This window comes from Hypanus sabinus, unplaced genomic scaffold (assembly GCF_030144855.1).
Source record: "Hypanus sabinus isolate sHypSab1 unplaced genomic scaffold, sHypSab1.hap1 scaffold_539, whole genome shotgun sequence".
Classification (NCBI taxonomy): Eukaryota; Metazoa; Chordata; class Chondrichthyes; order Myliobatiformes; family Dasyatidae; genus Hypanus; species Hypanus sabinus.
In genome coordinates this window covers 23,158-95,246 of record NW_026781400.1, presented here as the reverse complement: position 1 = coordinate 95,246, position 72,089 = coordinate 23,158, and positions in this window count along the sequence as shown.

The window sequence follows — 72,089 nt, the reverse complement described above, 5'->3', positions numbered from 1 at the left end:
CCCCGGGAGTGCTTGATGGGTCCGTGCAGAGGAAAAATCACTCTGTGTCTGACCCCGGGAGTGTTTGATGGGACCGTGTTGAGGAATAATCACTCTGTGTCTGACCCCGGGAGTGTTTGATGGGACAGTGTAGAGGAATAATCACTCTGTGTCTGACCCCGGGAGTGTGTGATGGGACGGCGTGGAGGCACATTCACTCTGTGTCTGACCCCGGGAGTGTTTGATTTGACCGTGTAGAGGAAAAAAATCACTCTGTGCCTGACCCCGGGAGTGTTTGATGGGACCATGTAGAGGAATAATCACTCTGTGTCTGACCCCGGGAGTGTGTGATGGGACGGCGTGGAGGGAGATTCACTCTGTGTCTGACCCCTGGATTGTTTGATGGTACCGTGCAGAGGAATAATCACTCTGTCTCTGACCACGGGAGTGTGTGCTGGGACGGTGTGGAGGGAGATTCAGTCTGTGTCTGACCCCGGGAGAGTTTCATGGGACCGTGTAGAGGAATAATCACTCTGTTTCTGACCCCGGGAGAGTGTGATGGGACCGTGTAGAGGAATAATCACTCTGTGTCTGACCCCGGGAGTGTTTGATGGGACCGTGTTGAGGAATAATCACTCTGTGTCTGACCCCGGGAGTGTGTGATGGGACGGCGTGGAGGGAGATTTACTCTGTGTCTGAACCCGGGAGTGTTTGATGGGACCGTGTAGAGGAAAAATCACTCTGTGCCTGACCCCGGGAGTGTTAGATGGGACCGTGTAGAGGAATAATCACTCTGTGTCTGACCCCGGGAGTGTGTGATGGGACGGCGTGGAGGGAGATTCACTCTGTGTCTGAACCCGGGAGTGTTTGATGGGACCGCGCAGAGGAATAATCACTCTGTCTCTGACCACGGGAGTGTGTGATGGGACGGTGTGGAGGGAGATTCAGTCTGAGTCTGACCCCGGGAGTGTTTCATGGGACCGTGTAGAGAAATAATCACTCTGTTTCTGACCCCGGGAGAGTGTGATGGGACCGTGTTGAGGAATAATCACTCTGTGTCTGACCCCGGGAGTGTTTGATGGGACCGTGGAGAGGAATATCATACTGTGTCTGACCACGGGAGTGTGTGATGGGACGCTGTGTAGGGAGATTCACTCTTTGTCTGACCCCGGGATTGTTTGATGGGACCGTGTAGAGGAATAATCACTCTGTGTCTGACCACGGGATTGTGTGATGGGACGGTGTGGATATAAATTCACTCTGTGTCTGACCCCGGAAGAGATTGATGTGACCGTGTAGAGGAATAATGACTCTGTGTCTGACCCCGGGAGTGTGTGATGGGACCGTGTAGGAAAATAATCTCTCTGTGTCTGACCCCGGAAGAGTTTGATGTGACCGTGTAGAGGAATAATGACTCTGTGTCTGACCCCTGGAGTGTTTGATGAGACCGTGGAGAGGAATAATCATACTGTGTCTGACCACTGGAGTGTGTGATGGGACGGTGTGGAGGGAAATTCACTCTGTGTCTGACCCCGAGAGATTATGATGGGACGGTGTGGATATAAATTCACTCTGTGTCTGACCCCGGGAATGTTTGAAGGGACCGTGTAGAGGAATAATCACTCTGAGTCTGATACCGGGAGTTTGTGATGGGACGGTGTGGATTGAGTCTCACTCTGTTTCTGACCACGGGAGTGTTTGATGGGACCGTGCAAAGGAAAAATCACTCTGTGTCTGACCCCGGGAGTGTTTGATGGGACCGTGCAGAGGAAAAATCACTCTGTGTCTGACCCCGGGAGTGTTTGATGGGACAGTGTAGAGGAATAATCATACTGTGTCTGATACCGGGAGTTTGTGATGGGACGGTGTGGATTGAGACTCACTCTGTGTCTGACCCCGGGAGTGTTTGATGGGACCGTGCCAAGGAAAAATCACTCTGTGTCTGACCCCGGGAGTGTTTGATGGGACCGTGCAGAGGAAAAATCACTCTGTGTCTGACCCCGGGAGTGTTTGATGGGACAGTGTAGAGGAATAATCACTCTGTGTCTGACCCCTGGAATGTGTGATGGGACGGCGTGGAGGCACATTCACTCTGTGTCTGACCCCGGGAGTGTTTGATGGGACCTTGTAGAGGAATAATCACTCTGTGTCTGACCCCGGGAGTGTGTGATGGGACGGCGTGGAGGGAGATTCACTCTGTGTCTGACCCCGGGATTGTTTGATGGGACCGTGCAGAGGAATAATCACTCTGTCTCTGACCACGGGAGTGTGTGATGGGACGGTGTGGAGGGAGATTCAGTCTGTGTATGACCCCGGGAGTGTTTGATGGGACCGTGGAGAGGAATAATCATACTGTGTCTGACCACGGGAGTGTGTGATGGGACGGTGTGTAGGGAGATTCACTCTTTGTCTGACCCCGGGAGTGTTTGATGGGACCGTGTAGAGGAATAATCACTCTGTGTCTGACCACGGGAGTGTGTGATGGGACGGTGTGGAGATAAACTCACTCTGTGTCTGACCCCGGGAGCGTTAGTTGGGACCGTGTTGAGGAATAATCTCTCTGTGTCTGACCCCGGGAGTGTTTGATGAGACCGTGGAGAGGAATAATCATACTGTGTCTGATCACTGGAGTCTGTGACGGGACCGTGTGGAGTGAGATTCACTCTGTGTCTGACCCCGAGAGATTATGATGGGACGGTGTGGATATAAATTCACTCTGCGTCTGACCCCGGGAGTGTTTGATGGGAGGGTATAGAGGAATAATCACTCTGAGTCTGATACCGGGAGTTTGTGATGGGACGGAGTGGATTGAGACTCACTCTGTGTCTGACCCCGGGAGTGTTTGATGGGACCGTGCAGAGGAAAAATCACTCTGTGTCTGACCCCGGGAGTGTTTGATGGGACCGTGTAGAGGAATAATCAGACTGTGTCTGACCCCGGGAGTGTGTGATGGGACGGCGTGGAGGGAGATTCACTCTGTGTCTGAACCCGGGAGTGTTTGATGGGACCGTGCAGAGGAATAATCACTCAGTCTCTGACCACTGGAGTGTGTGATGGGACGGTGTGTAGGGAGATTCAGTCTGTGTCTGACCCCGGGAGTGTTTGATGGGACCGTGGAGAGGAATAATCATGCTGTGTCTGACCACGGGAGTGTGTGATGGGACGGTGTGTAGGGAGATTCACTCTTTGTCTGACCCCGGGATTGTTTGATGGGACCGTGTAGAGGAATAATCACTCTGTGTCTGACCACGGGATCGTGTGATGGGACGGTGTGGATATAAATTCACTCTGTGTCTGACCCCGGAAGAGTTTGATGTGACCGTGTAGAGGAATAATGACTCTGTGTCTGACCTCGGGAGTGTGTGATGGGACCGTGTAGAGGAATAATCTCTCTGTGTCTGACCCCGGAAGAGTTTGATGGGACCGTGTAGAGGAATAATCACTCTGTGTCTGACCCCGAGAGATTATGATGGGACGGTGTGGATATAAATTCACTCTGTGTCTGACCCCGGGAGTGTTAGTTGGGACCGTGTAGACGAATAATCACTCTGTGTCTGACCCCGGGAGTGTTTGATGAGACCGTGGAGAGGAATAATCATACTGTGTCTGACCACTGGAGTGTGTCATGGGACGTTGTGGAGGGAGATTCACTCTGTGTCTGACCCCGAGAGATTATGATGGGACGGTGCGGATATAAATTCACTCTGTGTCTGACCACGGGAGTGTGTGATGGGACGGTGTGGAGGGAGATTCAGTCTGTGTCTGACCCCGGGAGAGTTTCATGGGACCGTGTAGAGGAATAATCCCTCTGTTTCTGACCCCGGGAGAGTGTGATGGGACCGTGTTGAGGAAAAATCACTCTGTGTCTGACCCCGGGAGTGTTTGATGGGACCGTGTAGAGGAATAATCTCTCTGTGTCTGACACCGGGAGTGTGTGACGGGACGGCGTGGAGGGATATTCACTCTGTGTCTGACCCCGGGAGTGTTTGATGGGACCGTGTAGAGGAATAATCACTCTGTGTCTGACCCCGGGAGTGTGTGATGGGACGGCGTGGAGGGAGATTCACTTTGTGTCTGACCCCGGGAGTGTTTGATGAGACCGTGGAAAGGAGTAATCATACTGTGTCTGACCACTGGAGTCTGTGATGGGACCGCGTGGAGTGAGATTCACTCTGTGTCTGACCCCGAGAGATTATGATGGGACGGTGTGGATATAAATTCACTCTGCGTCTGACCCCGGGAGTGTTTGATGGGACCGTGTAGAGGAATAATCACTCTGAGTCTGATACCGGGAGTTTGTGATGGGACGGTGTGGATTGAGACTCACTCTGTGTCTGACCCCGGGAGTGCTTGATGGGACCGTGCAGAGGAAAAATCACTCTGTGTCTGACCCCGGGAGTGTTTGTTGGGACCGTGTAGAGGAATAATCAGACTGTGTCTGACCCCGGGAGTGTGTGATGGGACGGCGTGGAGGGAGATTGACTCTGTGTCTGAACCCGGGAGTGTTTGATGGGACCGTGCAGAGGAATAATCACTCAGTCTCTGACCACTGGAGTGTGTGATGGGACGGTGTGTAGGGAGATTCAGTCTGTGTCTGACCCCGGGAGTGTTTGATGGGACCGTGTAGAGGAATAATGACTCTGTGTCTGACCCCTGGAGTGTTTGATGAGACCGTGGAGAGGAATAATCATACTGTGTCTGACCACTGGAGTGTGTGATGGGACGGTGTGGAGGGAAATTCACTCTGTGTCTGACCCCGAGAGATTATGATGGGACGGTGTGGATATAAATTCACTCTGTGTCTGACCCCGGGAATGTTTGAAGGGACCGTGTAGAGGAATAATCACTCTGAGTCTGATACCGGGAGTTTGTGATGGGACGGTGTGGATTGAGTCTCACTCTGTTTCTGACCACGGGAGTGTTTGATGGGACCGTGCAAAGGAAAAATCACTCTGTGTCTGACCCCGGGAGTGTTTGATGGGACCGTGCAGAGGAAAAATCACTCTGTGTCTGACCCCGGGAGTGTTTGATGGGACAGTGTAGAGGAATAATCATACTGTGTCTGATACCGGGAGTTTGTGATGGGACGGTGTGGATTGAGACTCACTCTGTGTCTGACCCCGGGAGTGTTTGATGGGACCGTGCCAAGGAAAAATCACTCTGTGTCTGACCCCGGGAGTGTTTGATGGGACCGTGCAGAGGAAAAATCACTCTGTGTCTGACCCCGGGAGTGTTTGATGGGACAGTGTAGAGGAATAATCACTCTGTGTCTGACCCCTGGAATGTGTGATGGGACGGCGTGGAGGCACATTCACTCTGTGTCTGACCCCGGGAGTGTTTGATGGGACCTTGTAGAGGAATAATCACTCTGTGTCTGACCCCGGGAGTGTGTGATGGGACGGCGTGGAGGGAGATTCACTCTGTGTCTGACCCCGGGATTGTTTGATGGGACCGTGCAGAGGAATAATCACTCTGTCTCTGACCACGGGAGTGTGTGATGGGACGGTGTGGAGGGAGATTCAGTCTGTGTATGACCCCGGGAGTGTTTGATGGGACCGTGGAGAGGAATAATCATACTGTGTCTGACCACGGGAGTGTGTGATGGGACGGTGTGTAGGGAGATTCACTCTTTGTCTGACCCCGGGAGTGTTTGATGGGACCGTGTAGAGGAATAATCACTCTGTGTCTGACCACGGGAGTGTGTGATGGGACGGTGTGGAGATAAACTCACTCTGTGTCTGACCCCGGGAGCGTTAGTTGGGACCGTGTTGAGGAATAATCTCTCTGTGTCTGACCCCGGGAGTGTTTGATGAGACCGTGGAGAGGAATAATCATACTGTGTCTGATCACTGGAGTCTGTGACGGGACCGTGTGGAGTGAGATTCACTCTGTGTCTGACCCCGAGAGATTATGATGGGACGGTGTGGATATAAATTCACTCTGCGTCTGACCCCGGGAGTGTTTGATGGGAGGGTATAGAGGAATAATCACTCTGAGTCTGATACCGGGAGTTTGTGATGGGACGGAGTGGATTGAGACTCACTCTGTGTCTGACCCCGGGAGTGTTTGATGGGACCGTGCAGAGGAAAAATCACTCTGTGTCTGACCCCGGGAGTGTTTGATGGGACCGTGTAGAGGAATAATCAGACTGTGTCTGACCCCGGGAGTGTGTGATGGGACGGCGTGGAGGGAGATTCACTCTGTGTCTGAACCCGGGAGTGTTTGATGGGACCGTGCAGAGGAATAATCACTCAGTCTCTGACCACTGGAGTGTGTGATGGGACGGTGTGTAGGGAGATTCAGTCTGTGTCTGACCCCGGGAGTGTTTGATGGGACCGTGGAGAGGAATAATCATGCTGTGTCTGACCACGGGAGTGTGTGATGGGACGGTGTGTAGGGAGATTCACTCTTTGTCTGACCCCGGGATTGTTTGATGGGACCGTGTAGAGGAATAATCACTCTGTGTCTGACCACGGGATCGTGTGATGGGACGGTGTGGATATAAATTCACTCTGTGTCTGACCCCGGAAGAGTTTGATGTGACCGTGTAGAGGAATAATGACTCTGTGTCTGACCTCGGGAGTGTGTGATGGGACCGTGTAGAGGAATAATCTCTCTGTGTCTGACCCCGGAAGAGTTTGATGTGACCGTGTAGAGGAATAATGACTCTGTGTCTGACCCCGGGAGCGTTAGTTGGGACCGTGTAGAGGAATAATCACTCTGTGTCTGACCCCTGGAGTGTTTGATGAGACCATGGAGAGGAATAATCATACTGTGTCTGACCACTGGAGTGTGTGATGGGACGGTGTGGAGGGAGATTCACACTGTGTCTGACCCCGAGAGATTATGATGGGACGGTGTGGATATAAATTCACTCTGTGTCTGACCCCGGGAGTGTTAGTTGGGACCGTGTAGACGAATAATCACTCTGTGTCTGACCCCGGGAGTGTTTGATGAGACCGTGGAGAGGAATAATCATACTGTGTCTGACCACTGGAGTGTGTCATGGGACGTTGTGGAGGGAGATTCACTCTGTGTCTGACCCCGAGAGATTATGATGGGACGGTGCGGATATAAATTCACTCTGTGTCTGACCACGGGAGTGTGTGATGGGACGGTGTGGAGGGAGATTCAGTCTGTGTCTGACCCCGGGAGAGTTTCATGGGACCGTGTAGAGGAATAATCACTCTGTTTCTGACCCCGGGAGAGTGTGATGGGACCGTGTTGAGGAAAAATCACTCTGTGTCTGACCCCGGGAGTGTTTGATGGGACCGTGTAGAGGAATAATCTCTCTGTGTCTGACACCGGGAGTGTGTGACGGGACGGCGTGGAGGGATATTCACTCTGTGTCTGACCCCGGGAGAGTTTGATGGGACCGTGTAGAGGAATAATCACTCTGTGTCTGACCCCGGGAGTGTGTGATGGGACGGCGTGGAGGGAGATTCACTTTGTGTCTGACCCAGGGAGTGTTTGATGAGACCGTGGAGAGGAATAATCATACTGTGTCTGACCACTGGAGTCTGTGATGGGACCGCGTGGAGTGAGATTCACTCTGTGTCTGACCCCGAGAGATTATGATGGGACGGTGTGGATATAAATTCACTCTGCGTCTGACCCCGGGAGTGTTTGATGGGACCGTGTAGAGGAATAATCACTCTGAGTCTGATACCGGGAGTTTGTGATGGGACGGTGTGGATTGAGACTCACTCTGTGTCTGACCCCGGGAGTGCTTGATGGGACCGTGCAGAGGAAAAATCACTCTGTGTCTGACCCCGGGAGTGTTTGTTGGGACCGTGTAGAGGAATAATCAGACTGTGTCTGACCCCGGGAGTGTGTGATGGGACGGCGTGGAGGGAGATTGACTCTGTGTCTGAACCCGGGAGTGTTTGATGGGACCGTGCAGAGGAATAATCACTCAGTCTCTGACCACTGGAGTGTGTGATGGGACGGTGTGTAGGGAGATTCAGTCTGTGTCTGACCCCGGGAGTGTTTGATGGGACCGTGGAGAGGAATAATCATGCTGTGTCTGACCACGGGAGTGTGTGATGGGACGGTGTGTAGGGAGATTCACTCTTTGTCTGACCCCGGGATTGTTTGATGGGACCGTGTAGAGGAATAATCACTCTGTGTCTGACCACGGGATCGTGTGATGGGACGGTGTGGATATAAATTCACTCTGTGTCTGACCCCGGAAGAGTTTGATGTGACCGTGTAGAGGAATAATGACTCTGTGTCTGACCTCGGGAGTGTGTGATGGGACCGTGTAGAGGAATAATCTCTCCGTGTCTGACCCCGGAAGAGTTTGATGTGACCGAGTAGAGGAATAATGACTCTGTGTCTGACCCCGGGAGCGTTAGTTGGGACCGTGTAGAGGAATAATCACTCTGTGTCTGACCCCTGGAGTGTTTGATGAGACCATGGAGAGGAATAATCATACTGTGTCTGACCACTGGAGTGTGTGATGGGACGGTGTGGAGGGAGATTCACACTGTGTCTGACCCCGAGAGATTATGATGGGACGGTGTGGATATAAATTCACTCTGTGTCTGACCCCGGGAGTGTTAGTTGGGACCGTGTAGACGAATAATCACTCTGAGTCTGACCCCGGGAGTGTTTGATGAGACCGTGGAGAGGAATAATCATACTGTGTCTGACCACTGGAGTGTGTCATGGGACGTTGTGGAGGGAGATTCACTCTGTGTCTGACCCCGAGAAATTATGATGGGACGGTGCGGATATAAATTCACTCTGTGTCTGACCCCGGGAGTGTTTGAAGGGACCGTGTAGAGGAATAATCACTCTGAGTCTGATACCGGGAGTTTGTGATGGGACGGTGTGGATTGAGACTCACTCTGTGTCTGACCCCGGGAGTGTTTGATGGGTCCGTGCAGAGGAAAAATCACTCTGTGTCTGACCCCGGGAGTGTTTGATGGGACCGTGTTGAGGAATAATCACTCTGTGTCTGACCCCGGGAGTGTTTGATGGGACAGTGTAGAGGAATAATCACTCTGTGTCTGACCCCGAGAGATTATGATGGGACGGTGTGGATATAAATTCACTCTGCGTCTGACCCCGGGAGTGTTTGATGGGAGGGTATAGCGGAATAATCACTCTGAGTCTGATACCGGGAGTTTGTGATGGGACGGTGTGGATTGAGACTCACTCTGTGTCTGACCCCGGGAGTGTTTGATGGGACCGTGCGGAGGAAAAATCACTCTGTGTCTGACCCCGGAAGAGTTTGATGTGACCGTGTAGAGGAATAATGACTCTGTGTCTGACCTCGGGAGTGTGTGATGGGACCGTGTAGAGGAATAATCTCTCTGTGTCTGACCCCGGAAGAGTTTGATGTGACCGAGTAGAGGAATAATGACTCTGTGTCTGACCCCGGGAGCGTTAGTTGGGACCGTGTAGAGGAATAATCACTCTGTGTCTGACCCCTGGAGTGTTTGATGAGACCATGGAGAGGAATAATCATACTGTGTCTGACCACTGGAGTGTGTGATGGGACGGTGTGGAGGGAGATTCACACTGTGTCTGACCCCGAGAGATTATGATGGGACGGTGTGGATATAAATTCACTCTGTGTCTGACCCCGGGAGTGTTAGTTGGGACCGTGTAGACGAATAATCACTCTGTGTCTGACCCCGGGAGTGTTTGATGAGACCGTGGAGAGTAATAATCATACTGTGTCTGACCACTGGAGTGTGTCATGGGACGTTGTGGAGGGAGATTCACTCTGTGTCTGACCCCGAGAGATTATGATGGGACGGTGCGGATATAAATTCACTATGTGTCTGACCACGGGAGTGTGTGATGGGACGGTGTGGAGGGAGATTCAGTCTGTGTCTGACCCCGGGAGAGTTTCATGGGACCGTGTAGAGGAATAATCACTCTGTTTCTGACCCCGGGAGAGTGTGAAGGGACCGTGTTGAGGAAAAATCACTCTGTGTCTGACCCCGGGAGTGTTTGATGGGACCGTGTAGAGGAATAATCTCTCTGTGTCTGACACCGGGAGTGTGTGACGGGACGGCGTGGAGGGATATTCACTCTGTGTCTGACCCCGGGAGTGTTTGATGGGACTGTGTAGAGGAATAATCACTCTGTGTCTGACCCCGGGAGTGTGTGATGGGACGGCGTGGAGGGAGATTCACTTTGTGTCTGACCCCGGGAGTGTTTGATGAGACCGTGGAGAGGAATAATCATACTGTGTCTGACCACTGGAGTCTGTGATGGGACCGTGTGGAGTGAGATTCACTCTGTGTCTGACCCCGAGAGATTATGATGGGACGGTGTGGATTGAGACTCACTCTGTGTCTGACCCCGGGAGTGTTTGATGGGACCGTGCAGAGGAAAAATCACTCTGTGTCTGACCCCGGGAGTGTTTGATGGGACCGTGTAGAGGAATAATCAGACTGTGTCTGACCCCGGGAGTGTGTTATGGGACGGCGTGGAGGGAGATTCACTCTGTGTCTGAACCCGGGAGTGTTTGATGGGACCGTGCAGAGGAATAATCACTCAGTCTCTGACCACTGGAGTGTGTGATGGGACGGTGTGTAGGGAGATTCAGTCTGTGTCTGACCCCGGGAGTGTTTGATGGGACCGTGGAGAGGAATAATCATGCTGTGTCTGACCACGGGAGTGTGTGATGGGACGGTGTGTAGGGAGATTCACTCTTTGTCTGAACCCGGGATTGTTTGATGGGACCGTGTAGAGGAATAATCACTCTGTGTCTGACCACGGGATCGTGTGATGGGACGGTGTGGATATAAATTCACTCTGTGTCTGACCCCGGAAGAGTTTGATGTGACCGTGTAGAGGAATAATGACTCTGTGTCTGACCTCGGGAGTGTGTGATGGGACCGTGTAGAGGAATAATCTCTCTGTGTCTGACCCCGGAAGAGTTTGATGTGACCGAGTAGAGGAATAATGACTCTGTGTCTGACCCCGGGAGCGTTAGTTGGGACCGTGTAGAGGAATAATCACTCTGTGTCTGACCCCTGGAGTGTTTGATGAGACCATGGAGAGGAATAATCATACTGTGTCTGACCACTGGAGTGTGTGATGGGACGGTGTGGAGGGAGATTCACACTGTGTCTGACCCCGAGAGATTATGATGGGACGGTGTGGATATAAATTCACTCTGTGTCTGACCCCGGGAGTGTTAGTTGGGACCGTGTAGACGAATAATCACTCTGTGTCTGACCCCGGGAGTGTTTGATGAGACCGTGGAGAGGAATAATCATACTGTGTCTGACCACTGGAGTGTGTCATGGGACGTTGTGGAGGGAGATTCACTCTGTGTCTGACCCCGAGAGATTATGATGGGACGGTGCGGATATAAATTCACTCTGTGTCTGACCACGGGAGTGTGTGATGGGACGGTGTGGAGGGAGATTCAGTCTGTGTCTGACCCCGGGAGAGTTTCATGGGACCGTGTAGAGGAATAATCACTCTGTTTCTGACCCCGGGAGAGTGTGATGGGACCGTGTTGAGGAAAAATCACTCTGTGTCTGACCCCGGGAGTGTTTGATGGGACCGTGTAGAGGAATAATCTCTCTGTGTCTGACACCGGGAGTGTGTGACGGGACGGCGTGGAGGGATATTCACTCTGTGTCTGACCCCGGGAGTGTTTGATGGGACCGTGTAGAGGAATAATCACTCTGTGTCTGACCCCGGGAGTGTGTGATGGGACGGCGTGGAGGGAGATTCACTTTGTGTCTGACCCCGGGAGTGTTTGATGAGACCGTGGAGAGGAATAATCATACTGTGTCTGACCACTGGAGTCTGTGATGGGACCGCGTGGAGTGAGATTCACTCTGTGTCTGACCCCGAGAGATTATGATGGGACGGTGTGGATATAAATTCACTCTGCGTCTGACCCCGGGAGTGCTTGATGGGACCGTGCAGAGGAAAAATCACTCTGTGTCTGACCCCGGGAGTGTTTGTTGGGACCGTGTAGAGGAATAATCAGACTGTGTCTGACCCCGGGAGTGTGTGATGGGACGGCGTGGAGGGAGATTGACTCTGTGTCTGAACCCGGGAGTGTTTGATGGGACCGTGCAGAGGAATAATCACTCAGTCTCTGACCAATGGAGTGTGTGATGGGACGGTGTGTAGGGAGATTCAGTCTGTGTCTGACCCCGGGAGTGTTTGATGGGACCGTGGAGAGGAATAATCATGCTGTGTCTGACCACGGGAGTGTGTGATGGGACGGTGTGTAGGGAGATTCACTCTTTGTCTGACCCCGGGATTGTTTGATGGGACCGTGTAGAGGAATAATCACTCTGTGTCTGACCACGGGATCGTGTGATGGGACGGTGTGGATATAAATTCACTCTGTGTCTGACCCCGGAAGAGTTTGATGTGACCGTGTAGAGGAATAATGACTCTGTGTCTGACCTCGGGAGTGTGTGATGGGACCGTGTAGAGGAATAATCTCTCTGTGTCTGACCCCGGAAGAGTTTGATGTGACCGAGTAGAGGAATAATGACTCTGTGTCTGACCCCGGGAGCGTTAGTTGGGACCGTGTAGAGGAATAATCACTCTGTGTCTGACCCCTGGAGTGTTTGATGAGACCATGGAGAGGAATAATCATACTGTGTCTGACCACTGGAGTGTGTGATGGGACGGTGTGGAGGGAGATTCACACTGTGTCTGACCCCGAGAGATTATGATGGGACGGTGTGGATATAAATTCACTCTGTGTCTGACCCCGGGAGTGTTAGTTGGGACCGTGTAGACGAATAATCACTCTGAGTCTGACCCCGGGAGTGTTTGATGAGACCGTGGAGAGGAATAATCATACTGTGTCTGACCACTGGAGTGTGTCATGGGACGTTGTGGAGGGAGATTCACTCGGTGTCTGACCCCGAGAAATTATGATGGGACGGTGCGGATATAAATTCACTCTGTGTCTGACCCCGGGAGTGTTTGAAGGGACCGTGTAGAGGAATAATCACTCTGAGTCTGATACCGGGAGTTTGTGATGGGACGGTGTGGATTGAGACTCACTCTGTGTCTGACCCCGGGAGTGTTTGATGGGTCCGTGCAGAGGAAAAATCACTCTGTGTCTGACCCCGGGAGTGTTTGATGGGACCGTGTTGAGGAATAATCACTCTGTGTCTGACCCCGGGAGTGTTTGATGGGACAGTGTAGAGGAATAATCACTCTGTGTCTGACCCCGAGAGATTATGATGGGACGGTGTGGATATAAATTCACTCTGCGTCTGACCCCGGGAGTGTTTGATGGGAGGGTATAGAGGAATAATCACTCTGAGTCTGATACCGGGAGTTTGTGATGGGACGGTGTGGATTGAGACTCACTCTGTGTCTGACCCCGGGAGTGTTTGATGGGACCGTGCAGAGGAAAAATCACTCTGTGTCTGACCCCGGAAGAGTTTGATGTGACCGTGTAGAGGAATAATGACTCTGTGTCTGACCTCGGGAGTGTGTGATGGGACCGTGTAGAGGAATAATCTCTCTGTGTCTGACCCCGGAAGAGTTTGATGTGACCGAGTAGAGGAATAATGACTCTGTGTCTGACCCCGGGAGCGTTAGTTGGGACCGTGTAGAGGAATAATCACTCTGTGTCTGACCCCTGGAGTGTTTGATGAGACCATGGAGAGGAATAATCATACTGGGTCTGACCACTGGAGTGTGTGATGGGACGGTGTGGAGGGAGATTCACACTGCGTCTGACCCCGAGAGATTATGATGGGACGGTGTGGATATAAATTCACTCTGTGTCTGACCCCGGGAGTGTTAGTTGGGACCGTGTAGACGAATAATCACTCTGTGTCTGACCCCGGGAGTGTTTGATGAGACCGTGGAGAGGAATAATCATACTGTGTCTGACCACTGGAGTGTGTCATGGGACGTTGTGGAGGGAGATTCACTCTGTGTCTGACCCCGAGAGATTATGATGGGACGGTGCGGATATAAATTCACTCTGTGTCTGACCACGGGAGTGTGTGATGGGACGGTGTGGAGGGAGATTCAGTCTGTGTCTGACCCCGGGAGAGTTTCATGGGACCGTGTAGAGGAATAATCACTCTGTTTCTGACCCCGGGAGAGTGTGAAGGGACCGTGTTGAGGAAAAATCACTCTGTGTCTGACCCCGGGAGTGTTTGATGGGACCGTGTAGAGGAATAATCTCTCTGTGTCTGACACCGGGAGTGTGTGACGGGACGGCGTGGAGGTATATTCACTCTGTGTCTGACCCCGGGAGTGTTTGATGGGACCGTGTAGAGGAATAATCACTCTGTGTCTGACCCCGGGAGTGTGTGATGGGACGGCGTGGAGGGAGATTCACTTTGTGTCTGACCCCGGGAGTGTTTGATGAGACCGTGGAGAGGAATAATCATACTGTGTCTGACCACTGGAGTCTGTGATGGGACCGTGTGGAGTGAGATTCACTCTGTGTCTGACCCCGAGAGATTATGATGGGACGGTGTGGATATAAATTCACTCTGCGTCTGACCCCGGGAGTGTTTGATGGGACCGTGTAGAGGAATAATCACTCTGAGTCTGATACCGGGAGTTTGTGATGGGACGGTGTGGATTGAGACTCACTCTGTGTCTGACCCCGGGAGTGTTTGATGGGACCGTGCAGAGGAAAAATCACTCTGTGTCTGACCCCGGGAGTGTTTGTTGGGACCGTGTAGTGGAATAATCAGACTGTGTCTGACCCCGGGAGTGTGTGATGGGACGGCGTGGAGGGAGATTGACACTGTGTCTGAACCCGGGAGTGTTTGATGGGACCGTGCAGAGGAATAATCACTCTGTTTCTGACCCCGGGAGAGTGTGATGGGACCGTGTTGAGGAAAAATCACTCTGTGTCTGACCCCGGGAGTGTTTGATGGGACCGTGTAGAGGAATAATCTCTCTGTGTCTGACCCCGGGAGTGTGTGACGGGACGGCGTGGAGGGATATTCACTCTGTGTCTGAACCCGGGAGTGTTTGATGGGACCGTGTAGAGGAAAAATCACTCTATGCCTGACCCCGGGAGTGTTTGATGGGACCGTGTAGAGGAATAATCACTCTGTGTCTGACCCCGGGAGTGTGTGATGGGACGGCGTGGAGGGAGATTCACTTTGTGTCTGAACCCGGGAGTGTTTGATGGGACCGTGCAGAGTTATAATCACTCTGTCTCTGACCACGGGAGTGTGTGATGGGACGGTGTGTAGGGAGATTCAGTCTGTGTCTGACCCCGGGAGTGTTTGATGGGACCGTGGAGAGGAATATCATACTGTGTCTGACCACGGGAGTGTGTGATGGGACGCTGTGTAGGGAGATTCACTCTTTGTCTGACCCCGGGATTGTTTGATGGGACCGTGCAGAGGAATAATCACTCTGTGTCTGACCACGGGATTGTGTGATGGGACGGTGTGGATATAAATTCACTCTGTGTCTGACCCCGGAAGAGATTGATGTGACCGTGTAGAGGAATAATGACTCTGTGTCTGACCCCGGGAGTGTGTGATGGGACCGTGTAGAAAAATAATCTCTCTGTGTCTGACCTCGGAATAGTTTGATGTGACCGTGTAGAGGAATAATGACTCTGTGTCTGACCCCTGGAGTGTTTGATGAGACCGTGGAGAGGAATAATCATACTGTGTCTGACCACTGGAGTGTGTGATGGGACGGTGTGGAGGGAAATTCACTCTGTGTCTGACCCCGAGAGATTATGATGGGACGGTGTGGATATAAATTCACTCTGTGTCTGACCCCGGGAGTGTTAGTTGGGACCGTGTAGAGGAATAATCACTCTGTGTCTGACCCCGGGAGTGTTTGATGAGACCGTGGAGAGGAATAATCATACTGTGTCTGACCCCGGGAGTGTTTGATGGGACAGTGTAGAGGAATAATCATACTGTGCCTGATACCGGGAGTTTGTGATGGGACGGTGTGGATTGAGACTCACTCTGTGTCTGACCCCGGGAGTGTTTGATGGGACCGTGCAAAGGAAAAATCACTCTGTGTCTGACCCCGGGAGTGTTTGATGGGACCGTGCAGAGGAAAAATCACTCTGTGTCTGACCCCGGGAGTGTTTGATGGGACAGTGTAGAGGAATAATCACTCTGTGTCTGACCCCTGGAATGTGTGATGGGACGGCGTGGAGGCACATTCACTCTGTGTCTGACCCCGGGAGTGTTTGATTGGACCGTGTAGAGGAAAAATCACTCTGTGCCTGACCCCGGAAGAGTTTGATGTGACCGTGTAGAGGAATAATGACTCTGTGTCTGACCTCGGGAGTGTGTGATGGGACCGTGTAGAGGAATAATCTCTCTGTGTCTGACCCCGGAAGAGTTTGATGTGACCGAGTAGAGGAATAATGACTCTGTGTCTGACCCCGGGAGCGTTAGTTGGGACCGTGTAGAGGAATAATCACTCTGTGTCTGACCCCTGGAGTGTTTGATGAGACCATGGAGAGGAATAATCATACTGTGTCTGAACACTGGAGTGTGTGATGGGACGGTGTGGAGGGAGATTCACACTGTGTCTGACCCCGAGAGATTATGATGGGACGGTGTGGATATAAATTCACTCTGTGTCTGACCCCGGGAGTGTTAGTTGGGACCGTGTAGACGAATAATCACTCTGTGTCTGACCCCGGGAGTGTTTGATGAGACCGTGGAGAGGAATAATCATACTGTGTCTGACCACTGGAGTGTGTCATGGGACGTTGTGGAGGGAGATTCACTCTGTGTCTGACCCCGAGAGATTATGATGGGACGGTGCGGATATAAATTCACTCTGTGTCTGACCACGGGAGTGTGTGATGGGACGGTGTGGAGGGAGATTCAGTCTGTGTCTGACCCCGGGAGAGTTTCATGGGACCGTGTAGAGGAATAATCACTCTGTTTCTGACCCCGGGAGAGTGTGAAGGGACCGTGTTGAGGAAAAATCACTCTGTGTCTGACCCCGGGAGTGTTTGATGGGACCGTGTAGAGGAATAATCTCTCTGTGTCTGACACCGGGAGTGTGTGACGGGACGGCGTGGAGGGATATTCACTCTGTGTCTGACCCCGGGAGTGTTTGATGGGACCGTGTAGAGGAATAATCACTCTGTGTCTGACCCCGGGAGTGTGTGATGGGACGGCGTGGAGGGAGATTCACTTTGTGTCTGACCCCGGGAGTGTTTGATGAGACCGTGGAGAGGAATAATCATACTGTGTCTGACCACTGGAGTCTGTGATGGGACCGTGTGGAGTGAGATTCACTCTGTGTCTGACCCCGAGAGATTATGATGGGACGGTGTGGATATAAATTCACTCTGCGTCTGACCCCGGGAGTGTTTGATGGGACCGTGTAGAGGAATAATCACTCTGAGTCTGATACCGGGAGTTTGTGATGGGACGGTGTGGATTGAGACTCACTCTGTGTCTGACCCCGGGAGTGTTTGATGGGACCGTGCAGAGGAAAAATCACTCTGTGTCTGACCCCGGGAGTGTTTGTTGGGACCGTGTAGAGGAATAATCAGACTGTGTCTGACCCCGGGAGTGTGTGATGGGACGGCGTGGAGGGAGATTGACTCTGTGTCTGAACCCGGGAGTGTTTGATGGGACCGTGCAGAGGAATAATCACTCTGTTTCTGACCCCGGGAGAGTGTGATGGGACCGTGTTGAGGAAAAATCACTCTGTGTCTGACCCCGGGAGTGTTTGATGGGACCGTGTAGAGGAATAATCTCTTTGTGTCTGACCCCGGGAGTGTGTGACGGGACGGCGTGGAGGGATATTCACTCTGTGTCTGAACCCGGGAGTGTTTGATGGGACCGTGTAGAGGAAAAATCACTCTATGCCTGACCCCGGGAGTGTTTGATGGGACCGTGTAGAGGAATAATCACTCTGTGTCTGACCCCGGGAGTGTGTGATGGGACGGCGTGGAGGGAGATTCACTTTGTGTCTGACCCCGGGAGTGTTTGATGGGACCGTGGAGAGGAATATCATACTGTGTCTGACCACGGGAGTGTGTGATGGGACGCTGTGTAGGGAGATTCACTCTTTGTCTGACCCCGGGATTGTTTGATGGGACCGTGCAGAGGAATAATCACTCTGTGTCTGACCACGGGATTGTGTGTTGGGACGGTGTGGATATAAATTCACTCTGTGTCTGACCCCGGAAGAGATTGATGTGACCGTGTAGAGGAATAATGACTCTGTGTCTGACCCCGGGAGTGTGTGATGGGACCGTGTAGAAAAATAATCTCTCTGTGTCTGACCCCGGGAGTGTTTGATGGGACCGTGCAGAGGAATAATCACTCTGTCTCTGACCACGGGAGTGTGTGATGGGACGGTGTGGAGGGAGATTCAGTCTGTGTATGACCCCGGGAGTGTTTGATGGGACCGAGGAGAGGAATAATCATACTGTGTCTGACCACGGGAGTGTGTGATGGGACGGTGTGTAGGGAGATTCACTCTTTGTCTGACCCCGGGAGTGTTTGATGGGACCGTGTAGAGGAATAATCACTCTGTGTCTGACCACGGGAGTGTGTGATGGGACGGTGTGGATATAAACTCACTCTGTGTCTGTCCCCGGGAGCGTTAGTTGGGACCGTGTTGAGGAATAATCTCTCTGTGTCTGACCCCGGGAGTGTTTGATGAGACCGTGGAGAGGAATAATCATACTGTGTCTGACCACTGGAGTGTGTCATGGGACGTTGTGGAGGGAGATTCACTCTGAGTCTGATACCGGGAGTTTGTGATGGGACGGTGTGGATTGAGACTCACTCTGTGTCTGACCCCGGGAGTGTTTGATGGGACCGTGCAAAGGAAAAATCACTCTGTGTCTGACCACGGGAGTGTTTGATGGGACCGTGCAGAGGAAAAATCACTCTGTGTCTGACCCCGGGAGTGTTTGATGGGACAGTGTAGAGGAATAATCATACTGTGCCTGATACCGGGAGTTTGTGATGGGACGGTGTGGATTGAGACTCACTCTGTGTCTGACCCCGGGAGTGTTTGATGGGACCGTGCAAAGGAAAAATCACTCTGTGTCTGACCCCGGGAGTGTTTGATGGGACCGTGCAGAGGAAAAATCACTCTGTGTCTGACCCCGGGAGTGTTTGATGGGACAGTGTAGAGGAATAATCACTCTGTGTCTGACCCCTGGAATGTGTGATGGGACGGCGTGGAGGCACATTCACTCTGTGTCTGACCCCGGGAGTGTTTGATTGGACCGTGTAGAGGAAAAATCACTCTGTGCCTGACCCCGGGAGTGTTTGATGGGACCTTGTAGAGGAATAATCACTCTGTGTCTGACCCCGGGAGTGTGTGATGGGACGGCGTGGAGGGAGATTCACTCTGTGTCTGACCCCGGGAGTGTTTGATGGGACCGTGCAGAGGAATAATCACTCTGTCTCTGACCACGGGAGTGTGTGATGGGACTGTGTGGAGGGAGATTCAGTCTGTGTATGACCCCGGGAGTGTTTGATGGGACCGTGGAGAGGAATAATCATACTGTGTCTGACCACGGGAGTGTGTGATGGGACGGTGTGTAGGGAGATTCACTCTTTGTCTGACCCCGGGAGTGTTTGATGGGACCGTGTAGAGGAATAATCACTCTGTGTCTGACCACGGGAGTGTGTGATGGGACGGTGTGGATATAAACTCACTCTGTGTCTGTCCCCGGGAGCGTTAGTTGGGACCGTGTTGAGGAATAATCTCTCTGTGTCTGACCCCGGGAGTGTTTGATGAGACCGTGGAGAGGAATAATCATACTGTGTCTGACCACTGGAGTCTGTGATGGGACCGTGTGGAGTGAGATTCACTCTGTGTCTGACCCCGAGAGATTATGATGGGACGGTGTGGATATAAATTCACTCTGTGTCTGACCCCGGGAGTGTTTGATGGGACCGTGTAGAGGAATAATCACTCTGAGTCTGATACCGGGAGTTTGTGATGGGACGGTGTGGATTGAGACTCACTCTGTGTCTGACCCCGGGAGTGTTTGATGGGACCGTGCAGAGGAAAAATCACTCTGTGTCTGACCCCGGGAGTGTTTGATGGGACCGTGCAGAGGAATAATCACTCTGTCTCTGACCACGGGAGTGTGTGATGGGACGGTGTGTAGGGAGATTCAGTCTGTGTCTGACCCCGGGAGTGTTTGATGGGACCGTGGAGAGGAATATCATACTGTGTCTGACCACGGGAGTGTGTGATGGGACGGTGTGTAGGGAGATTCACTCTTTGTCTGACCCCGGGATTGTTTGATGGGACCGTGTAGAGGAATAATGACTCTGTGTCTGACCCCGGGAGTGTGTGATGGGACCGTGTAGAAGAATAATCTCTCTGTGTCTGACCCCGGAAGAGTTTGATGTGACCGTGGAGAGGAATAATCATACTGTGTCTGACCACTGGAGTGTGTGATGGGACGGTGTGGAGGGAGATTCACTCTGTGTCTGACCCCGAGAGATTATGATGGGACGGTGTGGATATAAATTCACTCTGTGTCTGACCACGGGAATGTTAGTTCGGACCGTGTAGAGGAATAATCACTCTGTGTCTGACCCCAGGAGTGTTTGATGAGACCGTGGAGAGGAATAATCATACTGTGTCTGACCACTGGTTTGTGTGATGGGACGTTGTGGAGGGAGATTCACTCTGTGTCTGACCCCGAGAGATTATGATGGGACGGTGCTGATATAAATTCACTCTGTGTCTGACCCCGGGAGTGTTTGAAGGGACCGTGTAGAGGAATAATCAGTCTGAGTCTGATACCGGGAGTTTGTGATGGGACGGTGTGGATTGAGACTCACTCTGTGTCTGACCCCGGGAGTGTTTGATGGGACCGTGCAAAGGAAAAATCACTCTGTGTCTGACCCCGGGAGTGTTTGATGGGACCGTGTTGAGGAATAATCACTCTGTGTCAGACCCCGGGAGTGTTTGATGGGACAGTGTAGAGGAATAATCACTCTGTGTCTGACCCCGGGAATGTGTGATGGGACGGCGTGGAGGCACATTCACTCTGTGTCTGACCCCGGGAGTGTTTGATTATACCGTGTAGAGGAAAAATCACTCTGTGCCTGACCCCGGGAGTGTTTGATGGGACCCTGTAGAGGAATAATCACTCTGTGTCTGACCCCGGGAGTGTGTGATGGGACGGCGTGGAGGGAGATTCACTCTGTGTCTGACCCCGGGAGTGTTTGATGGGACCGTGCAGAGGAATAATCACTCTGTCTCTGACCACGGGAGTGTGTGATGGGACGGTGTGGAGGGAGATTCAGTCTGTGTCTGACCCCGGGAGAGTTTCATGGGACCGTGTAGAGGAATAATCACTCTGTTTCTGACCCCGGGAGAGTGTGATGGGACCGTGTTGAGGAATAATCACTCTGTGTCTGACCCCGGGAGAGTTTGATGGGACCGTGTTGAGGAATAATCACTCTGTGTCTGACCCCGGGAGTGTGTGATGGGACGGCGTGGAGGGAGATTCACTCTGTGTCTGAACCCGGGAGTGTTTGATGGGACCGTGTAGAGGAAAAATCACTCTGTGCCTGACCCCGGGAGTGTTAGATGGGACCGTGTAGAGGAATAATCACTCTGTGTCTGACCCCGGGAGTGTGTGATGGGACGGCGTGGAGGGAGATTCACTCTGTGTCTGAACCCGGGAGTGTTTGATGGGACCGCGCAGAGGAATAATCACTCTGTCTCTGACCACGGGAGTGTGTGATGGGACGGTGTGGAGGGAGATTCAGTCTGTGTCTGACCCCGGGAGTGTTTCATGGGACCGTGTAGAGGAATAATCACTCTGTTTCTGACCCCGGGAGAGTGTGATGGGACCGTGTTGAGGAAAAATCACTCTGTGTCTGACCCCGGGAGTGTTTGATGGGACCGTGTAGAGGAATAATCTCTCTGTGTCTGACCCCGGGAGTGTGTGACGGGACGGCGTGGAGGGATATTCACTCTGTGTCTGAACCCGGGAGTGTTTGATGGGACCGTGTAGAGGTAAAATCACTCTGTGCCTGACCCCGGGAGTGTTTGATGGGACCGTGTAGAGGAATAATCACTCTGTGTCTGACCCCGGGAGTGTGTGATGGGACGGCGTGGAGGGAGATTCACTTTGTGTCTGAACCCGGGAGTGTTTGATGGGACCGTGCAGAGTTATAATCACTCTGTCTCTGACCACGGGAGTGTGTGATGGGACGGTGTGTAGGGAGATTCAGTCTGTGTCTGACCCCGGGAGTGTTTGATGGGACCGTGGAGAGGAATATCATACTGTGTCTGACCACGGGAGTGTGTGATGGGACGCTGTGTAGGGAGATTCACTCTTTGTCTGACCCCGGGATTGTTTGATGGGACCTTGTAGAGGAATTATCACTCTGTGTCTGACCACGGGATTGTGTGATGGGTCGGTGTGGATATAAATTCACTCTGTGTCTGACCCCGGAAGAGATTGATGTGACCGTGTAGAGGAATAATGACTCTGTGTCTGACCCCGGGAGTGTGTGATGGGACCGTGTAGAAAAATAATCTCTCTGTGTCTGACCCCGGAATAGTTTGATGTGACCGTGTAGAGGAATAATGACTCTGTGTCTGACCCCTGGAGTGTTTGATGAGACCGTGGAGAGGAATAATCATACTGTATCTGACCACTGGAGTGTGTGATGGGACGGTGTGGAGGGAAATTCACTCTGTGTCTGACCCCGAGAGATTATGATGGGACGGTGTGGATATAAATTCACTCTGTGTCTGACCCCGGGAGTGTTAGTTGGGACCGTGTAGAGGAATAATCACTCAGTGTCTGACCCTGGGAGTGTTTGATGAGACCGTGGAGAGGAATAATCATACTGTGTCTGACCACTGGAGTGTGTCATGGGACGTTGTGGAGGGAGATTCACTCTGTGTCTGACCCCGAGAGATTATGATGGGACGGTGCGGATATAAATTCACTCTGTGTCTGACCCCGGGAGTGTTTGAAGGGACAGTGTAGAGGAATAATCACTCTGAGTCTGATACCGGGAGTTTGTGATGGGACGGTGTGGATTGAGACTCACTCTGTGTCTGACCCCGGGAGTGTTTGATGGAACCGTGCAAAGGAAAAATCACTCTGTGTCTGACCACGGGAGTGTTTGATGGGACCGTGCAGAGGAAAAATCACTCTGTGTCTGACCCCGGGAGTGTTTGATGGGACAGTGTAGAGGAATAATCATACTGTGCCTGATACCGGGAGTTTGTGATGGGACGGTGTGGATTGAGACTCACTCTGTGTCTGACCCCGGGAGTGTTTGATGGGACCGTGCAAAGGAAAAATCACTCTGTGTCTGACCCCGGGAGTGTTTGATGGGACCGTGCAGAGGAAAAATCACTCTGTGTCTGACCCCGGGAGTGTTTGATGGGACAGTGTAGATAAATAATCACTCTGTGTCTGACCCCTGGAATGTGTGATGGGACGGCGTGGAGGCACATTCACTCTTGTCTGACCCCGGGAGTGTTTGATTGGACCGTGTAGAGGAAAAATCACTCTGTGCCTGACCCCGGGAGTGTTTGATGGGACCTTGTAGAGGAATAATCACTCTGTGTCTGACCCCGGGAGTGTGTGATGGGACGGCGTGGAGGGAGATTCACTCTGTGACTGACCCCGGGAGTGTTTGATGGGACCGTGCAGAGGAATAATCACTCTGTCTCTGACCACGGGAGTGTGTGATGGGACGGTGTGAAGGGAGATTCAGTCTGTGTATGACCCGGGGAGTGTTTGATGGGACCGTGGAGAGGAATAATCATATTGTGTCTGACCACGGGAGTGTGTGATGGGACGGTGTGTAGGGAGATTCACTCTTTGTCTGACCCCGGGAGTGTTTGATGGGACCGTGTAGAGGAATAATCACTCTGTGTCTGACCACGGGAGTGTGTGATGGGACGGTGTGGACATAAACTCACTCTGTGTCTGTCACCGGGAGCGTTAGTTGGGACCGTGTTGAGGAATAATCTATCTGTGTCTGACCCCGGGAGTGTTTGATGAGACCGTGGAGAGGAATAATCATACTGTGTCTGACCACTGGAGTCTGTGATGGGACCGTGTGGAGTGAGATTCACTCTGTGTCTGACCCCGAGAGATTATGATGGGTCGGTGTGGATATAAATTCACTCTGTGTCTGACCCCGGGAGTGTTTGATGGGACCGTGTAGAGGAATAATCACTCTGAGTCTGATACCGGGAGTTTGTGATGGGACGGTGTGGATTGAGACTCACTCTGTGTCTGACCCCGGGAGTGTTTGATGGGACGGTGCAGAGGAAAAATCACTCTGTGTCTGACCCCGGGAGTGTTTGATGGGACCGTGCAGAGGAATAATCACTCTGTCTCTGACCACGGGAGTTTGTGATGGGACGGTGTGTAGGGAGATTCAGTCTGTGTCTGACCCCGGGAGTGTTTGATGGGACCGTGGAGAGGAATATCATACTGTGTCTGACCACGGGAGTGTGTGATGGGACGGTGTGTTGGGAGATTCACTCTTTGTCTGACCCCGGGATTGTTTGATGGGACCGTGTAGAGGAATAATCACTCTGTGTCTGACCACGGGATTGTGTGATGGGACGGTGTGGTTATAAATTCACTCTGTGTCTGACCCCGGAAGAGTTTGATGAGACCGTGGAGAGGAATAATCATACTGTGTCTGACCACTGGAGTCTGTGATGGGACCGTGTGGAGTGAGATTCACTCTGTGTCTGACCCCGAGAGATTATGATGGGACGGTGCGGATATAAATTCACTCTGTGTCTGACCCCGGGAGTGTTTGAAGGGACCGTGTAGAGGAATAATCAGTCTGAGTCTGATACCGGGAGTTTGTGATGGGACGGTGTGGATTGAGACTCTCTCTGTGTCTGACCCCGGGAGTGTTTGTTGGGACCGTGCAAAGGAAAAATCACTCTGTGTCTGACCCCGGGAGTGTTTGATGGGACCGTGCAAAGGAAAAATCACTCTGTGTCTGACCACGGGAGTGTTTGATGGGACCGTGCAGAGGAAAAATCACTCTGTGTCTGACCACGGGAGTGTTTGATGGGACAGTGTAGAGGAATAATCATACTGTGCCTGATACCGGGAGTTTGTGATGGGACGGTGTGGATTGAGACTCACTCTGTGTCTGACCCCGGGAGTGTTTGATGGGACCGTGTAGATAAATAATCACTCTGTGTCTGACCCCTGGAATGTGTGATGGGACGGCGTGGAGGCACATTCACTCTTGTCTGACCCCGGGAGTGTTTGATTGGACCGTGTAGAGGAAAAATCACTCTGTGCCTGACCCCGGGAGTGTTTGATGGGACCTTGTAGAGGAATAATCACTCTGTGTCTGACCCAGGGAGTGTGTGATGGGACGGCGTGGAGGGAGATTCACTCTGTGACTGACCCCGGGAGTGTTTGATGGGACCGTGCAAAGGAAAAATCACTCTGTGTCTGACCACGGGAGTGTTTGATGGGACCGTGCAGAGGAAAAATCACTCTGTGTCTGACCCCGGGAGTGTTTGATGGGACAGTGTAGAGGAATAATCATACTGTGCCTGATACCGGGAGTTTGTGATGGGACGGTGTGGATTGAGACTCACTCTGTGTCTGACCCCGGGAGTGTTTGATGGGACCGTGTAGATAAATAATCACTCTGTGTCTGACCCCTGGAATGTGTGATGGGACGGCATGGAGGCACATTCACTCTTGTCTGACCCCGGGAGTGTTTGATTGGACCGTGTAGAGGAAAAATCACTCTGTGCCTGACCCCGGGAGTGTTTGATGGGACCTTGTAGAGGAATAATCACTCTGTGTCTGACCCCGGGAGTGTGTGATGGGACGGCGTGGAGGGAGATTCACTCTGTGACTGACCCCGGGAGTGTTTGATGGGACCGTGCAGAGGAATAATCACTCTGTCTCTGACCACGGGAGTGTGTGATGGGACGGTGTGAAGGGAGATTCAGTCTGTGTATGACCCCGGGAGTGTTTGATGGGACCGTGGAGAGGAATAATCATATTGTGTCTGACCACGGGAGTGTGTGATGGGACGGTGTGTAGGGAGATTCACTCTTTGTCTGACCCCGGGAGTGTTTGATGGGACCGTGTAGAGGAATAATCACTCTGTGTCTGACCACGGGAGTGTGTGATGGGACGGTGTGGACATAAACTCACTCTGTGTCTGTCACCGGGAGCGTTAGTTGGGACCGTGTTGAGGAATAATCTCTCTGTGTCTGACCCCGGGAGTGTTTGATGAGACCGTGGAGAGGAATAATCATACTGTGTCTGACCACTGGAGTCTGTGATGGGACCGTGTGGAGTGAGATTCACTCTGTGTCTGACCCCGAGAGATTATGATGGGTCGGTGTGGATATAAATTCACTCTGTGTCTGACCCCGGGAGTGTTTGATGGGACCGTGTAGAGGAATAATCACTCTGAGTCTGATACCGGGAGTTTGTGATGGGACGGTGTGGATTGAGACTCACTCTGTGTCTGACCCCGGGAGTGTTTGATGGGACGGTGCAGAGGAAAAATCACTCTGTGTCTGACCCCGGGAGTGTTTGATGGGACCGTGCAGAGGAATAATCACTCTGTCTCTGACCACGGGAGTTTGTGATGGGACGGTGTGTAGGGAGATTCAGTCTGTGTCTGACCCCGGGAGTGTTTGATGGGACCGTGGAGAGGAATATCATACTGTGTCTGACCACGGGAGTGTGTGATGGGACGGTGTGTTGGGAGATTCACTCTTTGTCTGACCCCGGGATTGTTTGATGGGACCGTGTAGAGGAATAATCACTCTGTGTCTGACCACGGGATTGTGTGATGGGACGGTGTGGTTATAAATTCACTCTGTGTCTGACCCCGGAAGAGATTGATGTGACCGTGTAGAGGAATAATGACTCTGTGTCTGACCCCGGGATTGTGTGATGGGACCGTGTAGAAGAATAAACTCTCTGTGTCTGACCCCGGAAGAGTTTGATGTGACCGTGGAGAGGAATAATCATACTGTGTCTGACCACTGGAGTGTGTGATGGGACGGTGTGGAGGGAGATTCACTCTGTGTCTGACCCCGAGAGATTATGATGGGACGGTGTCGATATAAATTCACTCTGTGTCTGACCCCGGGAATGTTAGTTCGGACCGTGTAGAGGAATAATCACTCTGTGTCTGACCCCGGGAGTGTTTGATGAGACCGTGTAGAGGAATAATCAGTCTGAGTCTGATACCGGGAGTTTGTGATGGGACGGTGTGGATTGAGACTCACTCTGTGTCTGACCCCGGGAGTGTTTGATGGGACCGTGTAGAGGAATAATCACTCTGAGTCTGACCCCGGGAGTGTTTGATGGGACAGTGTAGAGGAATAATCATTCTGTGTCTGACCCCGGGAATGTGTGATGGGACGGCGTGGAGGCACATTCACTCTGTGTCTGACCCCGGGAGTGTTTGATTGGACCGTGTAGAGGAAAAATCACACTGTGCCTGACCCCGGGAGTGTTTGATGGGACCCTGTAGAGGAATAATCACTCTGTGTCTGACCCCGGGAGTGTGTGATGGGACGGCGTGGAGGGAGATTCACTCTGTGTCTGACCCCGGGAGTGTTTGATGGGACCGTGCAGAGGAATAATCACTCTGTCTCTGACCACGGGAGTGTGTGATGGGACGGTGTGGAGGGAGATTCAGTCTGTGTCTGACCCCGGGAGTGTTTGATGGGACCGTGGAGAGGAATAATCATACTGTGTCTGACCACGGGAGTGTGTGATGGGACGGTGTGTAGGGAGATTCACTCTTTGTCTGACCCCGGGAGTGTTAGTTGGGACCGTGTAGAGGAATAATCTCTCTGTGTCTGACCCCGGGAGTGTTTGATGAGACCGTGGGGAGGAATAATCATACTGTGTCTGACCACTGGAGTCTGTGATGGGACCGTGTGTAGTGAGATTCACACTGTGTCTGACCCCGAGAGATTATGATGGGACGCTGTGGATATAAATTCACTCTGTGTCTGACCCCGAGAGTGTTTGATGGGACCGTGTAGAGGAATAATCACTCTGAGTCTGATACCGGGAGTTTGTGATGGGATGGTGTGGATTGAGACTCACTCTGTGTCTGACCCCGGGAGTGTTTGATGGGACCGTGCAGAGGAAAAAATCACTCTGTGTCTGACCCCGGGAGTGTTTGATGGGACCGTGTTGAGGAATAATCACTCTGTGTCTGACCACGGGATTGTGTGATGGGACGGTGTGGATATAAATTCACTCTGTGTCTGACCCCGGAAGAGATTGATGTGACCGTGTAGAGGAATAATGACTCTGTGTCTGACCCCGGAAGAGTTTGATGTGACCGTGGAGAGGAATAATCATACTGTGTCTGACCACTGGAGTGTGTGATGGGACGGTGTGGAGGGAGATTCACTCTGTGTCTGACCCCGAGAGATTATGATGGGACGGTGTGGATATAAATTCACTCTGTGTCTGACCCCGGGAATGTTAGTTCGGACCGTGTAGAGGAATAATCACTCTGTGTCTGACCCCGGGAGTGTTTGATGAGACCGTGGAGAGGAATAATCATACTGTGTCTGACCACTGGAGTGTGTGATGGGACGTTGTGGAGGGAGATTCACTCTGTGTCTGACCCCGAGAGATTATGATGGGACGGTGCGGATATAAATTCACTCTGTGTCTGACCCCGGGAGTGTTTGAAGGGACCGTGTAGAGGAATAATCAGTCTGAGTCTGATACCGGGAGTTTGTGATGGGACGGTGTGGATTGAGACTCTCTCTGTGTCTGACCCCGGGAGTGTTTGATGGGACCGTGCAAAGGAAAAATCACTCTGTGTCTGACCCCGGGAGTGTTTGATGGGACCGTGTTGAGGAATAATCACTCTGTGTCAGACCCCGGGAGTGTTTGATGGGACAGTGTAGAGGAATAATCACTCTGTGTCTGACCCCGGGAATGTGTGATGGGACGGCGTGGAGGCACATTCACTCTGTGTCTGACCCCGGGAGAGTTTGATTGGACCGTGTAGAGGAAAAATCTCTCTGTGCCTGACCCCGGGAGTGTTTGATGGGACCCTGTAGAGGAATAATCACTCTGTGTCTGACCCCGGGAGTGTGTGATGGGACGGCGTGGAGGGAGATTCACTCTGTGTCTGACCCCGGGAGTGTTTGATGGGACCGTGCAGAGGAATAATCACTCTGTCTCTGACCACGGGAGTGTGTGATGGGACGGTGTGGAGGGAGATTCAGTCTGTGTCTGACCCCGGGAGTGTTTGATGGGACCGTGGAGAGGAATAATCATACTGTGTCTGACCACGGGAGTGTGTGATGGGACGGTGTGTAGGGAGATTCACTCTTTGTCTGACCCCGGGAGTGTTAGTTGGGACCGTGTAGAGGAATAATCTCTCTGTGTCTGACCCCGGGAGTGTTTGATGAGACCGTGGAGAGGAATAATCATACTGTGTCTGACCACTGGAGTCTGTGATGGGACCGTGTGTAGTGAGATTCACACTGTGTCTGACCCCGAGAGATTATGATGGGACGCTGTGGATATAAATTCACTCTGTGTCTGACCCCGAGAGTGTTTGATGGGACCGTGTAAAGGAATAATCACTCTGAGTCTGATACCGGGAGTTTGTGATGGGATGGTGTGGATTGAGACTCACTCTGTGTCTGACCCCGGGAGTGTTTGATGGGACCGTGCAGAGGAAAAATCACTCTGTGTCTGACCCCGGGAGTGTTTGATGGGACCGTGTTGAGGAATAATCACTCTGTGTCTGACCCCGGGATTGTGTGATGGGACGGCGTGGAGGGAGATTCACTCTGTGTCTGAACCCGGGAGTGTTTAATGGGACCGTGTAGAGGAAAAATCTCTCTGTGCCTGACCCCGGGAGTGTTTGTTGGGACAGTGTAGAGGAATAATCACTCAGTGTCTGACCCCGGGAGTGTGTGATGGGACGGCGTGGAGGGTGATTCAGTCTGTGTCTGACCCCGGGAGTGTTTGATGGGACCGTGGAGAGGAATAATCATACTGTGTCTGACCACGGGAGTGTGTGATGGGACGGTGTGTAGGGAGATTCACACTTTGTCTGAACCCAGGAGTGTGTGATGGGACGGTGTGGATATAAATTCACTCTGTGTCTGACCGCGGAAGAGTTTGATCTGACCGTGTAGAGGAATAATGACTCTGTGTCTGACCCCGGGAGTGTGTGATGGGACCGTGAAGAGGAATAATCTCTCTGTGTCTGACCCCGGAAGAGTTTGATGTGACCGTGTAGAGGAATAATGACTCTGTGTCTGACCCCGGGAGCGTTAGTTGGGACCGTGTAGAGGAATAATCTCTCTGTGTCTGACCCCTGGAGTGTTTGATGAGACCGTGGAGAGGAATAATCATACAGTGTCTGACCACTGGAGTCTGTGATGGGACCGTGTGGAGTGAGATTCACTCTGTGTCTGACCCGAGAGATTATGATGGGACGCTGTGGATATAAATTCACTCTGTGTCTGACCCCGAGAGTGTTTGATGGGACCGTGTAGAGGAATAATCACTCTGAGTCTGATACCGGGAGCTTGTGATGGGATGGTGTGCATTGAGACTCACTCTGTGTCTGACCCCGGGAGTGTTTGATGGGACCGTGCAGAGGAAAAATCACTCTGTGTCTGACCCCGGGAGTGTTTGATGGGACCGTGTTGAGGAATAATCACTCTGTGTCTGACCCCGGGAGTGTGTGATGGGACGGCGTGGAGGGAGATTCACTCTGTGTCTGAACCCGGGAGTGTTTAATGGGACCGTGTAGAGGAAAAATCACTCTGTGCCTGACCCCGGGAGTGTTTGTTGGGACAGTGTAGAGGAATAATCACTCAGTGTCTGACCCCGGGAGTGTGTGATGGGACGGCGTGGAGGGTGATTCAGTCTGTGTCTGACCCCGGGAGTGTTTGATGGGACCGTGGAGAGGAATAATCATACTGTGTCTGACCACGGGAGTGTGTGATGGGACGGTGTGTAGGGAGATTCACTCTTTGTCTGAACCCGGGAGTGTTTGATGGGACCGTTTAGAGGAATCATCACTGTGTCTGACCACGGGAGTGTGTGATGGGACGGTGTGGAAATAAATTCACTCTGTGTCTGACCGCGGAAGAGTTTGATCTGACCGTGTAGAGGAATAATGACTCTGGGTCTGACCCCGGGAGTGTGTGATGGGACCGTGTAGAGGAATAATCTCTCTGTGTCTGACCCCGGAAGAGTTTGATGTGACCGTGTAGAGGAATAATGACTCTGTGTCTGACCCCGGGAGCGTTAGTTGGGACCATGTAGAGGAATAATCTCTCTGTGTCTGACCCCTGGAGTGTTTGAAGAGACCGTGGAGAGGAATAATCATACTGTGTCTGACCACTGGAGTGTGTGATGGGACGGCGTGGAGGGAGATTCACTCTGTGTCTGAACCCGGAAGTGTTTGATGGGACCGTGGAGAGGAATATCATACTGTGTCTGACCACGGGAGTGTGTGATGGGAATGTGTGTTGGGAGATTCACTCTTTGTCTGACCCCGGGATTGTTTGATGGGACCGTGTAGAGGAATAATCACTCTGTGTCTGACCACGGGATTGTGTGATGGGACGGTGTAGAAGAATAATCTCTCTGTGTCTGACCCCGGAAGAGTATGATGTGACCGTGGAGAGGAATAATCATACTGTGTCTGACCACTGGAGTGTGTGATGGGACGGTGTGGAGGGAGATTCACTCTGTGTCTGACCCCGAGAGATTATGATGGGACGGTGTGGATATAAATTCACTCTGTGTCTGACCCCGGGAATGTTGTTCGGACCGTGTAGAGGAATAATCACTCTGTGTCTGACCCCGGGAGTGTTTGATGAGACCGTGGAGAGGAATAATCATACTGTGTCTGACCACTGGAGTGTGTCATGGGACGTTGTGGAGGGAGATTCACTCTGTGTCTGACCCCGAGAGATTATGATGGGACGGAGCGGATATAAATTCACTCTGTGTCTGACCCCGGGAGTGTTTGAAGGGACCGTGTAGAGGAATAATCAGTCTGAGTCTGATACCGGGAGTTTGTGATGGGACGGTGTGGATTGAGACTCACTCTGTGTCTGACCCCGGGAGTGTTTGATGGGACCGTGTAGAGGAATAATCACTCTGAGTCTGACCCCGGGAGTGTTTGATGGGACAGTGTAGAGGAATAATCACTCTGTGTCTGACCCCGGGAATGTGTGATGGGACGGCGTGGAGGCACATTCACTCTGTGTCTGACCCCGGGAGTGTTTGATTGGACCGTGTAGAGGAAAAATCACACTGTGCCTGACCCCGGGAGTGTTTGATGGGACCCTGTAGAGGAATAATCACTCTGTGTCTGACCCCGGGAGTGTGTGATGGGACGGCGTGGAGGGAGATTCACTCTGTGTCTGACCCCGGGAGTGTTTGATGGGACCGTGCAGAGGAATAATCACTCTGTCTCTGACCACGGGAGTGTGTGATGGGACGGTGTGGAGGGAGATTCAGTCTGTGTCTGACCCCGGGAGTGTTTGATGGGACCGTGGAGAGGAATAATCATACTGTGTCTGACCACGGGAGTGTGTGATGGGACGGTGTGTAGGGAGATTCACTCTTTGTCTGACCCCGGGAGTGTTAGTTGGGACCGTGTAGAGGAATAATCTCTCTGTGTCTGACCCCGGGAGTGTTTGATGAGACCGTGGAGAGGAATAATCATACTGTGTCTGACCACTGGAGTCTGTGATGGGACCGTGTGTAGTGAGATTCACACTGTGTCTGACCCCGAGAGATTATGATGGGACGCTGTGGATATAAATTCACTCTGTGTCTGACCCCGAGAGTGTTTGATGGGTCCGTGTAGAGGAATAATCACTCTGAGTCTGATACCGGCAGTTTGTGATGGGATGGTGTGGATTGAGACTCACTCTGTGTCTGACCCCGGGAGTGTTTGATGGGACCGTGCAGAGGAAAAATCACTCTGTGTCTGACCCCGGGAGTGTTTGATGGGACCGTGTTGAGGAATAATCACTCTGTGTCTGACCACGGGATTGTGTGATGGGACGGTGTGGATATAAATTCACTCTGTGTCTGACCCCGGAAGAGATTGATGTGACCGTGTAGAGGAATAATGACTCTGTGTCTGACCCCGGGAGTGTGTGATGGGACCGTGTAGAAGAATAATCTCTCTGTGTCTGACCCCGGAAGAGTTTGATGTGACCGTGGAGAGGAATAATCATACTGTGTCTGACCACTGGAGTGTGTGATGGGACGGTGTGGAGGGAGATTCACTCTGTGTCTGACCCCGAGAGATTATGATGGGACGGTGTGGATATAAATTCACTCTGTGTCTGACCCCGGGAATGTTAGTTCGGACCGTGTAGAGGAATAATCACTCTGTGTCTGACCCCGGGAGTGTTTGATGAGACCGTGGAGAGGAACAATCATACTGTGTCTGACCACTGGAGTGTGTGATGGGACGTTGTGGAGGGAGATTCACTCTGTGTCTGACCCCGAGAGATTATGATGGGACGGTGCGGATATAAATTCACTCTGTGTCTGACCCCGGGAGTGTTTGAAGGGACCGTGTAGAGGAATAATCAGTCTGAGTCTGATACCGGGAGTTTGTGATGGGACGGTGTGGATTGAGACTCACTCTGTGTCTGACCCCGGGAGTGTTTGATGGGACCGTGCAAAGGAAAAATCACTCTGTGTCTGACCCCGGGAGTGTTTGATGGGACCGTGGAGAGGAATAATCATACTGTGTCTGACCACGGGAGTGTGTGATGGGACGGTGTGTAGGGAGATTCACTCTTTGTCTGAACCCAGGAGTGTGTGATGGGACGGTGTGGATATAAATTCACTCTGTGTCTGACCGCGGAAGAGTTTGATCTGACCGTGTAGAGGAATAATGACTCTGTGTCTGACCCCGGGAGTGTGTGATGGGACCGTGAAGAGGAATAATCTCTCTGTGTCTGACCCCGGAAGAGTTTGATGTGACCGTGTAGAGGAATAATGACTCTGTGTCTGACCCCGGGAGCGTTAGTTGGGACCGTGTAGAGGAATAATCTCTCTGTGTCTGACCCCTGGAGTGTTTGATGAGACCGTGGAGAGGAATAATCATACAGTGTCTGACCACTGGAGTCTGTGATGGGACCGTGTGGAGTGAGATTCACTCTGTGTCTGACCCCGAGAGATTATGATGGGACGCTGTGGATATAAATTCACTCTGTGTCTGACCCCGAGAGTGTTTGATGGGACCGTGTAGAGGAATAATCACTCTGAGTCTGATACCGGGAGCTTGTGATGGGATGGTGTGGATTGAGACTCACTCTGTGTCTGACCCCGGGAGTGTTTGATGGGACCGTGCAGAGGAAAAATCACTCTGTGTCTGACCCCGGGAGTGTTTGATGGGACCGTGTTGAGGAATAATCACTCTGTGTCTGACCCCGGGAGTGTGTGATGGGACGGCGTGGAGGGAGATTCACTCTGTGTCTGAACCCGGGAGTGTTTAATGGGACCGTGTAGAGGAAAAATCACTCTGTGTCTGACCCCGGGAGTGTTTGATGGGACCGTGTTGAGGAATAATCACTCTGTGTCTGAACCCGGGAGTGTTTAATGGGACCGTGTAGAGGAAAAATCACTCTGTGTCTGACCCCGGGAGTGTTTGATGGGACCGTGTTGAGGAATAATCACTCTGTGTCTGACCCCGGGAGTGTGTGATGGGACGGCGTGGAGGGTGATTCAGTCTGTGTCTGACCCCGGGAGTGTTTGATGGGACCGTGGAGAGGAATAATCATACTGTGTCTGACCACGGGAGTGTGTGATGGGACGGTGTGTAGGGAGATTCACTCTTTGTCTGAACCCGGGAGTGTTTGATGGGACCGTGTAGAGGAATCATCACTGTGTCTGACCACGGGAGTGTGTGATGGGACGGTGTGGAAATAAATTCACTCTGTGTCTGACCGCGGAAGAGTTTGATCTGACCGTGTAGAGGAATAATGACTCTGGGTCTGACCCCGGGAGTGTGTGATGGGACCGTGTAGAGGAATAATCTCTCTGTGTCTGACCCCGGAAGAGTTTGATGTGACCGTGTAGAGGAATAATGACTCTGTGTCTGACCCCGGGAGCGTTAGTTGGGACCGTGTAGAGGAATAATCTCTCTGTGTCTGACCCCTGGAGTGTTTGAAGAGACCGTGGAGAGGAATAATCATACTGTGTCTGACCACTGGAGTGTGTGATGGGACGGCGTGGAGGGAGATTCACTCTGTGTCTGAACCCGGAAGTGTTTGATGGGACCGTGGAGAGGAATATCATACTGTGTCTGACCACGGGAGTGTGTGATGGGACGGTGTGTTGGGAGATTCACTCTTTGTCTGACCCCGGGATTGTTTGATGGGACCGTGTAGAGGAATAATCACTCTGTGTCTGACCACGGGATTGTGTGATGGGACGGTGTGGTTATAAATTCACTCTGTGTCTGACCCCGGAAGAGATTGATGTGACCGTGTAGAGGAATAATGACTCTGTGTCTGACCCCGGGATTGTGTGATGGGACCGTGTAGAAGAATAATCTCTCTGTGTCTGACCCCGGAAGAGTTTGATGTGACCGTGGAGAGGAATAATCATACTGTGTCTGACCACTGGAGTGTGTGATGGGACGGTGTGGAGGGAGATTCACTCTGTGTCTGACCCCGAGAGATTATGATGGGACGGTGTGGATATAAATTCACTCTGTGTCTGACCCCGGGAATGTTGTTCGGACCGTGTAGAGGAATAATCACTCTGTGTCTGACCCCGGGAGTGTTTGATGAGACCGTGGAGAGGAATAATCATACTGTGTCTGACCACTGGAGTGTGTCATGGGACGTTGTGGAGGGAGATTCACTCTGTGTCTGACCCCGAGAGATTATGATGGGACGGAGCGGATATAAATTCACTCTGTGTCTGACCCCGGGAGTGTTTGAAGGGACCGTGTAGAGGAATAATCAGTCTGAGTCTGATACCGGGAGTTTGTGATGGGACGGTGTGGATTGAGACTCACTCTGTGTCTGACCCCGGGAGTGTTTGATGGGACCGTGTAGAGGAATAATCACTCTGAGTCTGACCCCGGGAGTGTTTGATGGGACAGTGTAGAGGAATAATCACTCTGTGTCTGACCCCGGGAATGTGTGATGGGACGGCGTGGAGGCACATTCACTCTGTGTCTGACCCCGGGAGTGTTTGATTGGACCGTGTAGAGGAAAAATCACACTGTGCCTGACCCCGGGAGTGTTTGATGGGACCCTGTAGAGGAATAATCACTCTGTGTCTGACCCCGGGAGTGTGTGATGGGACGGCGTGGAGGGAGATTCACTCTGTGTCTGACCCCGGGAGTGTTTGATGGGACCGTGCAGAGGAATAATCACTCTGTCTCTGACCACGGGAGTGTGTGATGGGACGGTGTGGAGGGAGATTCAGTCTGTGTCTGACCCCGGGAGTGTTTGATGGGACCGTGGAGAGGAATAATCATACTGTGTCTGACCACGGGAGTGTGTGATGGGACGGTGTGTAGGGAGATTCACTCTTTGTCTGACCCCGGGAGTGTTAGTTGGGACCGTGTAGAGGAATAATCTCTCTGTGTCTGACCCCGGGAGTGTTTGATGAGACCGTGGAGAGGAATAATCATACTGTGTCTGACCACTGGAGTCTGTGATGGGACCGTGTGTAGTGAGATTCACACTGTGTCTGACCCCGAGAGATTATGATGGGACGCTGTGGATATAAATTCACTCTGTGTCTGACCCCGAGAGTGTTTGATGGGTCCGTGTAGAGGAATAATCACTCTGAGTCTGATACCGGCAGTTTGTGATGGGATGGTGTGGATTGAGACTCACTCTGTGTCTGACCCCGGGAGTGTTTGATGGGACCGTGCAGAGGAAAAATCACTCTGTGTCTGACCCCGGGAGTGTTTGATGGGACCGTGTTGAGGAATAATCACTCTGTGTCTGACCACGGGATTGTGTGATGGGACGGTGTGGATATAAATTCACTCTGTGTCTGACCCCGGAAGAGATTGATGTGACCGTGTAGAGGAATAATGACTCTGTGTCTGACCCCGGGAGTGTGTGATGGGACCGTGTAGAAGAATAATCTCTCTGTGTCTGACCCCGGAAGAGTTTGATGTGACCGTGGAGAGGAATAATCATACTGTGTCTGACCACTGGAGTGTGTGATGGGACGGTGTGGAGGGAGATTCACTCTGTGTCTGACCCCGAGAGATTATGATGGGACGGTGTGGATATAAATTCACTCTGTGTCTGACCCCGGGAATGTTAGTTCGGACCGTGTAGAGGAATAATCACTCTGTGTCTGACCCCGGGAGTGTTTGATGAGACCGTGGAGAGGAACAATCATACTGTGTCTGACCACTGGAGTGTGTGATGGGACGTTGTGGAGGGAGATTCACTCTGTGTCTGACCCCGAGAGATTATGATGGGACGGTGCGGATATAAATTCACTCTGTGTCTGACCCCGGGAGTGTTTGAAGGGACCGTGTAGAGGAATAATCAGTCTGAGTCTGATACCGGGAGTTTGTGATGGGACGGTGTGGATTGAGACTCACTCTGTGTCTGACCCCGGGAGTGTTTGATGGGACCGTGCAAAGGAAAAATCACTCTGTGTCTGACCCCGGGAGTGTTTGATGGGACCGTGTTGAGGAATAATCACTCTGTGTCAGACCCCGGGAGTGTTTGATGGGACAGTGTAGAGGAATAATCACTCTGTGTCTGACCCCGGGAATGTGTGATGGGACGGCGTGGAGGCACATTCACTCTGTGTCTGACCCCGGGAGTGTTTGATGGGACCGTGGAGAGGAATAATCATACTGTGTCTGACCACGGGAGTGTGTGATGGGACGGTGTGTAGGGAGATTCACTCTTTGTCTGACCCCGGGAGTGTTAGTTGGGACCGTGCAGAGGAATAATCTCTCTGTGTCTGACCCCGGGAGTGTTTGATGAGACCTTGGAGAGGAATAATCATACTGTGTCTGACCACTGGAGTCTGTGATGGGACCGTGTGTAGTGAGATTCACACTGTGTCTGACCCCGAGAGATTATGATGGGACGCTGTGGATATAAATTCACTCTGTGTCTGACCCCGAGAGTGTTTGATGGGACCGTGTAAAGGAATAATCACTCTGAGTCTGATACCGGGAGTTTGTGATGGGATGGTGTGGATTGAGACTCACTCTGTGTCTGACCCCGGGAGTGTTTGATGGGACCGTGCAGAGGAAAAATCACTCTGTGTCTGACCCCGGGAGTGTTTGATGGGACCGTGTTGAGGAATAATCACTCTGTGTCTGACCCCGGGATTGTGTGATGGGACGGCGTGGAGGGAGATTCACTCTGTGTCTGAACCCGGGAGTGTTTAATGGGACCGTGTAGAGGAAAAATCTCTCTGTGCCTGACCCCGGGAGTGTTTGTTGGGACAGTGTAGAGGAATAATCACTCAGTGTCTGACCCCGGGAGTGTGTGATGGGACGGCGTGGAGGGTGATTCAGTCTGTGTCTGACCCCGGGAGTGTTTGATGGGACCGTGGAGAGGAATAATCATACTGTGTCTGACCACGGGAGTGTGTGATGGGACGGTGTGTAGGGAGATTCACTCTTTGTCTGAACCCCAGAGTGTGTGATGGGACGGTGTGGATATAAATTCACTCTGTGTCTGACCGCGGAAGAGTTTGATCTGACCGTGTAGAGGAATAATGACTCTGTGTCTGACCCCGGGAGTGTGTGATGGGACCGTGAAGAGGAATAATCTCTCTGTGTCTGACCCCGGAAGAGTTTGATGTGACCGTGTAGAGGAATAATGACTCTGTGTCTGACCCCGGGAGCGTTAGTTGGGACCGTGTAGAGGAATAATCTCTCTGTGTCTGACCCCTGGAGTGTTTGATGAGACCGTGGAGAGGAATAATCATACTGTGTCTGACCACTGGAGTCTGTGATGGGACCGTGTGGAGTGAGATTCACTCTGTGTCTGACCCCGAGAGATTATGATGGGACGCTGTGGATATAAATTCACTCTGTGTCTGACCCCGAGAGTGTTTGATGGGACCGTGTAGAGGAATAATCACTCTGAGTCTGATACCGGGAGTTTGTGATGGGATGGTGTGGATTGAGACTCACTCTGTGTCTGACCCCGGGAGTGTTTGATGGGACCGTGCAGAGGAAAAATCACTCTGTGTCTGACCCCGGGAGTGTTTGATGGGACCGTGTTGAGGAATAATCACTCTGTGTCTGACCCCGGGAGTGTGTGATGGGACGGCGTGGAGGGAGATTCACTCTGTGTCTGAACCCGGGAGTGTTTAATGGGACCGTGTAGAGGAAAAATCACTCTGTGTCTGACCCCGGGAGTGTTTGATGGGACCGTGTTGAGGAATAATCACTCTGTGTCTGACCCCGGGAGTGTGTGATGGGACGGCGTGGAGGGTGATTCAGTCTGTGTCTGACCCCGGGAGTGTTTGATGGGACCGTGGAGAGGAATAATCATACTGTGTCTGACCACGGGAGTGTGTGATGGGACGGTGTGTAGGGAGATTCACTCTTTGTCTGAACCCGGGAGTGTTTGATGGGACCGTGTAGAGGAATCATCACTGTGTCTGACCACGGGAGTGTGTGATGGGACGGTGTGGAAATAAATTCACTCTGTGTCTGACCGCGGAAGAGTTTGATCTGACCGTGTAGAGGAATAATGACTCTGGGTCTGACCCCGGGAGTGTGTGATGGGACCGTGTAGAGGAATAATCTCTCTGTGTCTGACCCCGGAAGAGTTTGATGTGACCGTGTAGAGGAATAATGACTCTGTGTCTGACCCCGGGAGCGTTAGTTGGGACCGTGTAGAGGAATAATCTCTCTGTGTCTGACCCCTGGAGTGTTTGAAGAGACCGTGGAGAGGAATAATCATACTGTGTCTGACCACTGGAGTGTGTGATGGGACGGCGTGGAGGGAGATTCACTCTGTGTCTGAACCCGGAAGTGTTTGATGGGACCGTGGAGAGGAATATCATACTGTGTCTGACCACGGGAGTGTGTGATGGGACGGTGTGTTGGGAGATTCACTCTTTGTCTGACCCCGGGATTGTTTGATGGGACCGTGTAGAGGAATAATCACTCTGTGTCTGACCACGGGATTGTGTGATGGGACGGTGTGGTTATAAATTCACTCTGTGTCTGACCCCGGAAGAGATTGATGTGACCGTGTAGAGGAATAATGACTCTGTGTCTGACCCCGGGATTGTGTGATGGGACCGTGTAGAAGAATAATCTCTCTGTGTCTGACCCCGGAAGAGTTTGATGTGACCGTGGAGAGGAATAATCATACTGTGTCTGACCACTGGAGTGTGTGATGGGACGGTGTGGAGGGAGATTCACTCTGTGTCTGACCCCGAGAGATTATGATGGGACGGTGTGGATATAAATTCACTCTGTGTCTGACCCCGGGAATGTTGTTCGGACCGTGTAGAGGAATAATCACTCTGTGTCTGACCCCGGGAGTGTTTGATGAGACCGTGGAGAGGAATAATCATACTGTGTCTGACCACTGGAGTGTGTCATGGGACGTTGTGGAGGGAGATTCACTCTGTGTCTGACCCCGAGAGATTATGATGGGACGGAGCGGATATAAATTCACTCTGTGTCTGACCCCGGGAGTGTTTGAAGGGACCGTGTAGAGGAATAATCAGTCTGAGTCTGATACCGGGAGTTTGTGATGGGACGGTGTGGATTGAGACTCACTCTGTGTCTGACCCCGGGAGTGTTTGATGGGACCGTGTAGAGGAATAATCACTCTGAGTCTGACCCCGGGAGTGTTTGATGGGACAGTGTAGAGGAATAATCACTCTGTGTCTGACCCCGGGAATGTGTGATGGGACGGCGTGGAGGCACATTCACTCTGTGTCTGACCCCGGGAGTGTTTGATTGGACCGTGTAGAGGAAAAATCACACTGTGCCTGACCCCGGGAGTGTTTGATGGGACCCTGTAGAGGAATAATCACTCTGTGTCTGACCCCGGGAGTGTGTGATGGGACGGCGTGGAGGGAGATTCACTCTGTGTCTGACCCCGGGAGTGTTTGATGGGACCGTGCAGAGGAATAATCACTCTGTCTCTGACCACGGGAGTGTGTGATGGGACGGTGTGGAGGGAGATTCAGTCTGTGTCTGACCCCGGGAGTGTTTGATGGGACCGTGGAGAGGAATAATCATACTGTGTCTGACCACGGGAGTGTGTGATGGGACGGTGTGTAGGGAGATTCACTCTTTGTCTGACCCCGGGAGTGTTAGTTGGGACCGTGTAGAGGAATAATCTCTCTGTGTCTGACCCCGGGAGTGTTTGATGAGACCGTGGAGAGGAATAATCATACTGTGTCTGACCACTGGAGTCTGTGATGGGACCGTGTGTAGTGAGATTCACACTGTGTCTGACCCCGAGAGATTATGATGGGACGCTGTGGATATAAATTCACTCTGTGTCTGACCCCGAGAGTGTTTGATGGGTCCGTGTAGAGGAATAATCACTCTGAGTCTGATACCGGCAGTTTGTGATGGGATGGTGTGGATTGAGACTCACTCTGTGTCTGACCCCGGGAGTGTTTGATGGGACCGTGCAGAGGAATAATCACTCTGTGTCTGACCACGGGATTGTGTGATGGGACGGTGTGGATATAAATTCACTCTGTGTCTGACCCCGGAAGAGATTGATGTGACCGTGTAGAGGAATAATGACTCTGTGTCTGACCCCGGGAGTGTGTGATGGGACCGTGTAGAAGAATAATCTCTCTGTGTCTGACCCCGGAAGAGTTTGATGTGACCGTGGAGAGGAATAATCATACTGTGTCTGACCACTGGAGTGTGTGATGGGACGGTGTGGAGGGAGATTCACTCTGTGTCTGACCCCGAGAGATTATGATGGGACGGTGTGGATATAAATTCACTCTGTGTCTGACCCCGGGAATGTTAGTTCGGACCGTGTAGAGGAATAATCACTCTGTGTCTGACCCCGGGAGTGTTTGATGAGACCGTGGAGAGGAACAATCATACTGTGTCTGACCACTGGAGTGTGTGATGGGACGTTGTGGAGGGAGATTCACTCTGTGTCTGACCCCGAGAGATTATGATGGGACGGTGCGGATATAAATTCCCTCTGTGTCTGACCCCGGGAGTGTTTGAAGGGACCGTGTAGAGGAATAATCAGTCTGAGTCTGATACCGGGAGTTTGTGATGGGACGGTGTGGATTGAGACTCACTCTGTGTCTGACCCCGGGAGTGTTTGATGGGACCGTGCAAAGGAAAAATCACTCTGTGTCTGACCCCGGGAGTGTTTGATGGGACCGTGTTGAGGAATAATCACTCTGTGTCAGACCCCGGGAGTGTTTGATGGGACAGTGTAGAGGAATAATCACTCTGTGTCTGACCCCGGGAATGTGTGATGGGACGGCGTGGAGGCACATTCACTCTGTGTCTGACCCCGGGAGTGTTTGATGGGACCGTGCAGAGGAATAATCACTCTGTCTCTGACCACGGGAGTGTGTGATGGGACGGTGTGGAGGGAGATTCAGTCTGTGTCTGACCCCGGGAGTGTTTGATGGGACCGTGGAGAGGAATAATCATACTGTGTCTGACCACGGGAGTGTGTGATGGGACGGTGTGTAGGGAGATTCACTCTTTGTCTGACCCCGGGAGTGTTAGTTGGGACCGTGCAGAGGAATAATCTCTCTGTGTCTGACCCCGGGAGTGTTTGATGAGACCTTGGAGAGGAATAATCATACTGTGTCTGACCACTGGAGTCTGTGATGGGACCGTGTGTAGTGAGATTCACACTGTGTCTGACCCCGAGAGATTATGATGGGACGCTGTGGATATAAATTCACTCTGTGTCTGACCCCGAGAGTGTTTGATGGGACCGTGTAAAGGAATAATCACTCTGAGTCTGATACCGGGAGTTTGTGATGGGATGGTGTGGATTGAGACTCACTCTGTGTCTGACCCCGGGAGTGTTTGATGGGACCGTGCAGTGGAAAAATCACTCTGTGTCTGACCCCGGGAGTGTTTGATGGGACCGTGTTGAGGAATAATCACTCTGTGTCTGACCCCGGGATTGTGTGATGGGACGGCGTGGAGGGAGATTCACTCTGTGTCTGAACCCGGGAGTGTTTAATGGGACCGTGTAGAGGAAAAATCTCTCTGTGCCTGACCCCGGGAGTGTTTGTTGGGACAGTGTAGAGGAATAATCACTCAGTGTCTGACCCCGGGAGTGTGTGATGGGACGGCGTGGAGGGTGATTCAGTCTGTGTCTGACCCCGGGAGTGTTTGATGGGACCGTGGAGAGGAATAATCATACTGTGTCTGACCACGGGAGTGTGTGATGGGACGGTGTGTAGGGAGATTCACTCTTTGTCTGAACCCGGGAGTGTGTGATGGGACTGTGTGGATATAAATTCACTCTGTGTCTGACCGCGGAAGAGTTTGATCTGACCGTGTAGAGGAATAATGACTCTGTGTCTGACCCCGGGAGTGTGTGATGGGACCGTGAAGAGGAATAATCTCTCTGTGTCTGACCCCGGAAGAGTTTGATGTGACCGTGTAGAGGAATAATGACTCTGTGTCTGACCCCGGGAGCGTTAGTTGGGACCGTGTAGAGGAATAATCTCTCTGTGTCTGACCCCTGGAGTGTTTGATGAGACCGTGGAGAGGAATAATCATACTGTGTCTGACCACTGGAGTCTGTGATGGGACCGTGTGGAGTGAGATTCACTCTGTGTCTGACCCCGAGAGATTATGATGGGACGCTGTGGATATAAATTCACTCTGTGTCTGACCCCGAGAGTGTTTGATGGGACCGTGTAGAGGAATAATCACTCTGAGTCTGATACCGGGAGTTTGTGATGGGATGGTGTGGATTGAGACTCACTCTGTGTCTGACCCCGGGAGTGTTTGATGGGACCGTGCAGAGGAAAAATCACTCTGTGTCTGACCCCGGGAGTGTTTGATGGGACCGTGTTGAGGAATAATCACTCTGTGTCTGACCCCGGGAGTGTGTGATGGGACGGCGTGGAGGGAGATTCACTCTGTGTCTGAACCCGGGAGTGTTTAATGGGACCGTGTAGAGGAAAAATCACTCTGTGCCTGACCCCGGGAGTGTTTGTTGGGACAGTGTAGAGGAATAATCACTCAGTGTCTGACCCCGGGAGTGTGTGATGGGACGGCGTGGAGGGTGATTCAGTCTGTGTCTGACCCCGGGAGTGTTTGATGGGACCGTGGAGAGGAATAATCATACTGTGTCTGACCACGGGAGTGTGTGATGGGACGGTGTGTAGGGAGATTCACTCTTTGTCTGAACCCGGGAGTGTTTGATGGGACCGTGTAGAGGAATAATCACTGTGTCTGACCACGGGAGTGTGTGATGGGACGGTGTGGATATAAATTCACTCTGTGTCTGACCGCGGAAGAGTTTGATCTGACCGTGTAGAGGAATAATGACTCTGTGTCTGACCCCGGGAGTGTGTGATGGGACCGTGTAGAGGAATAATCTCTCTGTGTCTGACCCCGGAAGAGTTTGATGTGACCGTGTAGAGGAATAATGACTCTGTGTCTGACCCCGGGAGCGTTAGTTGGGACCGTGTAGAGGAATAATCTCTCTGTGTCTGACCCCTGGAGTGTTTGAAGAGACCGTGGAGAGGAATAATCATACTGTGTCTGACCACTGGAGTGTGTGATGGGACGGCGTGGAGGGAGATTCACTCTGTGTCTGAACCCGGAAGTGTTTGATGGGACCGTGCAGAGGAATAATCACTCTGTCTCTGACCACGGGAGTGTGTGATGGGACGGTGTGTAGGGAGATTCAGTCTGTGTCTGACCCCGGGAGTGTTTGATGGGACCGTGGAGAGGAACAATCACTCTGTGTCTGACCACGGGAGTGAGTGATGGGACCGTGTGGATATAAATTCACTCTGTGTCTGACCCCGGAAGAGTTTGATCTGACCGTGTAGAGGAATAATGACTCTGTGTCTGACCCCGGGAGTGCTTGATGGTACCTTGTAGAGGAATAATCACTCTGTGTCTGACACCCGGGAGTGTGTGAAGGGACGGTGTGGATATAAACTCACTCTGTGTCTGACCCCGGGAGCGTTAGTTGGGACCGTGTAGAGGAATAATCTCTCTGTGTCTGACCCCGGGAGTGTTTGATGAGACCGTGGAGAGGAATAATCATACTGTGTCTGACCACTGGAGTGTGTGATGGGACCGTGGAGAGGAATAATCATACTGTGTCTGACCACTGGAGTGTGTGATGGGACGTTGTGGAGGGAGATTCACTCTGTGTCTGACCCCGAGAGATTATGATGGGACGGTGCGGATATAAATTCACTCTGTGTCTGACCCCGGGAGAGTTTGAAGGGACCGTGTAGAGGAATAATCACTCTGAGTCTGATACCGGGAGTTTGTGATGGGACGGTGTGGATTGAGACTCACTCTGTGTCTGACCCCGGGAGTGTGTGATTGGACGGTGTGTAGGGAGATTCACTCTTTGTCTGAACCCGGGAGTGTTTGATGGGACCGTGTAGAGGAATAATCACTGTGTCTGACCACGGGAGTGTGTGATGGGACGGTGTGGATATAAATTCACTCTGTGTCTGACCGCGGAAGAGTTTGATCTGACCGTGTAGAGGAATAATGACTCTGTGTCTGACCCCGGGAGCGTGTGATGGGACCGTGTAGAGGAATAATCTCTCTGTGTCTGACCCAGGAAGAGTTTGATGTGACCGTGTAGAGGAATAATGACTCTGTGTCTGACCCGGGAGCGTTAGTTGGGAACGTGTAGAGGAATAATCTCTCTCTGTCTGACCCCTGGAGTGTTTGAAGAGACCGTGGAGAGGAATAATCATACTGTGTCTGACCACTGGAGTGTGTGATGGGACGGCGTGGAGGGAGATTCACTCTGTGTCTGAACCCGGAAGTGTTTGATGGGACCGTGCAGAGGAATAATCACTCTGTCTCTGACCACGGGAGTGTGTGATGGGACGGTGTGTAGGGAGATTCAGTCTGTGTCTGACCCCGGGAGTGTTGGATGGGACCGTGGAGAGGAACAATCACTCTGTGTCTGACCACGGGAGTGAGTGATGGGACCGTGTGGATATAAATTCACTCTGTGTCTGACCCCGGAAGAGTTTGATCTGACCGTGTAGAGGAATAATGACTCTGTGTCTGACCCCGGGAGTGCTTGATGGTACCTTGTAGAGGAATAATCACTCTGTGTCTGACTCCCGGGAGTGTTTGATGGGACCGTTTAGCGGAATAATCACTCTGTGTCTGACCCCGGGAGTGTTTGATGGGACCGAGTAGAGGAATAATCTCTCTGTTTCTGACCCCTGGAGTGTTTGATGAGACGGTGGAGAGGAATAATCATACTGTGTCTGACCACTGGAGTGTGTGATGGGACGTTGTGGAGGGAGATTCACTCTGTGTCTGACCCCGAGAGATTATGATGGGACGGTGCGGATATAAATTCACTCTGCGTCTGACCCCGGGAGTGTTTGAAGGGACCGTGTAGAGGAATAATCACTCTGAGTCTGATACCGGGAGTTTGTGATGGGACGGTGTGGATTGAGACTCACTCTGTGTCTGAACCCGGGAGAGTTTGATGGGACCGTGCAGAGGAAAAATCACTCTGTGTCTGACCCCGGGAGTGTTTGATGGGACCGTGTTGAGGAATAACCACTCTGTGTCTGACCCCTGGAGCGTTAGTTGGGACCGTGTAGAGGAATAATCTCTCTGTGTCTGACCCCGGGAGTGTTTGATGGGACCGTGGAGAGGAATAATCATACTGTGTCTGACCACGGGAGTGTGTGATGGGACGGTGTGTAGGGAGATTCACTCTTTGTCTGACCCCGGGAGTGTTTGATGGGACCGTGTAGAGGAATAATCAGTCTGTGTCTGACCACGGGAGTGTGAGATGGGACGGTGTGGATATAAACTCACTCTGTGTCTGACCCCGGGAGCGTTAGTTGGGACCGTGTAGAGGAATAATCTCTCTGTGTCTGACCCCGGGAGTGTTTGATGAGACCGTGGAGAGGAATAATCATACTGTGTCTGACCACTGGAGTGTGTGATGGGACCGTGTGGAGTGAGATTCACTCTGTGTCTGACCCCGAGAGATTATGATGGGACGGTGTGGATATAAATTCACTCTGTGTCTGACCCCGGGAGTGTTTGATGGGACCGTGTTGAGGAATAATCACTCTGTGTCTGACCCCGGGAGTGTGTGATGGGACGGCGTGGAGGGAGATTCACTCTGTGTCTGAACCCGGGAGTGTTTGATGGGACCGTGCAGAGGAAAAATCACTCTGTGCCTGACCCCGGGAGTGTTTGTTGGGACAGTGTAGAGGAATAATCACTCGGTGTCTGACCCCCGGAGTGTGTGATGGGACGGCGTGGAGGGTGATTCAGTCTGTGTCTGACCCCGTGAGTGTTTGATGGGACCGTGGAGAGGAATAATCATACTGTGTCTGACCACGGGAGTGTGTGATGGGACAGTGTGTAGGGAGATTCACTCTTTGTCTGAACCCGGGAGTGTTTGATGGGACCGTGTAGAGGAATAATCACTGTGTCTGACCCCGGGAGTGTGTGATGGGACCGTGTAGAGGAATAATCTCTCTGTGTCTGACCCCGGAAGTGTTTGATGTGACCGTGTAGAGGAATAATGACTCTGTGTCTGACCCCGGGAGCGTTAGTTGGGACCGTGTAGAGGAATAATCTCTCTGTGTCTGACCCCTGGAGTGTTTGATGAGACCGTGGAGAGGAATAATCATACTGTGTCAGACCACTGGAGTGTGTGATGGGACGGCGTGGAGGGATATTCACTCTGTGTCTGAACACGGGAGTGTTTGATGGGACCGTGCAGAGGAATAATCACTCTGTCTCTGACCACGGGAGTGTGTGATGGGACGGTGTGTAGGGAGATTCAGTCTATGTCTGACCCCGGGAGTGTTTGATGGGACCGTGGAGAGGAATATCATACTGTGTCTGACCACGGGAGTGTGTGATGGGACGGTGTGTAGGGAGATTCACTCTTTGTCTGACCCCGGGATTGTTTGATGGGACCGTGTAGAGGAATAATCACTCTGTGTCTGACCACGGGAGTGAGTGATGGGACCGTGTGGATATAAATTCACTCTGTGTCTGACCCCGGAAGAGTTTGATCTGACCGTGTAGAGGAATAATGACTCTGTGTCTGACCCCGGGAGTGTGTGATGGGACGGTGTGTAGGGAGATTCACTCTTTGTCTGAACCCGGGAGTGTTTGATGGGACCGTGTAGAGGAATAATCACTGTGTCTGACCACGGGAGTGTGTGATGGGACGGTGTGGATATAAATTCACTCTGTGTCTGACCGCGGAAGAGTTTGATCTGACCGTGTAGAGGAATAATGACTCTGTGTCTGACCCCGGGAGTGTGTGTGGGACCGTGTAGAGGAATAATCTCTCTGTGTCTGACCCCGGAACTGTTTGATGTGACCGTGTAGAGGAATAATGACTCTGTGTCTGACCCCGGGAGCGTTAGTTGGGACCGTGTAGAGGAATAATCTCTCTGTGTCTGACCCCTGGAGTGTTTGATGAGACCGTGGAGAGGAATAATCATACTGTGTCTGACCACTGGAGTGTGTGATGGGACGTTGTGGAGGGAGATTCACTCTGTGTCTGACCCCGAGAGATTATGATGGGACGGTGCGGATATAAATTCACTCTGTGTCTGACCCCGGGAGAGTTTGAAGGGACCGTGTAGAGGAATAATCACTCTGAGTCTGATACCGGGAGTTTGTGATGGGACGGTGTGGATTGAGACTCACTCTGTGTCTGACCCCGGGAGTGTGTGATGGGACGGTGTGTAGGGAGATTCACTCTTTCTCTGAACCCGGGAGTGTTTGATGGGACCGTGTAGAGGAATAATCACTGTGTCTGACCACGGGAGTGTGTGATGGGACGGTGTGGATATAAATTCACTCTGTGTCTGACCGCGGAAGAGTTTGATCTGACCGTGTAGAGGAATAATGACTCTGTGTCTGACCCCGGGAGTGTGTGATGGGACCGTGTAGAGGAATAATCTCTCTGTGTCTGACCCAGGAAGAGTTTGATGTGACCGTGTAGAGGAATAATGACTCTGTGTCTGACCCCGGGAGCGTTAGTTGGGACCGTGTAGAGGAACAATCTCTCTGTGTCTGACCCCTGGAGTGTTTGAAGAGACCGTGGAGAGGAATAATCATACTGTGTCTGACCACTGGAGTGTGTGATGGGACGGCGTGGAGGGAGATTCACTCTGTGTCTGAACCCGGAAGTGTTTGATGGGACCGTGCAGAGGAATAATCACTCTGTCTCTGACCACGGAAGTGTGTGATGGGACGGTGTGTAGGGCGATTCAGTCTGTGTCTGACCCCGGGAGTGTTGGATGGGACCGTGGAGAGGAACAATCACTCTGTGTCTGACCACGGGAGTGAGTGATGGGACCGTGTGGATATAAATTCACTCTGTGTCTGACCCCGGAAGAGTTTGATCTGACCGTGTAGAGGAATAATGACTCTGTGTCTGACCCCGGGAGTGCTTGATGGTACCTTGTAGAGGAATAATCACTCTGTGTCTGACCCCCGGGAGTGTTTGATGGGACCGTTTAGCGGAATAATCACTCTGTGTCTGACCCCGGGAGTGTTTGATGGGACCGAGTAGAGGAATAATCTCTCTGTTTCTGACCCCTGGAGTGTTTGATGAGACCGTGGAGAGGAATAATCATACTGTGTCTGACCACTGGAGTGTGTGATGGGACGTTGTGGAGGGAGATTCACTCTGTGTCTGACCCCGAGAGATTATGATGGGACGGTGCGGATATAAATTCACTCTGCGTCTGACCCCGGGAGTGTTTGAAGGGACCGTGTAGAGGAATAATCACTCTGAGTCTGATACCGGGAGTTTGTGATGGGACGGTGTGGATTGAGACTCACTCTGTGTCTGAACCCGGGAGAGTTTGATGGGACCGTGCAGAGGAAAAATCACTCTGTGTCTGACCCCGGGAGTGTTTGATGGGACCGTGTTGAGGAATAACCACTCTGTGTCTGACCCCGGGAGTGTTTGATGGGACAGTGTAGAGGAATAATCACTCTGTGTCTGACCCCGGGAGTGTTTGATGTGACCGTGTAGAGGAATAATGACTCTGTGTCTGACCCCGGGAGCGTTAGTTGGGACCGTGTAGAGGAATAATCTCTCTGTGTCTGACCCCGGGAGTGTTTGATGGGACCGTGGAGAGGAATAATCATACTGTGTCTGACCACGGGAGTGTGTGATGGGACGGTGTGTAGGGAGATTCACTCTTTGTCTGACCCCGTGAGTGTTTGATGGGACCGTGTAGAGGAATAATCAGTCTGTGTCTGACCACGGGAGTGTGAGATGGGACGGTGTGGATATAAACTCACTCTGTGTCTGACCCCGGGAGCGTTAGTTGGGACCGTGTAGAGGAATAATCTCTCTGTGTCTGACCCCGGGAGTGTTTGATGAGACCGTGGAGAGGAATAATCATACTGTGTCTGACCACTGGAGTGTGTGATGGGACCGTGTGGAGTGAGATTCACTCTGTGTCTGACCCCGAGAGATTATGATGGGACGGTGTGGATATAAATTCACTCTGTGTCTGACCCCGGGAGTGTTTGATGGGACCGTGTTGAGGAATAATCACTCTGTGTCTGACCCCGGGAGTGTGTGATGGGACGGCGTGGATGGAGATTCACTCTGTGTCTGAACCCGGGAGTGTTTGATGGGACCGTGTAGAGGAAAAATCACTCTGTGCCTGACCCCGGGAGTGTTTGTTGGGACAGTGTAGAGGAATAATCACTCGGTGTCTGACCCCGGGAGTGTGTGATGGGACGGCGTGGAGGGTGATTCAGTCTGTGTCTGACCCCGGGAGTGTTTGATGGGACCGTGGAGAGGAATAATCATACTGTGTCTGACCACGGGAGTGTGTGATGGGACAGTGTGTAGGGAGATTCACTCTTTGTCTGAACCCGGGAGTGTTTGATGGGACCGTGTAGAGGAATAATCACTGTGTCTGACCCCGGGAGTGTGTGATGGGACCGTGTAGAGGAATAATCTCTCTGTGTCTGACCCCGGAAGTGTTTGATGTGACCGTGTAGAGGAATAATGACTCTGTGTCTGACCCCGGGAGCGTTAGTTGGGACCGTGTAGAGGAATAATCTCTCTGTGTCTGACCCCTGGAGTGTTTGATGAGACCGTGGAGAGGAATAATCATACTGTGTCAGACCACTGGAGTGTGTGATGGGACGGCGTGGAGGGATATTCACTCTGTGTCTGAACACGGGAGTGTTTGATGGGACCGTGCAGAGGAATAATCACTCTGTCTCTGACCACGGGAGTGTGTGATGGGACGGTGTGTAGGGAGATTCAGTCTATGTCTGACCCCGGGAGTGTTTGATGGGACCGTGGAGAGGAATATCATACTGTGTCTGACCACGGGAGTGTGTGATGGGACGGTGTGTAGGGAGATTCACTCTTTGTCTGACCCCGGGATTGTTTGATGGGACCGTGTAGAGGAATAATCACTCTGTGTCTGACCACGGGAATGAGTGATGGGACCGTGTGGATATAAATTCACTCTGTGTCTGACCCCGGAAGAGTTTGATCTGACCGTGTAGAGGAATAATGACTCTGTGTCTGACCCCGGGAGTGTGTGATGGGACCGCGTAGAGAAATAATCTCTCAGTGTCTGACCCCGGAAGAGTTTGTTGTGACCGTGTAGAGGAATAATGACTCTGTGTCTGACCCCGGGAGCGTTAGTTGGGACCGTGTAGAGGAATAATCTCTCTGTGTCTGACCCCTGGAGTGTTTGATGAGACCGTGGAGAGGAATAATCATACTATGTCTGACCACTGGACTGTGTGATGGGACGGTGTGGAGTGGAGGGAGATTCACTCTGTGTCTGACCCCGAGAGATTATGATGGGACGGTGTGGATATAAATTCACACTGTGTCTGACCCCGGGAGTGTTAGTTGGGACCGTCTAGAGGTATAATCACTCTGTGTCTGACCCCGGGAGTGTTTGATGAGACCGTGGAGAGGAATAATCATACTGTGTCTGACCACTGGAGTGTGTGATGGGACGTTGTGGAGGGAGATTCACTCTGTGTCTGACCCCGAGAGATTATGATGGGACGGTGCGGATATAAATTCACTCTGTGTCTGACCCCGGGAGAGTTTGAAGGGACCGTGTAGAGGAATAATCACTCTGAGTCTGATACCGGGAGTTTGTGATGGGACGGTGTGGATTGAGACTCACACTGTGTCTGACCCCGGGAGTGTGTGATGGGACGGCTTTGAGGCACATTCACTCTGTGTCTGACCCCGGGAGTGTTTGATTGGACCGTGTAGAGGAAAAATCACTCTGTTCCTGACACCGGGAGTGTGTGATGGGACGGTGTGGTATAAACTCACTCTGTGTCTGACCCCGGGAGCGTTAGTTGGGACCGTGTAGAGGAATAATCTCTCTGTGTCTGACCCCGGGAGTGTTTGATGAGACCGTGGAGAGGAATAATCATACTGTGTCTGACCGCTGGAGTGTGTGATGGGACCGTGTGGAGTGAGATTCACTCTGTGTCTGACCACGAGAGATTATGATGGGACGGTGTGGATATAAATTCACTCTGTGTCTGACCCCGGGAGTGTTTGATGGGACCGTGTTGAGGAATAATCACTCTGTGTCTGACCCCGGGAGTGTGTGATGGGACGGCGTGGAGGGAGATTCACTCTGTGTCTGAACCCGGGAGTGTTTGATGGGACCGTGTAGAGGAAAAATCACTCTGTGCCTGACCCCGGGAGTGTTTGTTCGGACAGTGTAGAGGAATAATCACTCGGTGTCTGACCCCGGGAGTGTGTGATGGGACGGCGTGGAGGGTGATTCAGTCTGTGTCTGACCCCGGGAGTGTTTGATGGGACCGTGGAGAGGAATAATGATACAGTGTCTGACCACGGGAGTGTGTGATGGGACGGTGTGTAGGGAGATTCACTCTTTGTCTGAACCCGGGAGTGTTTGATGGGACCGTGTAGAGGAATAATCACTGTGTCTGACCACGGGAGTGTGTGATGGGACGGTGTGGATATAAATTCACTCTGTGTCTGACCGCGGAAGAGTTTGATCTGACCGTGTAGAGGAATAATGACTCTCTGTCTGACCCCGGGAGTGTGTGTGGGACCGTGTAGAGGAATAATCTCTCTGTGTCTGACCCCGGAACTGTTTGATGTGACCGTGTAGAGGAATAATGACTCTGTGTCTGACCCCGGGAGCGTTAGTTGGGACCGTAAAGAGGAATAATCTCTCTGTGTCTGACCCCTGGAGTGTTTGATGAGACCGTGGAGAGGAATAATCATACTGTGTCTGACCACTGGAGTGTGTGATGGGACGTTGTGGAGGGAGATTCACTCTGTGTCTGACCCCGAGAGATTATGATGGGACGGTGCGGATATAAATTCACTCTGTGTCTGACCCCGGGAGAGTTTGAAGGGACCGTGTAGAGGAATAATCACTCTGAGTCTGATACCGGGAGTTTGTGATGGGACGGTGTGGATTGAGACTCACTCTGTGTCTGACCCCGGGAGTGTGTGATGGGACGGCTTTGAGGCACATTCACTCTGTGTCTGACCCCGGGAGAGTTTGATTGGACCGTGTAGAGGAAAAATCACTCTGTTCCTGACCCCGGGAGTGTGTGATGGGACGGTGTGGATATAAACTCACTCTGTGTCTGACCCCGGGAGCGTTAGTTGGGACCGTGTAGAGGAATAATCTCTCTGTGTCTGACCCCGGGAGTGTTTGATGAGACCGTGGAGAGGAATAATCATACTGCGTCTGACCACTGGAGTGTGTGATGGGACCGTGTGGAGTGAGATTCACTCTGTGTCTGACTCCGAGAGATTATGATGGGGCGGTGTGGATATAAATTCACTCTGTGTCTGACCCCGGGAGTGTTTGATGGGACCGTGTTGAGGAATAATCACTCTGTGTCTGACCCCGGGAGTGTGTGATGGGACGGCGTGGAGGGAGATTCACTCTGTGTCTGAACCCGGGAGTGTTTGATGGGACCGTGTAGAGGAAAAATCACTCTGTGCCTGACCCCGGGAGTGTTTGTTGGGACAGAGTAGAGGAATAATCACTCGGTGTCTGACCCCGGGAGTGTGTGATGGGACGGCGTGGAGGGTGATTCAGTCTGTGTCTGACCCCGGGAGAGTTTGATGGGACCGTGGAGAGGATTAATCATACAGTGTCTGACCACGGGAGTGTGTGATGGGACGGTGTGTAGGGAGATTCACTCTTTGTCTGAACCCGGGAGTGTTTGATGGGAACGTGTAGAGGAATAATCACTGTGTCTGACCACGGGAGTGTGTGATGGGACGGTGTGGATATAAATTCACTCTGTGTCTGACCGCGGAAGAGTTTGATCTGACCGTGTAGAGGAATAATGACTCTGTGTCTGACCCCGGGAGTGTGTGATGGGACCGCGTAGAGAAATAATCTCTCTGTGTCTGACCCCGGAAGAGTTTGATGTGACCGTGTAGAGGAATAATGACTCTGTGTCTGAGCCCGGGAGCGTTAGTTGGGACCGTGTAGAGGAATAATCTCTCTGTGTCTGACCCCTGGAGTGTTTGATGAGACCGTGGAGAGGAATAATCATACTGTGTCTGACCCCGGGAGTGTTTGATGGGACCTTGTAGAGGAATAATCACTCTGTCTCTGACCACGGGAGTGTGTGATGGGACGGTGTGTAGGGAGATTCAGTCTGTATCTGACCCCGGGAGTGTTTGATGGGACCGTGGAGAGGAATATCATACTGTGTCTGACCACGGGAGTGTGTGATGGGACGGTGTGTAGGGAGATTCACTCTTTGTCTGACCCCGGGATTGTTTGATGGGACCGTGTAGGGAAATAATCACTCTGTGTCTGACCACGGGAGTGAGTGATGGGACGGTGTGGATATAAATTCACTCTGTGTCTGACCGCGGAAGAGTTTGATCTGACCGTGTAGAGGAATAATGACTCTCTGTCTGACCCCGGGAGTGTGTGTGGGACCGTGTAGAGGAATAATCTCTCTGTGTCTGACCCCGGAACTGTTTGATGTGACCGTGTAGAGGAATAATGACTCTGTGTCTGACCCCGGGAGCGTTAGTTGGGACCGTAAAGAGGAATAATCTCTCTGTGTCTGACCCCTGGAGTGTTTGATGAGACCGTGGAGAGGAATAATCATACTGTGTCTGACCACTGGAGTGTGTGATGGGACGTTGTGGAGGGAGATTCACTCTGTGTCTGACCCCGAGAGATTATGATGGGACGGTGCGGATATAAATTCACTCTGTGTCTGACCCCGGGAGAGTTTGAAGGGACCGTGTAGAGGAATAATCACTCTGAGTCTGATACCGGGAGTTTGTGATGGGACGGTGTGGATTGAGACTCACTCTGTGTCTGACCCCGGGAGTGTGTGATGGGACGGCTTTGAGGCACATTCACTCTGTGTCTGACCCCGGGAGAGTTTGATTGGACCGTGTAGAGGAAAAATCACTCTGTTCCTGACCCCGGGAGTGTGTGATGGGACGGTGTGGATATAAACTCACTCTGTGTCTGACCCCGGGAGCGTTAGTTGGGACCGTGTAGAGGAATAATCTCTCTGTGTCTGACCCCGGGAGTGTTTGATGAGACCGTGGAGAGGAATAATCATACTGTGTCTGATCACTGGAGTGTGTGATGGGACCGTGTGGAGTGAGATTCACTCTGTGTCTGACTCCGAGAGATTATGATGGGGCGGTGTGGATATAAATTCACTCTGTGTCTGACCCCGGGAGTGTTTGATGGGACCGTGTTGAGGAATAATCACTCTGTGTCTGACCCCGGGAGTGTGTGATGGGACGGCGTGGAGGGAGATTCACTCTGTGTCTGAACCCGGGAGTGTTTGATGGGACCGTGTAGAGGAAAAATCACTCTGTGCCTGACCCCGGGAGTGTTTGTTGGGACAGTGTAGAGGAATAATCACTCGGTGTCTGACCCCGGGAGTGTGTGATGGGACGGCGTGGAGGGTGATTCAGTCTGTGTCTGACCCCGGGAGAGTTTGATGGGACCGTGGAGAGGAATAATCATACAGTGTCTGACCACGGGAGTGTGTGATGGGACGGTGTGTAGGGAGATTCACTCTTTGTCTGAACCCGGGAGTGTTTGATGGGAACGTGTAGAGGAATAATCACTGTGTCTGACCACGGGAGTGTGTGATGGGACGGTGTGGATATAAATTCACTCTGTGTCTGACCGCGGAAGCGTTTGATCTGACCGTGTAGAGGAATAATGACTCTGTGTCTGACCCCGGGAGTGTTTGATGTGACCGTGTAGAGGAATAATGACTCTGAGTCTGAGCCCGGGAGCGTTAGTTGGGACCGTGTAGAGGAATAATCTCTCTGTGTCTGACCCCTGGAGTGTTTGATGAGACCGTGGAGAGGAATAATCATACTGTGTCTGACCCCGGGAGTGTTTGATGGGACCTTGTAGAGGAATAATCACTCTGTCTCTGACCACGGGAGTGTGTGATGGGACGGTGTGTAGGGAGATTCAGTCTGTATCTGACCCCGGGAGTGTTTGATGGGACCGTGGAGAGGAATATCATACTGTGTCTGACCACGGGAGTGTGTGATGGGACGGTGTGTAGGGAGATTCACTCTTTGTCTGACCCCGGGATTGTTTGATGGGACCGTGTAGGGAAATAATCACTCTGTGTCTGACCACGGGAGTGAGTGATGGGACCGTGTGGATATAAATTCACTCTGTGTCTGACCCCGGAAGAGTTTGATCTGACCTTGTAGAGGAATAATGACTCTGTGTCTGACCCCGGGAGTGTGTGATGGGACCGTGTAGAGGAATAATCCCTCTGTGTCTGACCCCTGGAGTGTTTGATGAGACCGTGGAGAGGAATAATCATACTGTGTCTGACCACTGGAGTGCGTGATGGGACGTTGTGGAGGGAGATTCACTCTGTGTCTGACCCTGAGAGATTATGATGGGACGGTGTGGATATAAATTCACTCTGTGTCTGACCCCGGGAGTGTTAGTTGGGACCGTGTAGAGGAATAATCACTCTGTGTCTGACCCCGGGAGTGTTTGATGAGACCGTGGAGAGGAATAATCATACTGTGTCTGACCACTGGAGTGCGTGATGGGACGTTGTGGAGGGAGATTCACTCTGTGTCTGACCCCGAGAGATTATGATGGGACGGTGCGGATATAAATTCACTCTGTGTCTGACCCCGGGAGTGTTTGAAGGGACCGTGTAGAGGAATAATCACTCTGAGTCTGATACCGGGAGTTTGTGATGGGACGGTGTGGATTGAGACTCACTCTGTGTCTGACCCCGGGAGTGTTTGATGGGACCGTGCAGAGGAAAAATCACTCTGTGTCTGACCCCGGGAGTGTTTGATGGGACCTTGTAGAGGAATAATCACTCTGTCTCTGACCACGGGAGTGTGTGATGGGACGGTGTGGAGGGAGATTCAGTCTGTGTCTGACCCCGGGAGTGTTTGATGGGACCGTGGAGAGGAATAATCATACTGTGTCTGACCACGGGAGTGTGTGATGGGACGGTGTGTAGGGAGATTCACTCTTTGTCTGACCCCGGGAGTGTTTGATGGGGCCGTGTAGAGGAAGAATCACTCTGTGTCTGACCACGGGAGTGTGTGATGGGACGGTGTGGATATAAACTCACTCTGTGTCTGACCCCGGGAGCGTTAGTTGGGACCGTGTAGAGGTATAATCTCTCTGTGTCTGACCCCGGGAGTGTTTGATGAGACCGTGGAGAGGAATAATCATACTGTGTCTGACCACTGGAGTGTGTGATGGGACCGTGTGGAGTGAGATTCACTCTGTGTCTGACCCCGAGAGATTATGATGGGACGGTGTGGATATAAATTCACTCTGTGTCTGACCCCGGGAGTGTTTGATGGGACCGTGTTGAGGAATAATCACTCTGTGTCTGACCCCGGGAGTGTGTGATGGGACGGCGTGGAGGGAGATTCACTCTGTGTCTGAACCCGGGAGTGTTTGATGGGACCGTGTAGAGGAAAAATCACTCTGTGCCTGACCTCGGGAGTGTTTGTTGGGACAGTGTAGAGGAATAATCACTCGGTGTCTGACCCCGGGAGTGTGTGATGGGACGGCGTGGAGGGTGATTCAGTCTGTGTCTGACCCCGGGAGTGTTTGATGGGACCGTGGAGAGGAATAATCATACTGTGTCTGACCACGGGAGTGTGTGATGGGACAGTGTGTAGGGAGATTCACTCTTTGTCTGAACCCGGGAGTGTTTGATGGGACCGTGTAGAGGAATAATCACTGTGTCTGACCCCGGGAGTGTGTGATGGGACCGTGTAGAGGAATAATCTCTCTGTGTCTGACCCCGGAAGTGTTTGATGTGACCGTGTAGAGGAATAATGACTCTGTGTCTGACCCCGGGAGCGTTAGTTGGGACCGTGTAGAGGAATAATCTCTCTGTGTCTGACCCCTGGAGTGTTTGATGAGACCGTGGAGAGGAATAATCATACTGTGTCAGACCACTGGAGTGTGTGATGGGACGGCGTGGAGGGATATTCACTCTGTGTCTGAACACGGGAGTGTTTGATGGGACCGTGCAGAGGAATAATCACTCTGTCTCTGACCACGGGAGTGTGTGATGGGACGGTGTGTAGGGAGATTCAGTCTATGTCTGACCCCGGGAGTGTTTGATGGGACCGTGGAGAGGAATATCATACTGTGTCTGACCACGGGAGTGTGTGATGGGACGGTGTGTAGGGAGATTCACTCTTTGTCTGACCCCGGGATTGTTTGATGGGACCGTGTAGAGGAATAATCACTCTGTGTCTGACCACGGGAATGAGTGATGGGACCGTGTGGATATAAATTCACTCTGTGTCTGACCCCGGAAGAGTTTGATCTGACCGTGTAGAGGAATAATGACTCTGTGTCTGACCCCGGGAGTGTGTGATGGGACCGCGTAGAGAAATAATCTCTCAGTGTCTGACCCCGGAAGAGTTTGTTGTGACCGTGTAGAGGAATAATGACTCTGTGTCTGACCCCGGGAGCGTTAGTTGGGACCGTGTAGAGGAATAATCTCTCTGTGTCTGACCCCTGGAGTGTTTGATGAGACCGTGGAGAGGAATAATCATACTATGTCTGACCACTGGACTGTGTGATGGGACGGTGTGGAGTGGAGGGAGATTCACTCTGTGTCTGACCCCGAGAGATTATGATGGGACGGTGTGGATATAAATTCACACTGTGTCTGACCCCGGGAGTGTTAGTTGGGACCGTCTAGAGGTATAATCACTCTGTGTCTGACCCCGGGAGTGTTTGATGAGACCGTGGAGAGGAATAATCATACTGTGTCTGACCACTGGAGTGTGTGATGGGACGTTGTGGAGGGAGATTCACTCTGTGTCTGACCCCGAGAGATTATGATGGGACGGTGCGGATATAAATTCACTCTGTGTCTGACCCCGGGAGAGTTTGAAGGGACCGTGTAGAGGAATAATCACTCTGAGTCTGATACCGGGAGTTTGTGATGGGACGGTGTGGATTGAGACTCACACTGTGTCTGACCTCGGGAGTGTGTGATGGGACGGCTTTGAGGCACATTCACTCTGTGTCTGACCCCGGGAGTGTTTGATTGGACCGTGTAGAGGAAAAATCACTCTGTTCCTGACCCCGGGAGTGTGTGATGGGACGGTGTGGTATAAACTCACTCTGTGTCTGACCCCGGGAGCGTTAGTTGGGACCGTGTAGAGGAATAATCTCTCTGTGTCTGACCCCGGGAGTGTTTGATGAGACCGTGGAGAGGAATAATCATACTGTGTCTGACCGCTGGAGTGTGTGATGGGACCGTGTGGAGTGAGATTCACTCTGTGTCTGACCCCGAGAGATTATGATGGGACGGTGTGGATATAAATTCACTCTGTGTCTGACCCCGGGAGTGTTTGATGGGACCGTGTTGAGGAATAATCACTCTGTGTCTGACCCCGGGAGTGTGTGATGGGACGGCGTGGAGGGAGATTCACTCTGTGTCTGAACCCGGGAGTGTTTGATGGGACCGTGTAGAGGAAAAATCACTCTGTGCCTGACCCCGGGAGTGTTTGTTCGGACAGTGTAGAGGAATAATCACTCGGTGTCTGACCCCGGGAGTGTGTGATGGGACGGCGTGGAGGGTGATTCAGTCTGTGTCTGACCCCGGGAGTGTTTGATGGGACCGTGGAGAGGAATAATGATACAGTGTCTGACCACGGGAGTGTGTGATGGGACGGTGTGTAGGGAGATTCACTCTTTGTCTGAACCCGGGAGTGTTTGATGGGACCGTGTAGAGGAATAATCACTGTGTCTGACCACGGGAGTGTGTGATGGGACGGTGTGGATATAAATTCACTCTGTGTCTGACCGCGGAAGAGTTTGATCTGACCGTGTAGAGGAATAATGACTCTCTGTCTGACCCCGGGAGTGTGTGTGGGACCGTGTAGAGGAATAATCTCTCTGTGTCTGACCCCGGAACTGTTTGATGTGACCGTGTAGAGGAATAATGACTCTGTGTCTGACCCCGGGAGCGTTAGTTGGGACCGTAAAGAGGAATAATCTCTCTGCGTCTGACCCCTGGAGTGTTTGATGAGACCGTGGAGAGGAATAATCATACTGTGTCTGACCACTGGAGTGTGTGATGGGACGTTGTGGAGGGAGATTCACTCTGTGTCTGACCCCGAGAGATTATGATGGGACGGTGCGGATATAAATTCACTCTGTGTCTGACCCCGGGAGAGTTTGAAGGGACCGTGTAGAGGAATAATCACTCTGAGTCTGATACCGGGAGTTTGTGATGGGACGGTGTGGATTGAGACTCACTCTGTGTCTGACCCCGGGAGTGTGTGATGGGACGGCTTTGAGGCACATTCACTCTGTGTCTGACCCCGGGAGAGTTTGATTGGACCGTGTAGAGGAAAAATCACTCTGTTCCTGACCCCGGGAGTGTGTGATGGGACGGTGTGGATATAAACTCACTCTGTGTCTGACCCCGGGAGCGTTAGTTGGGACCGTGTAGAGGAATAATCTCTCTGTGTCTGACCCCGGGAGTGTTTGATGAGACCGTGGAGAGGAATAATCATACTGTGTCTGACCACTGGTGTGTGTGATGGGACCGTGTGGAGTGAGATTCACTCTGTGTCTGACTCCGAGAGATTATGATGGGGCGGTGTGGATATAAATTCACTCTGTGTCTGACCCCGGGAGTGTTTGATGGGACCGTGTTGAGGAATAATCACTCTGTGTCTGACCCCGGGAGTGTGTGATGGGACGGCGTGGAGGGAGATTCACTCTGTGTCTGAACCCGGGAGTGTTTGATGGGACCGTGTAGAGGAAAAATCACTCTGTGCCTGACCCCGGGAGTGTTTGTTGGGACAGTGTAGAGGAATAATCACTCGGTGTCTGACCCCGGGAGTGTGTGATGGGACGGCGTGGAGGGTGATTCAGTCTGTGTCTAACCCCGGGAGAGTTTGATGGGACCGTGGAGAGGAACAATCATACAGTGTCTGACCACGGGAGTGTGTGATGGGACGGTGTGTAGGGAGATTCACTCTTTGTCTGAACCCGGGAGTGTTTGATGGGAACGTGTAGAGGAATAATCACTGTGTCTGACCACGGGAGTGTGTGATGGGACGGTGTGGATATAAATTCACTCTGTGTCTGACCGCGGAAGAGTTTGATCTGACCGTGTAGAGGAATAATGACTCTGTGTCTGACCCCGGGAGTGTGTGATGGGACCGCGTAGAGAAATAATCTCTCTGTGTCTGACCCCGGAAGAGTTTGATGTGACCGTGTAGAGGAATAATGACTCTGTGTCTGAGCCCGGGAGCGTTAGTTGGGACCGTGTAGAGGAATAATCTCTCTGTGTCTGACCCCTGGAGTGTTTGATGAGACCGTGGAGAGGAATAATCATACTGTGTCTGACCCCGGGAGTGTTTGATGGGACCTTGTAGAGGAATAATCACTCTGTCTCTGACCACGGGAGTGTGTGATGGGACGGTGTGTAGGGAGATTCAGTCTGTATCTGACCCCGGGAGTGTTTGATGGGACCGTGGAGAGGAATATCATACTGTGTCTGACCACGGGAGTGTGTGATGGGACGGTGTGTAGGGAGATTCACTCTTTGTCTGACCCCGGGATTGTTTGATGGGACCGTGTAGGGAAATAATCACTCTGTGTCTGACCACGGGAGTGAGTGATGGGACCGTGTGGATATAAATTCACTCTGTGTCTGACCCCGGAAGAGTTTGATCTGACCTTGTAGAGGAATAATGACTCTGTGTCTGACCCCGGGAGTGTGTGATGGGACCGTGTAGAGGAATAATCCCTCTGTGTCTGACCCCTGGAGTGTTTGATGAGACCGTGGAGAGGGATAATCATACTGTGTCTGACCACTGGAGTGTGTGATGGGGCGGTGTGGAGTGGAGGGAGATTCACTCTGTGTCTGACCCTGAGAGATTATGATGGGACGGTGTGGATATAAATTCACTCTGTGTCTGACCCCGGGAGTGTTAGTTGGGACCGTGTAGAGGAATAATCACTCTGTGTCTGACCCCGGGAGTGTTTGATGAGACCGTGGAGAGGAATAATCATACTGTGTCTGACCACTGGAGTGCGTGATGGGACGTTGTGGAGGGAGATTCACTCTGTGTCTGACCCCGAGAGATTATGATGGGACGGTGCGGATATAAATTCACTCTGTGTCTGACCCCGGGAGTGTTTGAAGGGACCGTGTAGAGGAATAATCACTCTGAGTCTGATACCGGGAGTTTGTGATGGGACGGTGTGGATTGAGACTCACTCTGTGTCTGACCCCGGGAGTGTTTGATGGGACCGTGCAGAGGAAAAATCACTCTGTGTCTGACCCCGGGAGTGTTTGATGGGACCTTGTAGAGGAATAATCACTCTGTCTCTGACCACGGGAGTGTGTGATGGGACGGTGTGGAGGGAGATTCAGTCTGTGTCTGACCCCGGGAGTGTTTGATGGGACCGTGGAGAGGAATAATCATACTGTGTCTGACCACGGGAGTGTGTGATGGGACGGTGTGTAGGGAGATTCACTCTTTGTCTGACCCCGGGAGTGTTTGATGGGGCCGTGTAGAGGAAGAATCACTCTGTGTCTGACCACGGGAGTGTGTGATGGGACGGTGTGGATATAAACTCACTCTGTGTCTGACCCCGGGAGCGTTAGTTGGGACCGTGTAGAGGTATAATCTCTCTGTGTCTGACCACGGGAGTGTGTGGTGGGACGGTGTGGATGGAGATTCAGTCTGTGTCTGACCCCGGGAGTGTTTGATGGGACCGTGGAGAGGAATAATCATACTGTGTCTGACCCCGGGAGTGTTTGATGGGACCGTGTAGAGGAATAATCACTCTGTGTCTGACCACGGGAGTGAGTGTGTGATGGGACGGTGTGGATATAAACTCACTCTGTGTCTGACCCCGGGAGCGTTAGTTGCGACCGTGTAGAGGAATAATCTCTCTGTGTCTGACCCCGGGAGTGTTTGATGAGACCGTGGAGAGGAATAATCATACTGTGTCTGACCACTGGAGTGTGTGATGGGACCGTGTGGAGTGAGATTCACTCTGTGTCTGACCCCGAGAGATTATGATGGGACGGTGTGGATATAAATTCACTCTGTGTCTGACCCCGGGAGTGTTTGATGGGACCGTGTAGAGGAATAATCACTCTGAGTCTGATACCGGGAGTGTGTGATGGGACGGTGTGGATTGAGACTCACTCTGTGTCTGAACCCGGGAGTGTTTGATGGGACCGTGCAGAGGAAAAATCACTCTGTGCCTGACCCCGGGAGTGTTTGTTGGGACAATATAGTGGAATAATCAATCAGTGTCTGGCCCCGGGAGTGTGTGATGGGACGGCGTGGAGGGTGATTCAGTCTGTGTCTGACCCCGGGAGTGTTTGTTGGGACAATATAGTGGAATAATCAATCAGTGTCTGGCCCCGGGAGTGTGTGATGGGACGGCGTGGAGGGTGATTCAGTCTGTGTCTGACCCCGGGAGTGTTTGATGGGATGGTGTGTAGGGAGATTCACTCTTTCTCTGAACCCGGGAGTGTTTGATGGGACCGTGGAGAGGAATAATCATACTGTGTCTGACCACGGGAGTGTGTGATGGGACGGTGTGTAGGGAGATTCACTCTTTGTCTGAACCCGGGAGTGTTTGATGGGACCGTGGAGAGGAATAATCATACTGTCTCTGACCACGGGAGTGTGTGATGGGACGGTGTGGATATAAATTCACTCTGTGTCTGACCGCGGAAGAGTTTGATCTGATCATGTAGAGGAATAATGACTCTGTGTCTGACCCCGGGAGTGTGTGATTGGACCGTGTAGAGGAATAATCTCTCTGTGTCTGACCCCGGAAGAGCTTGATGTGACCGTGTAGAGGAATAATGACTCTGTGTCTGACCCCGGGAGCGTTAGTTGGGACCGTGTAGAGGAATAATCTCTCTGTGTCTGACCCCGGGAGTGTTTGATGAGACCGTGGAGAGGAATAATCTCTCTGTGTCTGACCCCGGGAGTGTTTGATGAGACCGTGGAGAGGAATAATCATACTGTGTCTGACCACTGGAGTGTGTGATGGGACGGTGTGGAGGGAGATTCACTCTGTGTCTGACCCCGAGAGATTATGATGGGACGGTGTGGATATAAATTCACTCTGTGTCTGACCCCGGGAGTGTTAGTTGGGACCGTGTAGAGGAATAATCACTCAGTGCCTGACCCCGGGAGTGTTTGATGAGACCGTGGAGAGGAATAATCATACTGTGTCTGACCACTGGATGGTGTGATGGGACGTTGTGGAGGGAGATTCACTCTGTGTCTGACCCCGAGAGATTATGATGGGACGGTGCGGATGTAAATTCACTCTGTGTCTGACCCCGGGAGTGTTTGAAGGGACCGTGTAGAGGAATAATCACTCTGAGTCTGATACCGGGAGTTTGTGATGGGACGGTGTGGATTGAGACTCAGTCTGTGTCTGACCCCGTGAGTGTTTGATGGGACCGTGCAGAGGAACAATCCCTCTGTGTCTGACCCCGGGAGTGTGTGATGGGACGGCGTGGAGACACATTCACTCGGTGTCTGACCCCGGGAGTGTTTGATTGGACCGTGTAGAGGAAAAATCACTCTGTGCCTGACCCCGGGAGTGTTTGATGGGACCTTGTAGAGGAATAATCACACTGTGTCTGACCCCGGGAGTGTGTGATGGGACGGCGTGGAGGGAGATTCACTCTGTGTCTGACCCCGGGAGTGTTTGATGGGACCGTGCAGAGGAATAATCACTCTGAGTCTGATACCGGGAGTTTGTGATGGGACGGTGTGGATTGAGACTCACTCTGTGTCTGACCCCGGGAGTGCTTGATGGGACCGTGCAGAGGAAAAATCACTCTGCGTCTGACCCCGGGAGTGTTTGATGGGACCGTGTAGAGGAAAAATCACTCTGTGCCTGACCCCGGGAGTGTTTGTAGGGACAGTGTAGAGGAATAATCACTCAGTGTCTGACCCCGGGAGTGTGTGATGTGACGGCGTGGAGGGTGATTCAGTCTGTGTCTGACCCCGGGAGTGTTTGATGGGACCTGGGAGAGGAATAATCATACTGTGTCTGAGCACGGGAGTGTGTGATGGGACGGTGTGTAGGGAGATTCACTCTTTGTCTGAACCCGGGAGTGTTTGATGGGACCGTGTAGAGGAATAATCACTGTGTCTGACCACGGGAGAGTTTGATCTGACCGTGTAGAGGAATAATGACTCTGTGTTTGACCCCGGGAGTGTGTGATGGGACCGTGTAGAGAAATAATCTCTCTGTGTCTGACCCGGAAGTGTTTGATGTGACCGTGTAGAGGAATAATGACTCTGTGTCTGACCACTGGAGTGTGTGATGGGACCGTGTGGATATAAATTCACTTTGTGTCTGACCCCGGAAGAGTTTGATCTGACCGTTTTGAGGTATAATGACTCTGTGTCTTACCCCGGGAGTGTGTGATGGGACCGCGTAGAGAAATAATCTCTCTGTGTCTGACCCCGGAAGAGTTTGATGTGACCGTGTAGAGGAATAATGACTCTGTGTCTGAGCCCGGGAGCGTCAGTTGGGAGCGTGTAGAGGAATAATCTCTGTGTCTGACCCCTGGAGTGTTTTATGAGACCGTGGAGAGGAATAATCATACTGTGTCTGACCACTGGAGTGTGTGATGGGACGGCGTGGAGGAAGATTCACTCTGTGTCTGAACCCGGGAGTGTTTGATGGGACCGTGCAGAGGAATAATCACTCTGCTTCTGACCACGGGAGTGTGTGATGGGACGGTGTGTAGGGAGATTCAGTCTGTATCTGTCCCCGGGAGTGTTTGATGGGACCGTGGAGAGGAATATCATACTGTGTCTGACCACGGGAGTGTGTGATGGGACGGTGTTTAGGGAGATTCACTCTTTGTCTGACCCCGGGATTGTTTGATGGGACCGTGTAGAGGAATAATCACTCTGTGTCTGACCACGCGAGTGAGTGATGGGACCGTGTGGATATAAATTCACTCTGTGTCTGACCCCGGAAGAGTTTGATCTGACCGTGTAGAGGAATAATGACTCTGTGTCTGACCCCGGGAGTGTGTGATGGGACCGCGTAGAGAAATAATCTCTCTGTGTCTGACCACTGGAGTGTGTGATGGGGCGGTGTGGAGTGGAGGGAGATTCACTCTGTGTCTGACCCCGAGAGATTATGATGGGACGGTGTGGATATAAATTCACTCTGTGTCTGACCCCGGGAGTGTTAGTTGGGACCGTGTAGAGGAATAATCACTCTGTGTCTGACCCGGGAGTGTTTGATGAGACCGTGGAGAGGAATAATCATACTGTGTCTGACCACTGGAGTGTGTGATGGGACGTTGTGGAGGGAGATTCACTCTGTGTCTGACCCCGAGAGATTATGATGGGACGGTGCGGATATAAATTCACTCTGTGTCTGACCCCGGGAGTGTTTGAAGGGACCGTGTAGAGGAATAATCAGTCTGAGTCTGATACCGGGAGTTTGTGATGGGACGGTGTGGATTGAGACTCACTCTGTGTCTGACCCCGGGAGTGTTTGATGGGACCGTGCAGAGGAAAAATCACTCTGTGTCTGACCACGGGAGTGTGTGATGGGACGGCTTGGAGGCACATTCACTGTGTGTCTGACCCCGGCAGTGTTTGATTGGACCGTGTAGACGAAAAATCACTCTGTGCCTGACCCCGGGTGTGTTCGATGGGACCGTGCAGAGGAATAATCACTCTGTCTCTGACCACGGGAGTGAGTGATGGGACGGTGTGGAGGGAGATTCAGTCAGTGTCTGACCGCGGCAGGGTTTGATGGGACCGTGGAGAGGAATAATCATACTGTGTCTGACCACGGGAGTGTGTGATGGGACGGTGTGTAGGGAGATTCAATCTTTGTCTGACCCCGGGAGTGTTTGATGGGACCGTGTAGAGGAATAATCACTCTGTGTCTGACCACGGGAGTGTGTGATGGGACGGTGTGGATATAAATTCACTCTGTGTCTGACCCCGGGAGAGTTAGTTGGGAACGTGTAGAGGAATAATCTCTCTGTGTCTGACCCCGGGAGTGTATGATGAGACCGAGGAGAGGAATAATCATACTGTGTCTGACCACTGGAGTGTGTGATGGGACCGTGTGCAGGGAGATTCACTCTGTGTCTGACCCCGAGAGATTATGATGGGACAGTGTGGATATAAATTCACTCTGTGTCTGACCCCGGGTGTGTTTTAATGGGACCGTGTTGAGGAATAATCACTCTGACTCTGATACCGGGAGTTTGTGATGGGACGGTGTGGATTGAGACTCACTCTGTGTCTGACCCCGGGAGTGTTTGATGGGACCGTGCAGAGGATAAATCACTCTGTGTCTGACCCCGGGAGTGTTTGATGGGACCGTGCAGAGGAAAAATCACTCTGAGTCTGATACCGGGACTTTGTGATGGGACGGTGTGGATTGAGACTCACTCTGTGTCTGACCCCGGGAGTGTTTGATGGGACCGTGCAGAGGAAAAATCACTCTGTGTCTGACCCCGGGAGTGTTTGATGGGACCGGTTAAAGGAATAATCACTCTGTGTCTGACCCCGGGAGAGTTTGATGAGACCGAGGAGAGGAATAATCATAATGTGTCTGACCACTGGAGAGTGTGATGGGACCGTGTGGAGTGAGATTCACTCTGTGTCTGACCCCGAGAGAATATGATGTGACGGTGTGGATATAAATTCACTCTGTGTCTGACCCCGGGAGTGTTTGATGGGACCGTGCAGAGGAATAATCACTCTGAGTCTGATACCGGGAGTTTGTGATGGGACGGTGTGGATTGAGACTCACTCTGTGTCTGACCCCGGGAGTGTTTGATTGGACCGTGCAGAGGAAAAATCACTCTGTGTCTGACCCCGGGAGTGTTTGATGGGACCGTGTTGAGGAATAATCACTCTGTGTCTGACCCCGTGATTGTGTGATGGGACGGTGTGGATTGAGACTCACTCTGTGTCTGACCCCGGGAGTGTTTGATGGGACCGTGTAGAGGAAAAATCACTCTGTGCCTGACCACGGGAGTGTTTGTTGGGACAGTGTAGAGGAATAATCACTCAGTGTCTGACCCCGGGAGTGTGTGATTGGACGGCGTGGAGGGTGATTCAGTCTGTGTCTGACCCCGGGAGTGTTTGATGGGACCGTGGAGAGGGATAATCATACTGTGTGTGACCACGGGAGTGTGTGATGGGACGGTGTGTAGGGAGATTCACTCTTTGTCTGAACCCGGGAGTGTTTGATGGGACCGTGTAGAGGAATAATCATTGTGTCTGACCACGGGAGTGTGTGATGGGACGGTGTGGATATAAATTCACTCTGTGTCTGACCGCGGAAGAGTTTGATCTGACCGTGTAGAGGAATAATGACTCTGTGTCTGACCCCGGGAGTGTGTGATGGGACCGTGTAGAGGAATAATCTCTCTGTGTCTGACCCCGGAAGAGTTTGATGTGACCGCGTAGAGGAATAATGACTCTGTGTCTGACCACGGGAGAGTTAGTTGGGACCGTGTAGAGGAATAATCTCACTGTGTCTGACCCCGGGAGTGTTTGATGAGACCGTGGAGAGGAATAATCATACTGTGTCTGACCACTGGAGTGTGTGATGGGACGGTGTGGAGGGAGATTCACTCTGTGTCTGACCCCGAGAGATTATGATGGGACGGTGTGGATATAAATTCACTCTGTGTCTGACCCCGGGAGTGTTTGATGGGACCTTGTAGAGCAATAATCACTCTGTGTCTGACCCCGGGAGTGTGTGATGGGACGGCGTGGATGGAGATTCACTCTGTGTCTGACCCCGGGAGTGTTCGATGGGACCGTGCAGAGGAATAATCACTCTGTCTGACACCGGGAGTGTGTGTTGGGACGGTGTGGACGGAGATTCACTCTGTGTCTGACCTCGGGAGTGCTTCATGGGACCGTGTAGAGGAATAATCACTCTGTGTCTGATCCCCGGGTGCGTTTGATGGGACCGTGTAGAGGAATAATCACTCTGTGTCTGACCCCGGGAGAGTTTGATGGGGCCGTGTCGATGAATAATCACTCTGTGTCTGACCACGGGAGTGTTTGATGGGACCGTGTAGAGGAATAATCACTCTGTGTCTGACCCAGGGAGAGTGTGATGGGACGGCGTGGAGGGAGATTCACTCTGTGTCTGACCCCGAGAGTGTTTGATGGGACCGTGCAGAGGAATAATTACTGTGTGTCTGACCCACGGAGTGTTTGATTGTACACTGTAGAGGAATAATCGCTCTGTGTCTGACCTCCGGGAGTGTTTGATGGGACCGTGTAGAGGATTAATCACTCTGTGTCTGACCACGGGAGTGTGTGATGGGACGATTTGCAGGGAGATTCACTCTGTGTCTGACCCAGGGAGTGTGTGATGGGCGGTGTAGAGGAACATTCACTCTGTGACTGACCCCGGGAGTGTGTGATGGGACCGTGCAGAGGAATAATCACTCTGTCTCTGACCACGGGAGTGTGTGATGGGTCGGTGTGTAGGGAGATTCAGTCTATGTCTGACCCCGGGAGTGTTTGATGGGACCGTGGAGAGGAATATCATACTGTGTCTGACCACGGGAGTGTGTGATGGGACGATTTGCAGGGAGATTCACTCTGTGTCTGACCCAGGGAGTGTGTGATGGGCGGTGTAGAGGAACATTCACTCTGTGACTGACCCCGGGAGTGTGTGATGGGACCGTGCAGAGGAATAATCACTCTGTCTCTGACCACGGGAGTGTGTGATGGGACGGTGTGTAGGGAGATTCACTCTTTGTCTGACCCCGGGATTGTTTGATGGGACCGTGTAGAGGAATAATCACTCTGTGTCTGACCACGGGAATGAGTGATGGGACCGTGTGGATATAAATTCACTCTGTGTCTGACCCCGGAAGAGTTTGATCTGACCGTGTAGAGGAATAATGACTCTGTGTCTGACCCCGGGAGTGTGTGATGGGACCGCGTAGAGAAATAATCTCTCAGTGTCTGACCCCGGAAGAGTTTGTTGTGACCGTGTAGAGGAATAATGACTCTGTGTCTGACCCCGGGAGCGTTAGTTGGGACCGTGTAGAGGAATAATCTCTCTGTGTCTGACCCCTGGAGTGTTTGATGAGACCGTGGAGAGGAATAATCATACTATGTCTGACCACTGGACTGTGTGATGGGACGGTGTGGAGTGGAGGGAGATTCACTCTGTGTCTGACCCCGAGAGATTATGATGGGACGGTGTGGATATAAATTCACACTGTGTCTGACCCCGGGAGTGTTAGTTGGGACCGTCTAGAGGTATAATCACTCTGTGTCTGACCCCGGGAGTGTTTGATGAGACCGTGGAGAGGAATAATCATACTGTGTCTGACCACTGGAGTGTGTGATGGGACGTTGTGGAGGGAGATTCACTCTGTGTCTGACCCCGAGAGATTATGATGGGACGGTGCGGATATAAATTCACTCTGTGTCTGACCCCGGGAGAGTTTGAAGGGACCGTGTAGAGGAATAATCACTCTGAGTCTGATACCGGGAGTTTGTGATGGGACGGTGTGGATTGAGACTCACACTGTGTCTGACCCCGGGAGTGTGTGATGGGACGGCTTTGAGGCACATTCACTCTGTGTCTGACCCCGGGAGTGTTTGATTGGACCGTGTAGAGGAAAAATCACTCTGTTCCTGACCCCGGGAGTGTGTGATGGGACGGTGTGGTATAAACTCACTCTGTGTCTGACCCCGGGAGCGTTAGTTGGGACCGTGTAGAGGAATAATCTCTCTGTGTCTGACCCCGGGAGTGTTTGATGAGACCGTGGAGAGGAATAATCATACTGTGTCTGACCGCTGGAGTGTGTGATGGGACCGTGTGGAGTGAGATTCACTCTGTGTCTGACCCCGAGAGATTATGATGGGACGGTGTGGATATAAATTCACTCTGTGTCTGACCCCGGGAGTGTTTGATGGGACCGTGTTGAGGAATAATCACTCTGTGTCTGACCCCGGGAGTGTGTGATGGGACGGCGTGGAGGGAGATTTACTCTGTGTCTGAACCCGGGAGTGTTTGATGGGACCGTGTAGAGGAAAAATCACTCTGTGCCTGACCCCGGGAGTGTTTGTTCGGACAGTGTAGAGGAATAATCACTCGGTGTCTGACCCCGGGAGTGTGTGATGGGACGGCGTGGAGGGTGATTCAGTCTGTGTCTGACCCCGGGAGTGTTTGATGGGACCGTGGAGAGGAATAATGATACAGTGTCTGACCACGGGAGTGTGTGATGGGACGGTGTGTAGGGAGATTCACTCTTTGTCTGAACCCGGGAGTGTTTGATGGGACCGTGTAGAGGAATAATCACTGTGTCTGACCACGGGAGTGTGTGATGGGACGGTGTGGATATAAATTCACTCTGTGTCTGACCGCGGAAGAGTTTGATCTGACCGTGTAGAGGAATAATGACTCTCTGTCTGACCCC